General features: G+C 37.6%; 1 long non-coding RNA gene and 1 other non-coding gene across 4 annotated transcripts; one reads left to right on the plus strand and one right to left on the minus strand.

The window, feature by feature from the left end:
• The first annotated feature begins 19,937 nt into the window (after positions 1-19,937).
• Positions 19,938-47,141, plus strand: LOC128581973 (uncharacterized). 3 transcript variants are annotated; one of them, XR_008378957.1, is made up of 4 exons: positions 19,938-20,114; positions 29,333-29,404; positions 34,411-34,529; positions 35,831-47,141. It is a non-coding gene; the product is annotated as an uncharacterized LOC128581973 (long non-coding RNA). The 3 variants fall into 3 exon arrangements; XR_008378958.1 differs by having other exon boundaries at positions 34,411-34,496; XR_008378956.1 differs by having other exon boundaries at positions 34,411-47,141.
• Positions 47,142-62,576: 15,435 nt separating this feature from the next.
• Positions 62,577-62,679, minus strand: LOC128582773 (U6 spliceosomal RNA). The gene has a single exon (XR_008379217.1). It is a non-coding gene; the product is annotated as a U6 spliceosomal RNA (small nuclear RNA).
• Positions 62,680-72,089: the final 9,410 nt, after the last annotated feature.

Below are 72,089 nucleotides of genomic sequence, written 5' to 3' on the forward strand. Positions count from 1 at the left end.
AAGTGAGATACCTTTTCTTTTAAGAGAGACAGGAAGAAAGGAAGGATGGAACAAAGCAAAGTAACAGCTTCTGCAGGGACTCCGAACTTAATACTCCAAAGTAGGGTTCCTTGGCATGCTGAAAATTTAGAACTGAAGGACACAGGAAGGGCCTCAGAGGCAAGTTCTCTCTGACCTTCTGCCCTCCTGTCTCCTCTCAATCCCTCTTTCTCCTCCAAAGTGAGTCACAGAAAATAGAATTCCTCTCTCCCCAAGCAAGTCATAAGCCCTAGGAATATCGCCCTTCTCCTCTGAAGACTTCATTCCGGGGGTGGTGGTGGTGGGGTCCTGCCTAATACCCAGGAGATAGGCTGCACAGACAGTCCCAGAACAACCTGAATAGATGGCTCTTTCTGGGTTTCCTCCCTCAGTCAGTTACTGTTAGATCACACCCTTCGTCCAATCACATTTCCACACAACTGCATTGAGCCTAAGCACCATAACAGACAACCTCAGCATAAAAAATAGAAGGTTTTCTCTGGGTCTTTGGGTCTTTATTTCTGAAGGCTTCCGTGTCACGTAAAGCTTTGATTAAATAATTTTTTTGTGCTTTTCTCTTTTTAAACTATCTTTTGTTAAAGGAACCTCAGCTATGTCCTTTATGATAGGTGAGGAACGATATCATGCCTTCTCGCCCTACACTTCTTTGTAAAAAAAAAAAAAAATTACATCTTTTCACATTTACATTAAGGCTATTTCACCCTTCACATGGAATAAATAGAGTTGCACCTTTTCCCCCCCCAGAATATTACGGGGGTCCAAATGTTTTAGTTACATGAATTGCTTTTGTACGGTTTGAGTCAAAGTTAGAAGTGAGCCCCTGACCTGGATAGATAGTGTGCACTGTACTGGAGGTGTGAATTTACCCCTCCTGGACCCCCCCACCGGCTTCTGAGTCCCACCTTTGATTCCATTTTGATTCTATCTTTCTCTAGGCTAAGAGTCCCCCAACAGCACCAAAGCACCAGGTTTGGGGCTGGCTTTACATAGCATTTTAAAGGCATTTTTCACGTTCCCTTATGAAATTCTTGTCCAGTTTGCTTCCCTGATTATTTATTAACTTGATTAGGTATGCTAAAAGTGCTTTCCCTCTGTCATTCTGTTGTTCTTATGGTGAACATTTACAAAAGAACTGGTTTCACGATTTATTCTGGAATAATGTATAACTTGTTATTCACATGATTTATGTATATAATTTAATAGAAATAGACAAACATGTAAATAATGTGTTTCCAAGAAAAAGATAAAATAAGCTAACTAATTAGCTGCAGTTTATAATGTAGATAAATTGGCAGCTGGAAGTGACAACCCATTACTTTATAATTAATTGACTTAGATATTTTAAAAATTAATTAGTTGAGAAGTACAGCTGGGCAAAGATTGATGCACAGGAGGCCTTTGGTACTCCCACCAGAAATCAAGGTCAGGCAAGTGATTATGGCTATTCCACCTTTCAACTGCCTGTTCAGCAGTAATTCAACCAGCCAATTATTGCTGATATGTTTCCAAATTGTTTTCCCTGCATTCTGTTGAGTCCTTCAGTAAATTCACGGAAACTGTGTTTTCTAAGTATTGACCTATCCTGATTATAGCTCTATTGTTCTGTAGATATTTAAAAAAATGCCATTAATGAGTGTTTAGTGCCAGGTTCTATAGTGAGCAACTTATATACTTTAATTCATTTTTTCCTCACAAAAGCCCTATGAATTAAGTGTTCAAAGAGGTGGCATAGGTCATGGTGAAAGCCACAGTCCAAACACACTGACTTCTGAGATAGAGACCCTGATCCTGTTGTTAACTGCTGTGTGACTGTAGGCAAACCGCTTAACCTCTCTACCTCTCGATTTCCTTATCTGCAAGATGGTGATGATAATATCTGCATAAAGTTTTCAGAAAAACATAGGGTTGTCATGTGTTGTTATTACTTTCCTTCATCACCACCCGCCAATCATGATAACAGGTGCATTTTGGAGTACCTACATGCTTCTAAATGTTGCACATTTTAACTGACCTAATATTCTGTGCAGTAGAGCATACATGAGTTGAAAAAGCCCCCATTTTACAGATAAAGGAATTGAGATACAGAGAAGACAGTGCCCCAAGTCACCTAATTACCATTAAAAGAACCAGGATTTGCTCTCGAGGCCCAGCATAAAAGAAATGGTTTTAACAGCTCCATTGTGGTTACCATCTTCTTCCAGCATTGTCTGTACACCTCGAATGAAATGCAGTGTTATTTTATGAGTTTGTCAATACATGTACTGTTCACCCGGAATGCTTCCCTTGCCTGTATGTTGAATATCTAGTCAGCTTTAAATTGACTAGATTTAAAATTGTTGTTTTTGTTTTAAATAAAAACAACAAAATCCCCTCTTCTGGGAAGCCTTTCTCAGTTTTCTTGGAATGGAGGTTTTCTGCATTGTCCCCTGTGGCACCATGGAATTGCTTGCTAACGTTAGATCTGTGACATTCTTATTGTACACAATCTGTTAGTCAAATAATTAATAAATATTTATGAGTTCATCAGTAACATTTTACTGAATCTCTTTCCTCAAGGAGCTTGAAAGACTTTCAACCTGTGGGGAAATGGCAAATGCGGATCATTTCAGATGTTCAAATGACTTTTGGAGAAGACAGAAAGGGTCAGTGTAAAAGGGGACTAAGTGTACCGCTTCCACTAGGTCATCTGCTTGTAAATGAGACTTGAATAATGGGAAGGAGCTGGCCATGTAAAAATAAGCAGAGAGGGCATTTTAAGCAGAAGGATAAGCAGGTCCAAGGTTCATTCATGGGATCCAGGTTGCTGCAACAGAGGAATAAAAAGAATTAGACTGTAATGAAGAATATTGTTAAAGTACAGACAGCTATTATTTATTGGCATGTTTCTCTCCTGACCTAAACTATGAATTTTTTAGGCTTAGGGCTATGTCCTACTCATGTTTGAATTCAGTGGTTAGTATATTCTCCCAGACAATGGGGTTTTTTTGGCCAATTGCCTGCATAAGTGCTGGACACAGCGGACTGTTATCTCAGAGGTCTTAATTCTCTTCTCCCTTCTGCCTTCTCCATACTTGTTACTCTTCTGAACTGAGTTCCATATTTCTCACTTTCCTCTGCAGTCCCCTGACCACATTTCCGTTTTCCTTTGGTCCTACCTTCCCCCACATCCTTGATCTTATTCCTTCATCTCTTTTTGTTGCCCCAGGTAATTTTATCCTGAGCTGCAGGGTTCTAGCAAGGGATATGGTCTGGGGAAGGAATGAAACATCTCACATAGCTCTTGCCTTCCTCCCAGACCCTGAAGAATTCCTTGTATTTTGGGGGTCAGACACTAAAGCTGAACACATGACCCAAGCCTGAGATCTTTTTTGGCAAGTGAATGGAGGCTGGTTCTCTTTTAAGCTGTTGTTCTGGGTGCTGGCTTTAAAAGAGGAGGGAATAAGGTGAGGCCTTGGCATTTCCAGCTCGCCAAGGGAGACATTTTATTGCTTGATTGCGCTTAGAGATGGAGGTTAAAGAAGAAGCTATAAAAAATCAAAAAGGAAAGACCAATTTTAATAGTTAACTATAAAGAATTCTTAGAGTTCCCTTTCTTCCATCTGATAGAGGAAAAAAAGCTACTCCTGTGCCTTTGTCCAGCAAGGCAGCTTTCATCTGCTCCCCAGGAGTTTATACTGCTATTCAGGAGGAAAAGATAACCAAGGCTGAGCACAAACCTCTCTAGGGGCCTTAAAAGCCATCTCTTTAGTTGCAAAATGGCTGAACCCACAAATCTTGGACATATAGAATTTAATAAGTTCCCCTCCCATTTTTTCCTATCTTTTTTTTTTCTGGTTTGACAATTTTATTTTATTTTATTTTTCCTTTTTTTATTTTTATTAAATCATAGCTGTGTACATTAATATGATCATGGGGCACCATACACTTGGTTCATAGTTTCCTATCTTATCTTCCAGAGAGTGGGTCCCACTTATAAAGAGTTTAGAATTGATTTTGAAAATATAAAATCCATTTCTTCCTGCCTGTGATTGTTTCTGAGATGCCAGAGAGGTGACCTTGAGTCCCCTCCCCTTCTGCCCAGGCATTAGGAGGATTTCTTTACAGCCACCTTCACCCCACAGCTGCAGATACAACTCAGTCTAATGACCTTTTGTTGTGAAAGAAAACCTGGTGGTCTTTCAGAAGCTGTCTTTGGTGTTTGCTTTAAACACTGGTTGTAAATTACCTTTAATACCTTCAATTATTCTAAGATACTGTAAAAAGAATCTTGGTGTATAAATGTCTTAATTTTTCCCTGAACCCAAAGATGGGGAGGCAACAATGTACAGATTATACTCAGGTTCTGGAGTCACGGTGCTTCGGTCAAAGGTCTACACCAGCACTTACATCTGGGCCATCTTTGAAAATTATTCACGGCTTCTTTGCCTCAGGTTTCTCATGTCTGAATAGAAATAATGATCTCAAGTTACAGGGTTTAGAAGAGGGGTAAATGAGATGTTGCCAATGAAGGTCTGAGCATACAGTCAAACTCAGTATGAACACTCCATAAAAAGTGGCAATGATTTTAGCCATTTGAATAGAGGAGTAGAAGGAAAAGAGGTGGGAGTACATGGATACTACTAGTCTCAGCCACGGTGGCCCAGCTAGGTGAACTTGCCTAATGGCCCAGCTGGGTGAACTTGTCTGTGTAACTGTCCTCTGTACCCTTGGGAGCTGTTCACATAGATGCATGAGAAGCCCCAGGAAGCAAAGAAAATCTAACTTAGGCATGTGGTCCTCTTGTGTGCCAGAATCCTTACAATGAGGATTAATAAAACACTTCGAACTTTAACAAATAAGAAAGAAGACATTGAAACATCAAATCTAATCAAATTGGGGGGAAAGTACCTACAATGTGTCTAGTACTATCTATGGCTTCTTTGGAGACTGACGGGAAAAAAGGAGACTTAGTCACTACCCTTAAAATATGAGAGTAATAATGTTTTAAAAATTAGATCTCCATCTGGCAAAGGGTACCTAGTTATTGAGGAGATAGGGTACATCTTACTGGTCTGTTCTCTCTCATCAGAGAGAACGTGCAATTTCTAATGTGAAAGAAAAAGTAAGTGACATCTCACCCAGACAGTGGGATGATTACCATGGGACAATTAAAAGGGCGGATTTAGGAGATGGAATGTCTGAATTTGAGCCGACTCCCTTGCTCACTCCCTATCTGAGTTTGGACAATTCACTTTAACCTCTAAGTGCTTTAATTTTCTCAGATCTCAAGTGGGACCAAGAATAGTCAGTTCGTCCCTCCAAAGAATTGTCAGAATTAAATGAGAAAATGCACATAGGCACCAACTCATAGCACACGCTCAGGCTCTCAATTAATGGTAGTTTTTATTATTATTAGCAAAATTTAATTTCAGTCTCTTCAGATCTGAGTAAATCAGCTTCGTCCTCACCAAACCACTTTTAGGTGCTAAGTTGCCCATTGAGAAGTAAGAGTTAAGATTGTGATATTGGAAGGGACTCTGAAGTTCCTTGATAGAATTTTTTGTTTGTTTTGGAAGCAGAAGTGGATTTATATTGTAAAAAATTTGGCTGGTTCCTCAAAAGGATGTCCGTATTGATGTTCACATTGCACATAAACAACCACAAGATTAGAGGTTGGAAGTTAAAGGTCCTGCTAGTTAATGCAAATAACTGGGCATCATACACAGAGAGACCACTCTGTCTCTGCTGGCTCAGCAAGTCACCTCACCTCACTGAACCTGCTTTTCTCAGCTTTAAAATGAGGATAATAGGATACTTCTACCCACACAGGGATATTGGGCGGCTTAGTTAATTGATGTTTGCAGTATGCTGGGAGATAAAAGGCTTTATGGAAATATAAAGTATATTTAAAAAGAACAAAGTGAGATATTAAAATTGATGGAGAATGCAAGAGAACTATTGCATTGGGAAACAGAACCTAGGAGAAAATAAAGTTGGTGTAACACTAAATTGAAATATTGATTTGAAGGGTTAGAAGAGCCTATTCAAAAGACTATCTATTTTGATATATTATACAATAGTTCACTTCCGAGTGTTGCAACACTTTTCTTCTTTCCCAAAGACCTTAAAAATGGAAGGTAAGCTTGTTTCAATTAAAGTTGAATCTTTTCCACATTCTTCTGGGGGATAAGGTGACCACTGTAATCCTAACGTTGGATGTTGAGAGCATCATTCTAATGATTCTTATTTTATTTTTATGGCATTTTTCTAGGTCAAAGGTCAGAGACTAGGAGAGTTAGCTAGATAAAAAATTTTAAAGATACAGTTTAAAAGACACTTTTCCCCTCCCCTCCCCTCAATTCAGTTCAAACACCAGTTTGACTTTTTTATGCTCATGGTAATAAAAGCTGACTTGACCAAAGTGACTCTTTTTTTTCTTTTTCCTGTTTTATCGTTAGATCTAACACCTACCCCTGAGCCATCTGGTTTGACAGCCATAATAGCTGAAATACTTTCCCTTGCAGTCTTTAGAAATGCCCCCTAGAGGCAAATAAGCATTTGGCAGAACCAGTAAATATAGGTATAAAAGGATATTTCCTGCTTGTTCTTTTAAAGGTGGTGGGTGGAGGAGTCAGAGCAAGGGGTAGGAACACCTGCTGTCTACTTGACAGATTTATAAAGCCATCTCAGGTGGGACGTGTATTTTCAAGGCCCAGAGGAATTTGATCTCATCTCTATTTTGCAGAAAAGGATCCAATATTGTGTTGGTATTCGACTGCATGTGTTGGTGACCTTGGATAGTTTAAAAAGTTTGCAGAAATCACCCTTTGCTCTAAAATACATTTGTTAGTACTAACTTCAAGTTCTTGGAGTAATCCTAGTTTGTTCATCTTTCTTACTACGCCGTCAACGTTTTTTAATTAATTGACTAAGGACATCGTAAAAGATGAAGCTTTTGAAGGGCCATGGGCATTCTATTTATTCAAAAAGGTAGCTTTGATTGACTTGGAGCAAGACTGCCTTCTAGAGTCATGAAATTGCCTTTCATTTCATTTTATCATTTACTCGTATTTTGCACATTATGCTTTGATCGTGTCTCATTAATCTTTTGCATAAAACTCTTTGCATTACATAAGTTAGGCTAAAATTGAAAGATTAGTCAAACAGGAGACATTTGGGCTCCTGGCTTCCTTGGATTTTATACAGAAGTATTGGGGCTTGTTGAAAAATTGAAGCCAATTGTCATTTTAGCAAAATCATTGCAGGTGAAAGTCAAAAATGACCCAGAGGGACACGGGGGGAAAAATATCAGAAAGGAGAAGCTTATCATATTTCCCTCAAAAATTGTACAATATTTTGAATTTGTTTTTTATTTACTTATTTATTTTCATTGTTGGGGATTCATTGATGGTACACAGAACCAGGTTACACTGTTTGCTTTTGTTAGATAAGGACCCTCTCATAATTGTGTCCCCCCCAGAAAAATGTACCACACCCCTTTGAATTTGTTTTTTAAATCTGCTTAGTACATGTGCCTGCCAAGTTCATGCACTAGAACTTAAGTTTGCCACGAGGAGTCCAGTCATTTCCAATATTTTTTAAAACAATAAGCTATAAATAACACAAACAATGACAGGATTGTGTTGGTTTCCTCTTAACGTACCCTGGCTCAGGTTCTTGGTCATAATCGTTAGGTGGAAGGGAGGAATTCTATCTGAGCTGCAGGGTGATCCATGGCTTTTTCCAAGCTTAGCCAAGGAGGCAGCTTTCAGGAAGTAGGCCTCTTAGCAGGCACTCATGGGGTTTCTAAATTATTTATTGTGCAAGAGGGCTTTTGGTGTTGAGCATAGGGAATGTGGTTTCCCAGGCCACAGAGGCTTAAAATAGATGCTCATCTCTCTCCCTTCACACTATTTATGTGCAACCAAATTATCCATTTTCCCCTCCTCCCCTCAGACAAATATGTATTTTCTCTCCTAGTGGCAAGAGACAGTAACACTTAATTTCTGCTTATTAGGAGTTACTCTTGGGATGGTTTCATTCCCCAAGGGAGAGCTTGTGTAACGAGTGATGCAGAATCACATTCATAAATTCACTATGATTCATGTCAGTGCTATTAACAAACGGCAAGCTCTCAGAAATTAGCATCGTATTTAAGCACAGTCGTGTAACTGGAGGATTGCTTCTGGGCATGCTGTGTGGCTCATGACTTTTCTATATTCCTAAGGTGTGAGCCTTAATGATTCATTAATTACAAGCTTTTATCTGAACTAGTCGGCTCATCACTAATTGGTACATGCTCTGCCCAGCCAACTTAAAGCAACTGCTGTTTTACCCTGATTCTGTGGGTGAAGTCTGTTCGGGGGTGACCCTAGTGGCCTTCCTCCCCACCCTACTATTGCTTATTACAACTTGTACATTTACCTGGCCATATCACTAATGGCAGCCTTCTATGCTCTGAGCGTAAGCAGTGATCTTAATTGACCTCAAGGGAATCTCGGAGGAAAAAGAATTATATCTTGCATTGTGAGACCAAAGAGAATTATGTCTACTTCCCTTTACCTTGTACAGAGTAGGTGCTCAGCAAATAGTTGACCTTTGTATAATTTTATTGTTATTTTGTTACCAGATTGGAAAGTTGTAAAGAATAATGGGGAAAAATACCCTGAGGAAGTTACTATTTATTTCCTACTTTTACACTGAAAGATTTCAATTCATTTGGTGTCATTACAAGAGCCTTAACCAAGGTAGGTGCCTTTGTTCAGCTTGAGCCCCAGATGTTAGGATGTTAGTTCAGTTTGGCGCCTCTATCCCATGTCACACTAAGCACTGTGCTGTGTGCTGGGAATAGAAAGATGATCCCTTGAAAATCCCACACTCTTAAGAGAACAGGCAGGCATAAAGATGTACCATGTAAATAGGTCAAAGGGGCTTCTAGACATGCTTCCTAGAGTTTCTGAGGTCATAGTTTGATCTTGAATGTAAAGTGGAATTTAATCAGGCAAAAAAAGCTTCTGCCATGTGTATTGACTAGCCTTTTTAGACATTATTGAATAGCCAGTGCTTAAGACTAAATGTTAATTCTGACGTCTCAGTGTTCTGTTCTGGAAGCTTCCTTGAGCATGCCGACTTTAAACACCTCCAGACATTAAGGAGGTGTTTAAAGAAAAGTATGCTTACTGGCCACTGAGCTCCTTCTGTTGCAAAGTTGATTGAGTATTGCATACCCAAGAAGAATGACCATCAGTTTAGCACTATCTTCAGGTTCCTCCATGGGCCTTATCTAATATTCTTTCTTAGTATTCAAAACTCAACAATATTTCTCTATCAGGGGTTGACAAACTTTTCCAATATAGAGCCAGAAAGTAAATAGGTTTTGCAGGGTGGATTGTCTCTGTTGCAACTACATGACTCTGCTGTTGTAATTTGAAAGCAGCTATCTATAGACAATGTATAAATAAATGTGCATGTCTTTGTTCTGATAAAACTTTATAAGAACAGAAAGGGGGCTGGATTTAGTCCCTGCGGCATAATTTTCTGATTCTACAGAATTAAACAAATATATCTGGCTATTATTTGAGATCAAAAAGGATTTTCTGGTACACGTCAGAAGTTCAAATATTGAATATTTAAACCAACATTCTAAACTAATTTTTTAATTCTTCTTATTAAGTATCCATTTTATATAATATACTGTGCCAAGGGATGGGGATAAAAAGAATTGAAACTTGATGCTTTTTCTAAGGAGCTTATGCTTTAGTAGAAAGGCACATTTTACACATGAGGAGATGAGGCCTTCAGAGATGACTTGCTCTTGCCTAGACAGTAGCAAAGCCAGAACTCAGAGAATCAAGCTTCTGTGAGTTCAGGCCTCTTTTCCCTACTTCGGCAGTTGACTTCATGGGTGAGGATCTTTGTGTTAGAATGGAGTTCATGAGGAAGAAGAGAGGATGTATGATTCACATATTCTTATACCCTGAAATCTATGTTTCAGCCAACTGCTAGAAATAACTTGAAAAATAAATTGCAGTCCTTTTCTTAACAATGATCAGAGTCATGGTATGGCTCATGTTTACATGAAACTTGTCCAGCTTCCCACGTTGCCTGGAGTTCCCTGTCCATTGCATACTCACCCAGCACAAGCATCTGCCAGTCTTCCAATGAGTTTTGTTATGATCTATCAAAAAAAAAAAAAGTCATCTTTTCCTCAGATATTCATAATACTCAAGGGTAGAAAAACAAAGATTTATTATTACTAAAGCCAAAGAAGTCATTGCTAAAATTAATCTATGGTATTTTGATTTGAATTCAAATAATAAATGTAATACAACTGACCCATCTAAAGGTGGTTGACTTGTTTGTTTTTTGTTTTATGGATTTTATTTATTACGATCTCCTTCTTACTGACTCTGTAGCATTTGATAGGGTTGTGTGCCACTCATTTTTTAAAAAATTATCTTAAATTTTATGATGTAGAGCTCTCTTCTCCTAAAATGGAGATATTTCCTGAAGAACCACCCTGAGCCTGTTATAACTGTGTTTTCTTTTTCCATTTAGCCCTTACCTGCTCTTAGAGCCTTAACTCTTATCTCCTATAACTGAAAAGTGAATGGAAAAGGGAGGAAGGGAAAACATTTATTTAGTACTTTAAGTATGCTAAGGATCTAGCAAAAGATTGTGAATCCTTCCCTTAAGGATTTGCGTCTGGTGCTGGTGTGGGGGAGCAGGATATTGGCTGTACAATGGCTCCTGGATGCTGGAGGGGATGTGTATAGAGAGCACAGGGCAAAGTGAGCACCTTTTAGAGCCTGGGGTTTGGGGAAGCAGCTGTGAAGGCTGCCCAGAAGAAAGAGAGCTGTTCCGCTTATAGAAGTCTACACATGCATTATCATAGTGCAGAGAGGTAGATTTAATACCCCAGGACTAGATTTGCTTCTCAGTAATTACAGACTATGGCAATTCTGACACTGCCTGATTTTTAGCCGTGTCCCTACTGCCTCCCTATGTACATTAAAGCTTTTGGAGGGCATCATTGTTCATCACTGTGGGTTTAGCACCTACCCAGTGCCTGGCACTTAACAGGGGCAAAGTAGTATTTACTGAGAGATAGAAATGACTATTCCCACTTTATTATCATGAAAATGAGTCTCGGCAATGGAAAGAAAATTATTTATGACCAAACATCTAATATTGGGAGATGTGGACATTTAAACTACGTCTAGATGAATCCTTCACCTTTTGCCTCAATTTACCTGGTGGGACATCTCGAGTTTTACCTTTACCACTGAGTGCCAGCTTCAAGTCTTTACTTCCATTCTAGACATTCGTCCCATGTGCCCTGCCTTACACTTAGCAACGTCAAAACAGAGCTCCTCATCTTTCCCCTGAAAGGAAATGTTTCTGTCTTTCTGTATGATATCAACACCTAACTTCCTTTTGTAGGCTTAGTGCCTAGGGTATAGGAGTTAATTAAATAAGAATATAGAAGGTGAGAATTATGTGGCCGACAGAATTTTACAAAATTTGGCACAAGGCATCTCCTGTGCCATGATAATTAGCCTTCAATTCTGAATAAAATGGCAGAACATCCGATAGATACAAGGTGTGAGACACAAACACAAGCCACCTTTGTGATTTTAATTTTTCAGAGACATACTAAGAAATGTAAAGAAAGAAGAAAAAAGGGCGGCGCCTGTGGCTCAGTGAGTAGGGCGCCGGCCTCATATGCCGAGGGTGGCGGGTTCAAACCCAGCCCCGGCCAAACTGCAACAAAAAAATAGCCGGGCGTTGTGTGGGCACCTGTAGTCCCAGCTGCTCGGGAGACTGAGGCAGGAGAATCGTGTAAGCCCAAGAGTTAGAGGTTGCTGTGAGCCGTGTGACGCCACGGCACTCTACCCGAGGGCGGTACAGTGAGACTCTGTCTCTACAAAAAAAAAAAAAAAAAGAAAAAGAAACAGTTAATTTCATCAACACATTTTATTTAACTGAATATAAAGTATTATTTTAGCATGCAATAAATAAAACACTCTTATTTAAGGCATTTTACTTTCTTTTTTCTTTTCCATGCTAAGTATTTGAAACATACATGTATTTTATACTTCCTATCTTTTCTCAGTTTGGGTTAGCCACAGCTCAGTAGCCGTACATGGCTAGTGACCGTCATATTAAACGGCACCGTTCTAGAGTGTCTTTCACAAAGAGTTCACAAGCTATAAAATGACATAAAATTCCCAAGTCTCCCTCCACCATTTCCCTTTTTTAAATTTGATATTTTTACAACTCAAATCCAACTGACTGGAAGGCAACGATGCTAAAGAGGAAAGCTTATCAGAAAAAAAGACCAGTGCTGCAATTATACCTTTTTGTCCTGACGCATTTCTGTTCTGAAAAATCCCAAATGTATTTTACAGACACATGTTTACAGAGAGAACATGTTTATGGGTGTGATGTGTCTGCAAGAGAGCTGTGGCTGAATCCGAGATCTGGAGACTATTTAGATGTCTTCTAACTCAGGTGGGAATGGAAGCCATGGGGAAGTATCTGACCCTTCAAAGTCATTTTGCTTGAAGATGTTCTTCAGAGATGGATTGGCAAGATGGAAGAAAATTAAATTTGTCTGCTTACTTAGCGAGTGCTGCCTGTTTATTTAGCTATGCATGGTTATTATCAAATATGCCAACATAATAATCATTAAACACCCAGTAGTCTTTATCTTCAAAGAATTTCCTAGCTCCCTATCATAAGACCAGAATGCTACCAGAGTCCACCCTTTCCTTTTTCTCTCCTCGGTTGAATACCAAGTTCTGTAAATTCTTTGTTCATAGAGCTGTTTACATCCTATTCCTTTTGTTTTATTCTTGATTTAGCCTCTTTACCTCACAATTCCATCACTTTGTGCATTGAGTTCATGCAATGAATTCTCAAATGATTTTGCTATCTTCAGACTCTTTTTGTTTGTTTGTTTCCCATTCTCATTTCCCATCAAATTCATCGTTATAAGATACTGTTGGGAAGAATTCTCTCTACAAAATTTCTTTTCACATAATTACAACAAAAACCTTGCAACCACCTCACTTTTACATAAGGAAATTTAAATTGAATAATAGTTAAGTCTCTTATCTAGAAGCACACAACACAAAGATGAGAGAGCTAGATTTAAATCCGGGTTTCCTGATTCTTGTCTGCTTTATACTACATGCCAGCCTAGAGAATAATGTCTAGATTCTTTAATCTTTATTCCAGGCCATGCCCATTTTAAATCCCATCTGTTAAACCAATCTCCTCTCTAACTGCCATGCCCAAATCTTCCAACACATTATTCCTGAAGAGCCATTCTCCAAGTCATTGTGCAAAATGTTCATTGGGCATTTGTGTAGAAGATTTTGTTACATGCCCAGAAGTACTGATTTTCATAAGCTGTGTGGTGTGGCTGTGTGGAAGATAAGCCTAGAAAGGTAGGTGAAGACCAAAGTACTAGCTGTGGTGAAAGTCAAATTCGGACTTTGAGACTTGATTCAGTAGAGTGGATAGAACAACAGGCAGATTTGAGTAAGAGCAAGAGATGGGAAATCTGGTGGAGTGTGCAGAGTGCCTGAAAGTCAGAAGGGCCTGGAGTAGCCCTGAGGTTGCAAAGTGGCAGCCATGGAAAGAATTAAAGCTTTTTGTTCAGCTCACATGCTAGGTGTGTGTGTGTGTGTGTGCGCGCGCGCGTGTAACTAGAATTAATCACTACTGTTTAAAACTTAAATTTTTATGTAATATAAAAATCAATAGTTTAAAATTCTCTTTAGAAATTAAATAATCTGGCAAGAAAGGACATGTATTCCCATGTGACAGAAATCAGCAGGGATTGATGGAAAGTCGATTAATTCAGGCAGGACATGCTCTTACTAGCCAGTCTCATTTCTATATGTTACCTGCCAGGCACTTTAGGCCTTGAGACAAGTTTTCTTGAGGTAGGATGATTGGTAGGAAGGAGTAAGCAACTGAGTAGCCTCAGAAATGTTAGTGAAGAATTGAGTCAAGGAAAAAAAGAGAGATGGGTAATACAGATATGATTTGTGCATGTTTTCAATGTCCTCTAAGGCTCAGCTTGGGCACACTTACATAAACTCGCTGCGTTCAATGTGTCTTCCCTGTCTGAGCACCTCTTTGCTGTTTCCTTCCACATTGTTGTGTAATGATTTGGGAATGTGTATTTTCCTTCTAGATTGCTTAATAAATCCTGCTTCTTTGGCAACCCCATCTAAAAGAAAACCAAGCTAGAAGAATCAGAGATGAATTGAAATTGAAATTTAAGAAATAAAACATTTATAATTAAAGGAATTTTTAGGAAAGTATTTGTGGGGAAATAGTTTGGGAATGAAGAGATCTTACTGCTCAAGACGTGAAATCCAAAGCTCTTAAAAAAATGAGACATATTTAACTGCATAAAGGTAAAACACATTTTTTATGACAAAAGATTATAAACAAAGTAAAAAACCAAAATGATTCATTGGAAAATGTTTTTGTAATACATATGACAAATAAAGGATTAGTAGTAAGAAATAAAGGACTACAGTTCCTGAATATATAAAGAGCACCTACAAATTAATAAGAAAAATGATGAACTACAAAATATGCATATAAATAATGAAAACACTTTCAAATATCAATTCACAGAAGAAATACAACTTGCCTAAAAAGATAAAAAGCCACTCAATTACAGTTAGGAACAGGTGAAGTAAAACAACAATGAGTATCAAGTTGTAAAAGGTAAAAAATAAAAGGTTCTAACATTTAAGTGCTGGTGAGAATCCTAGGGAATGTCCTTTCCCTATGTTGCAAATGGGAGCATAAATTGCTACAGTCTTTTGGAGAGTAAAATGATAATGTGTATGAATGTAAAAATGAATAGAAATTTTGACCCAGCAATACCACTTATGACAATCTGTCCGATAAAAACAAAAGTGCGTAAAGATATATGTGACATGCATATAAGGATGTCTACTACAGCTTTTGTGAAGTGGCAAAACACTGGAAACCACTTGAATGTCCATCAATAGAGAAATTGTAGAATAGATTATGGCGTATTTATATTGTGAGATATTATGTGGTCCTATATGAGATATATAAGTTGCTGGGTGAGATAGATGAATAAAATATAGGTAAATAAATACAATCATATAATGCAGAAAAAAATAATTTTTTTGGAAAGGTCTATATGTGGAACATAGAAAACATGGAAAAATATAGAGGAAGATGTAGAAGAAATGTACCACTTAACCAGAATTGATGGTAAAGGGCACTGTATACTCTTCCTGGTGTAGTAAAAGACATGTATTTGGATATGAGTCACATATTTATCCTGGTGACCTGGAGCATGTTAATAAGCCCATCCAAGCTTTAGTTCATTTACATATGGTCATTAACTCCTTGACAGTTTTCTTACGAAGAGTTAAGTAAAATCTCATTCAAGTTGCAAAGGCTCCTTGTCATCTCTCTGTATTTGCTTATATTCCACAGAGATTGAAAGTGTTTACTGTTGCCATTTTGCTCTTACTTATGCTTGATCTTTCATTCACTGCAGTTGGATGTCCCATTCAGTAGAAGGTATTAATTCAGTTTGATCTGGAAAACAATGGCTCATTGTCTCTTTATTTTAGCCACTGCCTCTGAGCATCTTTATGGTTAGCTTAAAGATGGTCCTCAGTTGTGCTCATCTGTTGTCACCGATTCATCGACAATCATATATCTGTCAACTACTACTCAGTTGTTATTCTCATGTTACATTTATCTTGAGCTTTCTTGGCAGATTATAAATTCTTAACTCCTTTTTGTCTGCACTGTGTACTGAAAGTCATTGGCCAAATGTACCATATATTTGGGTTATGTGCTGGAGTTGTTATGAACTTCAGAGGAGGGATATGAACCAATCCAGAACAGAGCCTAGAAAATGTCAGGTTCTAATTCATTCATTTAACTGAGTACATACATACTCAGGGCTGGAATAGATATTGGGGATTTAACGGTGATCAGAACTGACAAACTCCCATTCTTCTCTTGTTGAGTTCCTAGTGAGAGAAAACAGGCAAAAACCGATTGACACTAAATAAATAGATAAAAAGATTTCATTAAAACTGAAAACAGAAATCTAGCTTAATGCCAGGAGGTAAAAATGCTTAAATGCAGTGATTAAATTAGAAGTCTAGAAAATAGGTCTAGAAAATAAATTGGGAAGAGTTATCCAATTTCAGGTGATTGAGATGACGCTGTGTGGTCAGCAGAATACACTGACCTAGGCTTCTGGGAGGAATGGCTTCTGGGAAGGAATTTTTCTCAGGATCTGGACCAATAAGTTGGTTTGAGTGAGGAAAAGGGTTGCATCTAATTAACCAAAGACTGCAGAATAGTAGGAAGGATTTTCTTTTCAAAATGTGCTGGATGTGTTACCTATTTGGCAAGTTTTCATAATTTCTATTATTTCGAAGAAAGTGGAACAAAGGTCAGGTATGATTATTGCACAAACATAAATTATTTTTTCCTGGGGGTGTCACAATGAAGCCCCTTACAAATTCTTCACACAGGATCCAGACTTCAGCACAATGCTTTAGCGTATGATTAGAAGCAACAAATTAGAAGCAATTAAATGTTTCCAACTCTCCCACATCCCTGAATCCAAAGCTGTGAAAAAAGGGTGTATCTCAGGTAATTAATTGCCAAGAAATATTTAATAACCTCTCTTCTGCTACATTTAACATGAGGCATGAGAGCTTCATTCTAACTTAGTCATGAAGTTCCCTGGAGCCATAGACAAGTTACTACGGCACACTAAAGGAAAAACCCCAAACACAAAGCTTAATTAATTTGCAACTCTTGCCACATCACTTCACGCCTGAATTCTCTATCCTTTGGCCATACATAATATAACCACGATGCACTGTAGTAACATCTGCTTTATAGGCAGAACTTTCATCTACCCACAGTTTCCTCTTTGTGAAACCGTTTGGCTGACTGTCTCAAAGTGGCTCCCTCTCTTTGAGGCCTCACAGGCCAAGGATCCTGCGGAATTCAGGAAAGAGATTATTTTATGCCATCATTTTTCTCTAATAACAGACTGGAAACTCCTTTAGTGTTAAGATTCTCTAGAGAAGGGTATTGTGTTTAAAGTATTGACTCTCAAGAAGCACAAGTGCTGGGCTGGATGTGGTGGCTCATGCCTGTAATCCTAACACTCTGAGAAGCTGAGTGGGAAAGGATCCCTTAAGCTCAAGAGTTCAAGACCAGCCTTGGCAAAGTGGGACTCTGTCTCTTCTAAAAATGGGGGAAATTATGCAGATGGGGTGGCCCATGCTTGTAGTCCCAGCTACTTAGGAGGCTGAGCCAGAGGATTGCCTGAGCCTAGGATTCTGAGGTTGCTGTGAGCTCCATTGAGACGATGGCACTCTAGTCCAGGTGACAGAATGAGACTCTGCCTCAAACAAACAAACAAACAAATAAAAAAAAAAAAAAGAAAAAGAAAAGAAAAGAAACAAATGTGCCTGGCCACTTTCAAAACACGTAATTCACTCGTGCTAGCTTTCTCTCCCATGCTCACTTCATCTTTTGACTATATTTAGAACAGGAAGTATTACAAGAAATCTTATCTTTTAAAAAAAATATCCAAATATATAACAGATGGGATGGTAGATAAATGTCAATTACTGCTGTCAAAAATGTGCAAAGGCAGATCTCATTGGCTTTGGGTTTAGCATGCTAGATGATAGCGGACATGGGGACGTGGGAATGATATTTGCATTTAAGGAAATGTTTGCTGAGTCAATTGGGTTGGGTCTAAGGTTCTGCTGGGGACAGAAAGGTTAACATCAAACATCCAAAGCGAGAGAAAACTTTGAAACTTAAAAAAATGAGCTTTCCCAAACTTAAACTAAAGATATTGCCTTAAAGCTGAAGAAAGATGAATTTTATTTTGTACCTTGAGATAAATTGAATTTCTCCACCTCGATGCATTTGTGTATACCTCTGAGAGCTAGTTGTTATCTGTTTGACTTGGAAACAGAGCAGATCTGGTTAGACTGTGTACATTCTATGCCAGTACAGATGGTTAGAATGTGAAAAACCCATGTGTTTTGCTGGCGGTGTGTTTTCTACTCTATTTACCAGTTTTTCATACTTTTCATTCTTTCCTACCTGCTGTTTTCCTGTCCCTGTATTCACTGCTTCAAGCCCTCCCATCTGGTTCCAACACAAACCCTCAGTGGAGACACGTTTACCATTCCCCTTGGCTTCACGTGATCATCTGCAGGATCACCCTATTTCTTTTCCTGTCTTGGCAAGAGACAATTTTTATGTTTAGAAATACATCATCCATGAAAAACTTTCTGAGTTCTACAGAGAAGATACACACACTCTCTCTCTCATTCCTTCAGAAGCATATCTGGGTAAGTTCAGAGGGAGTGACCACTACGCTCAGGCTGAAGAATTTGTAATCAATATCCATTTCCCGGGGCAAAAGGTGGATTTCTCTTTGTGTCTCTGTGTCAGCATTTAAAAGCTTGGCAAAGAGTGTCTGAAAAGAGGCATGTGGACAGGCTATTTTTAATAAGGCAGACTTGCTTTTTGTCATTAAGACCTGAAATCTTCTTGAATTCATGGCTTCTTCAAAGGAATTCAAACCCTGGGGACAGCAGGACAAACTCCCTGGAGATTTTCAAGATTCTCAATTGATACAGTTTCAGAGTTTGCAATTTTGAATCACAAAGATCAGCAAGCAATCATGCCTCTTTCTTGCTCCTCTGAGGATTTCAGAATCATGACTAGCCTAAAAATTACCTGGAGATTTCTTTCAACATAGAGATTCCTTTCCTCACTCCCAGAAATTTTGTTTGAGTAGATTTTGATTCCTGGAACAAGGCCCAGAAATTCATAATACAGACAAACAAACAACAACAACAAAAAAACTGAAACAAAACAAAACAGAAATTCCCAGCTGACTTTAGTGCTCAGCACAGCCAGGTTGGCAAGGCCATCACTCCTGTCACACTAACCAGCTTGTTTTGGAACTGAACTCTGAACTCCGTCTCATTAGTACCACACGTTGGATCCTGCAGCTAACTGGTTTCATGTGGAATATATAACCTTGTCTCTGATCTTGCTAGAGGGCATCGATGTGAGAAAATGGCTCTTAACATTATTTGCAAGCAGAGCCTGCTATGTGATTTTAATACTGCCCTTTTACTTTGACACTATCTGATTTCAAAAAACTGTTTTAATCTTCAAGAAAAATATCCGCATTTGAATGGAGAAGAAAGGGAGACCTAGTTTTGAAAAAAATCAGTGCAATACCCATTTCCCTAAAGCCTTCTTCTCTCAGTCAGGGAGAATGATTTCACACATTTTTATGACCCTCTTAAAAAATTTGAATTTAATTTTTTTTTTCCAAGCAGGAATTGCATACCTTTTAATGATTTACCATAACTGTTAGAAAGAAATGTCCCTCTTATCTTTTTAATTCCCTCCCCTCCCCCAAACAAAGGCTGTAGGCTGTGTGTGTGTGTGTGTGTGTGAAGTCATTAAACACTGATTGTTCACTTTTTTCTTCAAAGGCAGGCAGACATGCTCCAAATACAAGGTCATCTTGTTTTTTGCAATGATGCATGTTTCTTTATACCAGGACTGCTTTTGATTCTCTTATGACTATCCTTAAAGGAGAAAATCAAAGAATAATTAAGTCAGTTTGTAGAAAGATAAGGCTTAAGAAAAAGGATAATAGTTTAAGGGGTAAAAAAACCCCCTCAAGAGTCTATTACTTAAAGAGGGTAAAATATTTTACTGGTCCAGCTGATTTATCGAAATCTACCTAGAACACATTAACCAGAATGGTTTACTGAGTAATCTCTTTCAGGCAGGACCACAGTAGAAATAGTGAAAAGAATCTGGGAGCTGAGGAAAGGTCTGTACTCAGTGAAGGTGAAAAAAGCCCTCAGCTGCGTGCGGATGGAAGTAAGGCACCTTGATCAGCATCAATGAAAAAAGGAGATAAGGAATTGTTCCTCGGGCAGCGCTGCTATGTTCTGGGTCATTGGTTCAGAAACTTCAGTGTGCATCAGAATCCTCTGGTAAGTACATACAAAATGCAGATTCCTGGGAATGCAGATTCCCGGGCACCATCCCCTGGGATCCTCACTTATCAGGCCTGAAACAACAGCAAAAAATGACAGTTTTAAATAGCTAGGTCTGTGATTTAGATTATATTTTAAGGCACCTTGCTCCAGATAATATATTTGGTGAAAATTAAATCAGTTTTCAAAAGTCAGTATTTTCCCCATTTGTAAAAGGAATGATAGAATAGGTGGAGAAAATACGGAAACTTCAGAAAAACAGAAGAACTCAACTCACCAAGTGCTCCTCATTGGAACATTCTGTGCCATTTTTCTACTAGTCTTGCTATTTCTACTGTGTTTTTTTTTTTTATTTTTAAACTTTTCTTCAGATTCTAGTAGAATTTTCTCCATGGTTTACCACCTCTGGCTGGAAGTTATTCTTTGTTCAGTAAAGAATCCCTCCCTTAAGTCATATGTCTCCAATTTTCCTTTAACTAAAAGGAACATTTTAGCACCTCAAACTTAAACTTTTGCAAAAATTAATCTTATTATTTTCTTTTTACCATCAAAACTGACTCTGTTCTTCTCTGAAAGAGACAATATTCTTCCCAACTCATGAGAGAAGCATCTTTGTTTGTTTTTGATGTTGCATTCTAAGTGTTCTTTACAATCTGTCCACGGCAGATATCAGGTGGTGTGCGTTCATACAGCTTCACTGACTTTGAAGTGTAGAATTATTTTCCTCTGGCTTTGCCCTGAGGTCCCTAAGGACCCGCCACCCTCTCGCTTCTCTTGCTTCTCCTGGGACCTCTCCAACAACCACACAGGATCCAGCGATTGAAGGGTTCCCATTTAGTCCTGTCTCAGGGACCACCCAGAGCCCCTGCTCCAGCCCTCAGAGAATCCCAGTTCTGGCTGGTCAGTATCTGTCTGCCAAGGTCAGTACCTTTTAGCGGTGTCTCATCTAGGTATACTTCCAAAATCCAGCCTTTCCCCACTTGAATTATTTTGTGCATCACTACCACATCCACCTTCCTAAAAATCTGCTTTCATCATCAGTCTCCTCTGCTTTGAAATCTTATTAGAGTAGAAGATAAGCACTAGATAAGTATTGAATTGAATTAGACAAATTCAGTTCAATAAATTATCAATACTTTACACCAACAAGTTGGGACACTGAGAAGTTACAAAGATGAACTAGATGGAGAATTTAGAAGGTTTGATATGAACATCAGTAAGAATGGAGGTACAATATGATAAGAAAAGAGGTACAGAGTCTTACATAATTCAGTTGGAAAATTTAGTTCAGAATGTCATCTAAGGTCATTGGGGAGGTGAATGCTTGCCTTATACAACAGCTTGGAAATTTTTTTAGCTACTTTTCTTTGGCTACAGGAATTACTGGGTCCTGGTAATACCCTTGATTTTCACTGCTAGCTCTATAATTTGACCTTTTTCTTGTGGAAACTACCACAGTTTCAATGAGCAATCAAATTTCCTAGGTGATAGGTTTAAAAGTTTTTAAAATCTTTAGTCCTTCTTCTTAGAATCTGTATTATTATAGTGTTTATAGCATGATTTGTATTGAAAAAGACTGAAAAGTATGTTTTTTTACTTTACTTTTCTACTATACAGATAAATAACTAAATATCTCCATGTCCCACCCACAAAGGAAAAACACTATTTGCATTTTAATATATTTTTGGCTTCATTTCTATTAATAGTTTTATAAAGTATGAGATTATGAAAACATATTACTTTGTATCTTATTAAAATTAAAATTGTAAGGATTTTATTGTTACTAAAATTGATTTGTAGATGGTGCTATTGCCATCATAACATTCCTGTGTACTTCAAATCACCTCACCATTCTTCATTGTCGGAGATTTATCTTTGAAAATGTTTTAATACTATTGTGAACAATGCTGTATTATCTGTAATAAATATGATTGTACATAAGGTTGCGGCTCATATTATTACCACAATATGCATTCTGAGAACAGGATTTATGAGGTGTTTAAATGGTTTATATTTCTTAATAAATATAGCCAAATTACTTTCCAAAGGATATTTTAAATAGATTTTTATTTCTACAAATAAAAAAGATAATATTCATTCCATCACACGTTCTTCACAATAGTATTATTTTAGTGCTAACTTACTAAGCAAAAATACATCTTTTTTATTACTATTAAAATTGAACATTATTTTTCCTGTTTGGTAACCAGTTTATTTTTAAAAAATTGCTGTAATATCAATACAAGTGCTAATGATTCTGTCTTGAATCAAGGTTGAAAACAAATATCTGGTACGATTGGAAGATCATGTGTCTTGGAGTCAGAAAAAACAGTACTTTGTAATGGTAATTATCAGTTGTTGACATAAATTGGTGACTTTACCTGATTTTGCATCCATATAATATATCCATATATTTGCCTCCATATAAGGGGGTAATTTATTATTATACATGGCATATGTCATGAAAGTAAGATGAGAGAATTGAAAGAGAAGTGCTTGAGAAAAATAGAAATGATATAAGAGTAACTATCTTGCCTCTTTAACAACAAATTTGACTATAAGAAATATCACTGACTCAATTTGTATAAAATTTGACAGCCACAGTAATTCTATATTCAGCTACAATTTTTGGTACTAACTACATGCCAGTGACACAGTAGTCCTTTGAAACTGAAAAAAGAATGAGTAAGTCAGGGGCCCAGAATTTTAGAGTCTCAGACTCTAAGAGGGAAGAAAGACATATAAATTAAAAGATAAGATATATACACACATTTGTACCTACCCCGTTTCCCTGAAAATAAGACATCCTCCGAAAATAAGACCTACTTACCGGAAAGATAAGACGTCCCCTGAAAATAAGACCTAGCGCATCTTTGGTAGCACACCTTAAAATAAGACACTGTCTTATTTTCGGGGAAGCAGGGTATGTGCATGTATATGAATGCAAGTAATAAATGTTACAATAAGAATATGGGGAAATACAGTGAGAGCAGAGAGGAAAGGAGAGCAAACATTCGAGGAGGGCTTCTGTAGAATGGACATTTGTAGAATAAGTAGAAATTCTCTAGGTAGAGAAAGGATGGGAGTGACATCTATGAGAAGGGGAATGAAAGCGATAAAGCACTGGGGTCTGAAGACCAAGAATACTGAAAGGGTGAGTCTCTGGAAGTATAGAGACTGAGAAGGCAAGGTTCTGTAACGATCTTTGCATGTCCTTTTACAGAATTTGCACCTAACCATATTCAAATTTTGTCTTAATAATTAACCCTGTATTTACTCGTTGGTTTATTTATTTATTTTTAAGACAGAGTCTCACTCTTTAGCCCAGGCTAGAGAGCTGTGGTGTCAGTCATGGCTGATACCTCAAAATCCTGGCTGAACCCTCAAATTCCTGGGTTCAAGTGATCATCTAGCCTCAGTCTCCCGAGTAGCTGCAACCACTGTCCCCGACCACAATGCCCTGTTAATTTTTCTATTTTTAGTAGAGATGGGGTTTTGCTTTTCCTTATGCTGCTGTCAAATTGCTGAGCTCAAGGGATTCTCCTGCCATGGCCTCCCAGATGCCTAGGACTACAGGCATAATATTTTTGGCTTCATTTCTATGAATATTTTTACAAAGTATGAGGTTATAAAAACATATTACTTTATGTCTTGTTAAATTAAAAATTAACTTTATAAGGATTCATAATGTTATAAATCTCCCCACCTCCAGGTCAATTAACTCTATACATTTCTATTTCAAACTGGCAAATGTTGACCAAAGTATAGAGATCCCTTTTATAATGTAATTGATATAATTTCATTTTTTTCTTTTGTAGTCAGAGAGTCAAGAATAAAGCATTTTTGTTAATAGTCTCTGCTTCAGTTCAGGAAACAACACTGCTAAGCATTCATTATATTTTTCATTCAATAAGAATGTAGTATTAAATGTTTGTTAAGATGTTGAATCAGGCACTGGAGAGAGAGTGAGTCTTCTTAGACATTCTAGTTGGAAGAAAATCAATCAATCAAGTAATCAAGTAAGAAGAAAGGAACTGACAAATTGTAATGAATGCCATGAAAGAAATAAGTGGGGTCCTCATTCATTCTAATAGATTTTTAATGACTGGCACTCTTCTAGGTTCTGGCAATTTAGTGACATGTAAAACAAAATCTGTATTTCAGGGGCTAGTATTTTTTCCAGTGAGTTATGAATTGAGAGAATTAAGGATGAAGTCAACGTAAAGTGGTACATAGACTGATGTTTATGCCTCTCCCAAATTTATATACTAAAACCTAATCCCCAATGTGATGGTGCACGAGATTTGGGTGTGAGGCCTCAGTGAGATCGTTTGGTCATATGGACAAAGCCCTCACGAAGGGATTAGCACACTTACGAAAGTGACCCCAGAATAAGGGCAGAGCCCTCGTGGAAGGGACTAGTGCACTTCTGAAAGTCACCCCAGAGGGCTCCTTTGTTCCTTCTGCCACATGAGGACACAGTGAGAAGATGGCTGATTATGAACCCAAAAGTGGGTCCTCACAAGGCCAGACACCAAATCTGCTCTCACCTTCGTACTGAACTCTGTAGCCCTGGGGACTCCAAGAAATCCATTTCTGTTGTTTATAAGCCAACCAGTTTATGCTATTTTCTCATGGCAGCCCAAGGTAAGACAAGTGATAAAGGAAGGTACTTCTACAGAGAAGCTATTTAGACTTTAATAACTGAAAAATGCAAAGAACTGGAAGAAGAGTATAGCAAGCCCAAATGCGAAGATTCTAAGAAAGAAAATTGGTTGGCCTGCTAGGTGAACAGCAAATGAGCTAAGAGATGTTAGGAAAATCACTCCAGTTTCTGAGTGGAAAACTGCATTAGCAGAAGGGAAGACTAGAAGCAAGAAGACAATTGAATTGAGTAGGCGATTGCTGTTGTCTGAGCCAGAGATGAGTGTGGTTTAGACAGGGTGTTGACGGATGGGTGAAAGAATGGATTTGAGATATACTTTAGAGCTATCATTTATGTGATTTGCTGGTGAATTAGATATGGGAATTGAATTATGAGACACAGTTGTTTTCCACATTTTTGGATTAACCCACTGATTAATGCTGAGATGCCAAAGACCAGTGAAAATAATAGCTTTGGAGGGAAGGAAATAAGAACGTCCTTCCAAATTTGCGATGCATATATAGAGTTTATGTGGAAATTTCAAGTAAACAGAAGTCTGCATTTGTTATCCAGGGAAGAACTTGCACTGGAAACATAAATCTGGGGAGACAGCACTTTGAGTAAAATTGTAAGTGTGGCCGTAGAAGAGTTCTAGTCAGCAGCAGGAATAGGAGGTGAGTAGAGAAGAAAAGATGATCCATCACCTGCTATCAAATGACATATGTAGTAGACATAAAATACACTATAGAAATGCAAATAAATAAATAAATCAATAAATAAAGAGGGCGACGCCTGTGGCTCAAAGGAGTAGGGCACCGGCCCCATGTGCTGGAGGTGGCGGGTTCAAGCCCAGCCCCGGCCAAAAACTGCAAAAAAGAAAAAAGGAAAGAAAAGATGATTCAGGTCAAAGCTCAACATTACTCTGACACTGAGAGATGAAGACAAGGGAGGAGACTGAGAAAAAGCAGACGGGAATATGAGAAGAAAAACAGAAGAGAGAGGGGTGTTGCAATAACAATGGTGTGTCTGTGTGTGTCTCTCTCTGTGTATTTTCTTTTCTTTTTTACTTTTTTAGCATTTATATATTTCCTTACATTTTAGTGCATGTAGTTCAGATGAGGCTGATTCTTTCCCAGCACACAACACCGTGCCTCATCCCCCAGTGCTAGGTTGGGCTCAGCACCTGCCTTGCTCAACAGAAGTATTTCGGTAACTTCTGCTGAAACTCACTGAAAAGGGAACTTTAAAAATTTTTTGGTAAGAGGTTAATTGATAAAAATCTAGAACTTCCAATGGTCTTCTTTGTTACCACCTGAGGTTCACCTACCTAAAAATCAAGATAACAACAGAAATGTATGCTGGGAGGTAGAGAAAAATAAATAGATTTCTGATAGTATTGTTTGAATCTCTAGAGTCAATGGTGCCTTAAACCAGCATCATTCCCTGAACTCTTGAACTTCCTGGATAAAAGAGCCAGTACATTCCTTTTGTGTTGACATAAGTTGGGTTGAGCCGTGTTGCTATTACTTTCAACCAGAAGAGACAAAGAAGTATGACTTATGTAGAAGCCTAGAAGGAGATATTTCAGGAAAGATGGAGCGGTGAGTGTGTCAAAAGCCATTGAGAAGTTAAGACAGATGAGGGCAAAAAAAATGTTCATTGGATATGGCAACATGGAGTCACTGATGGCTTTGTGGGAGAGATATTGGGGCTCTGGTGAGATTTGAAGTCTACCTGGAAGTGGAGAAAAAACTAAACTAGAGGTGACTGAGTGGAAACAGTGCAGGTGGCAACTTAAGAAGACTTTTTGTCAAGGAAAGTAGAGAAATAGAGTGATCATAGGAGGATCATCTTATCACACCACGAGAAAAGCAAGGGACTATTTGATATTTACCTTCATTCATCAAATATTTATCAAAGGATAACTATCTACCATCAGTGCCTCTCACTTCCAAACCGAGAGTGGAGATGGTAGATTATTAAATGATTAAAGTAAAAACAATATAAGGAAAAATCCCTGAAAGTGGCAAAAATATGATAAAAATAAAATCATTTTTCTCTGACTCATACCATTTTGTTCTTATGCAAAATGTTTCCACAAAATTGCTCAAAAATGTTTGGCATACTTTGAAATAGGTCTACTTCCTTCCAAGAAAAGAGGAGAATTTTGCTCATTTGGGGCTCATACATTTAATAAAGAACAATTTCACATCACATGGATTATCTTTTATTTTCATCTTTCTTTGTTAACAAGTGGTAACAGGCAGCTGTGATGCATCAATTCAAGAGCAACAAAAAATAGTGAATGCTTATAATGTGCCAGATACTCTGCAAGGTAGTGAGGGCAAAAGAAAAGTGAAAACAGACACTGATGTCTAAGCACTCAGTGTCCAGCATGGACAATGATGTGAACAATTCAAAAACTTGATAAGAATAGTGATAGAAATGCAAGGCCTTATGGAAAATCTTAGGAGGGGCATCAGTGCTAGAGTAGGGTCTGAATGAAAATCAAAATCTGAGTCTGGAATTGCCAGCAGAACTTGGAAGGGCAGTTGACTTCCTTTCTATAGAGGCTTACTCATTTCTTATAGCAAGATTCAGGGTGTTTGCATAGAAAGCTCTTTACACAGTAATACATAGTGAGCGCTTAATAAATGCTGGTTTAGCTCTTATTATGTTTATTTTTAAATTTCCGATTAATATGAGGTTATAAATGATTAGGGTGCATTCTTTGCATTTGTTAGTTGTAGTGAGCTTTTCTAATTTTTTTTGATATGTCAGATTGATATAAGGGTATAAATAATTAGGTTACCTTGTCTGCATTAGATAAAATCCAAGTTGTAATTGAGCCCTTAACCCAAGAGTGTGCCGTGTACCCCTACATTGTGTCCGCTAGGTGATAAAACACCAACCCCCTCTCATCTCTCCTTTGTCTCCTTCCTCCTCCCCCTACTTGATGTGGCTGTGTTTTTCCCTCCTGGGGCTGTGTAGTTGTTCATCTCCTGGCTTCATATTAATATGAAGTACACTGGGTACTTGCTTATCCATTCTTGTGATACTTTAGTTAGGAGGATATTCTCCAAATCCTTCCAGATAAATACAAAATATGTATGCAGAATCATCAAAGAACTAAAACTAGACCTTCCATTTGATCCAGAAATGTCATTACCAAGCATCTAACCATAAGGAAAGAAAAAAAATATTTTACCATAAGGACATTTGCACTAGAATGTTTATGGCAGCTCAGTTCACAATTGCCAAGATGTGGAAATAACCAAGTGCCCGTCACCTCATGAATGGATACATAAATTACGGTATATGTATACCATGGAATACTATTCATAATAAAAAGAGATGGAGGCTTTACATCTTTTGTATTTAGCTGTTATTATCAGTAGGCTCCTCTCTGTATACAGAAACACACACGTATTAAGTTAATACTGGTTAAGAAGAGGCAGGCAGTTATTAGCGTTGAAAGAACAAAGCTTTGGACTTCTGCAGATTAAATCTGAAATTCACATTAGCTACTTACTAACTGCGACTGGATTAGTTTTCTGGGGCTGCCATAACAAAATGCCACAGACCGAGAAGTTTAAACAATAGAAATGAATTTTCTCAGAGTCCTGGAGTTAGAAATCCAAGATCAAAGCATCAGCAGGTTCAGTTTCTTCAGAGACCATTCTCCTTGGCATCTCCTTCTTGCTGTGTTGCCTTCATGCTGTGTCCTCCCATGGCCTTTTCCTGGTATTCTTTGAATGTCTGAGTTTCTTCTTGTAAGAACACCAGTCAGATTGAATTATAGGTCACCCTAAGTGCCTCATTTTAACTTAGTCATCTCTTTGAAGGCTCTTTGTCCAGATACAGTCACGTCCTGACAGACTAAGGAGTAGAGTTTCAACATATGACTTTGAAGGAAGGCAATTCACTCATAACAGTGACTCTGGGAACTTATTAAAATAATCACTCTGAAATTCTATTTCCTCATCTATAAAATGGGGTTAGAACAGGATGCCCTCGCTATCTGAATGCATTTCAGAATTTGGCTGTTCGCAGAGCTAGTGGGCTGGTGAACACTGTCGGTTTCCACTTGCATAAATTGATATGGTATTTTCTGGCAAGCAGTGAAAGGAGGAGGTTTTTCTTTGTTTTGGTTTTGACTTTTTAACAGTGTCATTTGAGAACAAGGAAAGAGCTGAAAGCCAGTGTCCCCTTGAAATGGCAGTAAGTCCTAATAGATAGATAGGGCAGAAATGATTTCTTTGAAACTTTGAGCGTAAGCAGTGCTCTTTTGGGACCCAAGAGCAAAATTTCACAACAGGCTTGGGGAGAGGGCTAATCTTGCCACTTTGGATAGTAACATAACATTGTTCTTTTATTGCCATTAAATTCCTGTCTGCTAATCAGCTTTGCTGCAGTGACACACCACCCCCAGATCTCACTGGTTCACAGAAACAAACTTTCATTTCTTGTGCAAGTTATAGATTGGCATTAGTGGGTCAGCTGCAGCTTCTGTGGCTTTGTTCGGCTCTGCTTGGCTTAACTCCCCATGTTTTCTTATGTCTCTTTATAGGATATGCCATTTTCATGACCTTGAGGGCCAGAGAGGGGATGGAAACAAGTGATATCCGCCAAATCTTCTCAGGTAAGGTAAGTAGCACGTCTTCTTATAGGGCTTTGACCAGAGTCAAGGTTCACGGCCAAGCCTGATGTCAAACAGTCAGGGAAACATGTAGCAACTTCAGGGAGGGCAGCAACAGGCTGCTATATGTAATCTTCTTGGAGGGAAAAAGGAGGGGACTGTTTCCCACTCTATTTCCTTAAATATTGTTTTTTTTTTTTTCTTTTTTTTATTAAACCATAGCTGTGTACATTAGTATGATCATGGGGCACCATACACTTGGTTCATAGATCGTTTGACACATTTTCATCACATTAGTTAACATAGCTTTTGTAGCATTTTCTTAGTTATTTTGCTAAGACCTTTACATTCCACATTTACTAGGATTCACATATACCCTTGTAAGATGCACAGCAGGTGTAATCCCATTAGTCCCCCTTCTTCCGCCTCCCTCCCCCCCCTCCCCTTTTCCTTAAATATTGTAATTGATTCACTGTCCTAGTGACTCACTTCTCTGTCACTTCATTTAGAGCCATGTAAACAATTGGGATAGAAAAATCAAGTCAATAAGCAAAACAATCATCTTCAAAACTGATGACACCTCACAGTGAAGTTCAAAGGGACGGGGAGAAACCGTAAATGTGAAGGGGTGAACATTGGGTGGGGCAGACTATGATAATGCTTACATGGCAAGAGAAATTTTCTTCTGAGATCTGAGTCAGATTGACAGTGTAGGTGTATATGAAGGTGGCTTCCTTGTGTTAGATTTTAATATGTATTAACATATTTGTGTGTTCTATTTTTAAGTTAGTTTTGAAAAAGAGTTAAACACTGAATTAGATTTTGAGAGCTTGACACCGGTACATATTTTAATTATTTAAGTGACACCTAGGGCCTCATTTCCATGGTCACCATGGAAACCATTATTCATTCACTTACCATCCATTCATTCATTCTTTTATTCATATATTATCAAACATTTACATAAACACCAAACTTGCACTGTGTTTGTCATTGGAGTGACAAAAATAAATTGTCATGTTCCAGCGTGGAAGAGCTCACAGTCTAGTAAGGGATATAGATGTGTAAAAAAGTAATTACAGTATGTAAGGCCAGTGCAAAGGTGAGAAAAGTAGCCCAGTATAATGGAAAGAAATGTGTTCTCTAGAGCTAGATATATTTGGGTTCACTTCTCAACAATTACCAGGTGTGGGACCTCAGGCAATCTACAAAAGCTCCCTGTGCCCCAGATTGCTTATCTGCAAAATAGAGATTGTTGTACCGATTTGACTGGTTTTTCATGAGGATTAGGAATAACCTGTCTAACGCAGTGACTACAGCTTCAGAAAATAGTGAGTGTTCAGTAGAGGTGATTTTGTTTATTATACATATTTATTGGCAGACCTATAATGACTCAAAACACTTTAGTCGGGGGTGAGGAGATACACTTAGGAAATTTTTTCCACAGAGGTGACACTTTAGAGGGAAATGTGTTCAGGGCAAAGAGCAAAATGGCAAGTAGGGAGGCACAAACGCTGGGGAGTTGGGGTCCTGCTGAACACAGGAAGATGGGACGGGGAGAGACTGTAAGATGTGGACATTGGGTGGGGCAGATGGTGACATGCTTATGTGCCACAGGAAGGATTTGAACTTAAGGACTCTTTCTGTCTCTGTCACCTACAATCTGTGACAGTCAAAAGTCCTTTACTGTGGTCATCGGGAGAGCACATGTTATCTGTTCTCCCGAGTCCTAGCCTACAGCCTTCTCTGCCTCCATCCCCTCTCTTGGTTCCTCTCTTACCTCTGCTCTGAAAGTGCATGTTAACTCTCACCAGCTGCCTGGCTTTTGAGACGTTCATCATGACTTCTCTGCTTTGTCCTGAGGTTTCTGTTCCCCCAAACTAGGTGAAGATCATTTTACTGAGCTCATCCTCTCAAGACCACTTATTTTTATTTTATGAATATAGAATATAGACCTCCTTTGAAACGGCTTCCCACAATACTTGTCTGAGTTCCTTTTTAAGCCCTTTAATGTTTTCTGCTTTTCTGCCTTTTCCTTCACTGTGTCTGATTTTGAAATTGCATCCTTCCATTTTTGGACATCTTTTCAGCATTCCTTTCTTCCAATTATTCAGGTGGAATGTGAGGCTTGCTCTTCAGTAATCATTCTTTGTCTTTAATTCTGAAACACTCAAAAAAGCCCATTCAACCGTAAGACAATGAAGCATTGTTCAAGCTTTGTCCCTCCCTCTTCTGCCATTGGCTGGAAGACAAGGTGCCCGCTGAAGTTTGGGAAATGTTTTTGGAAAGCATTGAGAACTGTCCACATCAAGGGATGGGTATCCTGCCTCTGGGATCCATAAATAATTAAAAAAAGAATCTATAAATAATTAAAATAAAGAATGACACTAGAAGGAGATTTTCAAACCTGTCACCGAATGACAATATCTGCGTTCCTCACATTCACTTTCTCTTCCATTCCCTCACCATCCCTATTTTTTTGTTTGTTTAGTTTTGCTCTTCTTTCCTCATTATCTTTTAATTGCTTGATGTTCTAAAAAGACTTCCAACAATTTCCACTCGTTTGTTTACCATTTGTAACTTTTCAATTCTGTGTGATTTTCTTTTGTCTCACATTTTTATGACTTTCCCTCTATGATTTAACCCTCTGCCCAGAGACTGCAATCCCTGATCTGTTTTCTGCCACTATGATTTTGTCTTTTAAAAAATGTTGTACAAATGGAATCATCTGGTATGTAGTCTCTTTGTCTAGCTTCTTTCACTTGCTATCATATTTTCAAGATTTACTTATTTTGTTGCCTGTCTCTGTAGTTTATTCTTTTGGGGGGCTGAGGAGTATTATATTGTAAGGATATACCACAATTTGCTCATCCGTTTACCAGTTCGTGCACACTTGGGTTGTTTTGAGTTTTGGGGTAATATGGATAAAGTCATTGTGAACATTTGCATGCAAGTTTTTATGTGAACATACATTTTCATTTCTCTTTGAAGGATACCCACTAGCAAGATTGCTAGATCAGATGGCAGGTGCATCATTTTGTACTCCCAGCAGCAACATCTGAGAGTTCCCTTTCTGTTATTGACTCCTAGTTCCTTCCATGCGCAGATATTGTTCCACAACACCCGCCATTGACTTTTTCAAAAGAAATGAGCCAATCTGTGAGTGTGTACTGGTATCTTCTTGTGGTTTTAATTTTCTTTTTTTTTTTTTTTATAATATATTTTCTCCAATTTTATTTATTTTTTTTTGTAGAGACAGAGTCTCACCTTATCACCCTCGGTAGAGTGCCGTGGCGTCACACAGCTCACAGCAACCTCCAAATCCTTGGGCTTAGGCGATTCTCTTGACTCAGCCTCCCAAGCAGCTGGGACTACAGGCGCCCACCACAATGCCCGGCTATTTTTCTGTTGCAGTTTGGCGGGGGCCGGGTTTGAACCCGCCACCCTCGGCATATGGGGCCGGCGCCCTACCCGCTGAGCCACAGGCACCGCCCTTGTGGTTTTAATTTTCATTTTCATAATGATCATGACTTGGAACATGTTTCATAAGCTTATTAGCTATCCATATATTTCTTGGCTGACATGAATGTTTAAATATTTTTTCTGTTTTTAAAATAGAAATAATTGTCTTTTTATTTACAAATTCTGGTTGCAAACCTTTTATTAACAATATTTTTAGCAAATACTTTCTCCCAATCTGTGCTTAACTTTTTAATATCTTAACAATGTCCTTTGAAAAGAAATTATTTAATTGGAAAATTTATCGAACTTTCTTTTATGGTTTGTGCTTTTTATACATATTTTGCCTAGCTAATGGTGACACATTTTTTTTTTCTTATGGTTCTTGTGGCAGTTCTACAGTCTTTGTTCTTGCATTTAAGCCTTATGTTTCATTTTAAACTCTTATTTTATAAATAATGCAAGGTAAGATCTGAAGCTTTTTTTTTTTTTTGCATATGGATGTTCAATTGTTACAACATCATTTATTCAAAAAACATCCTTTCCCTCATTGAATTACCTCAGCACATGCATTAAAAGTCAATTGATTCTATGCAGGGTGGACCCACAGTTCATGTCTAATTTAAAATAGTTTAACGTAGCAAATTGCACACGAACTTTATCTACGCCCTGTATTTGTGGTTATATTGTGCATGTATTTCCATACTGTTCATTATGTTCACTTGATCCATGTCTCTTCATTTGTCAACATTATATCATCTTAACAGTATAATAATAAGTAAACCTTGAAATCAAGCACTGTTAAACCTTGAAATTGTCTTCTTTTTCCAAATTATTTCCACTATTTTATGTTCTTCGCATTGCCACATAACTTTCAGAATTAATTTGTCAATGTTTTTTAAAGTTAAGATTGTAATTGAGATCGCATTGGGTGTATGAATCAATAAGAGAAAACCAACATCATAAAATAAGGAAACTTCTGATCCTTGAACATGTTGTTTCTCTCCATTTATTTAGGTATCCTTTCCTTTTTCTTGGTCATGTTTTATCATTTTCAATGTACATGTCTTTCACATGTTTTCACAAATTTATCCTAAAGTATTTTTAAATTTTTATTTAATTAAAAATATTGTTACTTTCCAATTCTAATTTTTCACTGCAATTAGGTAGAAAAATAATTATGGTTTTGTATTTATTTAGTATTCTGTAACTTTGCTGAACTCATTAGTTCTAGTTGCTTACTTGTAGATTCCTTAGGATTTTCTCCGTAGACGATTATTCATTGGGTTGAAAGACTTTCCTTCTGTTGTAATTTTCTGACTGTACTGTAATTTTTATCATGACTGAATGCCAAATTTTGTTTGTTTTTCTGTACCTACGAACATTATCATACAGTTTTTCATTTTTTGCCTACTAATGTGGTGAATTATATTGATGAATATTTGGATATTAAAACAACCTAGCATTCCTGCAAAAATTGTGGGAATTTTTGACACCCCTAGACACATATTGCTCTTTTATTTATTGTTCTTTCTCCTTTTCATTTTTAGAGATGAAGTCTTTTTATGCAGTCCATGTTGGAGTGCAGTGGCTATTCACTGGTGTGATCATCACAGACTTGAACTCTTGGGCTCAAGTGAGTTTCCCTTCTTAGCTGCTGGGACTACAGGTGTGTGCCCTAGTGACTGGCTTGCTCTTTTTATGTACTGCTAAATTTGGTTCACTAAAAGTTTTTAAAGAATCGTTTTTTTAACTTCTATTTTTATGAAGCATATTAGTGTAGTGTCTTTTGTGATATCTTTACCTAATTTTGGTGCCAGGACAATGCTGTCTCACAAAGTGAGTTGACAAGGAGTCCCTTGTCTTCTATTTTTTGGAAAAGTTTGTATAATGTTGACTTTTTTTCATCCTTCAATATTTGATAGAGTTTGCCAATGAAACCATCTAAGTCTGGGAGCTTTTTGGTGAAAGGTTTTGCAACATGAATTACATTTCTTTAATAGATATAAGACTCTTCAGATTATCTATCTTTTTATTGGCAAACTTAGAATAGTTTATATTTTTCAAGGAACTTTTCTATTACTCTTTAAGAAATGAAATGGATCAACATAAAGTTGCTTATGATATCCCTTTATTAGCTTTTCAATATTTGTAGGATCTAGTGATCTCCCTTCTTTCATTTTTGATACAGATCATCTAAACATTTTTCATTTTGTTGATCATTTCATCTAGAGTTTATCAATTTTATTGAGCTTGTTGGAAAACTAGCTTTTGGTTTTATTGATTTTTTTTCCTATTGCCTTTCAGTTTTACTTTACTATTTCTTCCCTTGCATTTTCTTTGGGTTAAATTTGCTCTTCTTTTTCCAGTTCCTTAGAGTGGAAGTGAAAATAATTTCATTTCTTTTTCCACACATAAAAGTTTAATGCTATAAATTTTACACTAAGTTTTGCTTTGTTTGCACCCCGGAGTGTTTCATGTGCTCTGTTTTTTATTTCATTTAATTTGAACTGTTTTCTAATTTCTCTTATGTTTTCTTTGACCTAAGGATTGTTCAGATTTGTATTTTTCAGTCACTGGATTACTCACCCAAGGTCTCCCGCAGGATCCTTGCTCTGTGACCCTGAGTGCAGAGCTTGCCGGGGCAGTTCTCCCACAATGGCTCCATGTGGTCCACAACCCAATAGTATTAGCTCTGTCGGGCTCAGTGGCGCAGTCCCGGGCCTTAGACAAGGCTTAAAGTCCTCTGTACTCTCTCTCAAGCTCTCCCAAGGTAGTTCAACTGAGTGCCAAGTCCAAAAAGGACTCACAGGTAAGGCCTTTCCAGTTTGCAAGCTCATTGCTGCTGTATTTATAGTTGCGGGCAGTATTAGGCCAAAGGAACACACTCAACCACTTGCCAGTTCTCCACTGCTTTTGTCCTCCTCATGGGATCCAGAAGTCTCTCACTGACTCCCTGTATCCTCAAAGGGATGTTTCTGGGCAGATCCTACCAGCCAGCCAGAGATTCCTGAAGACTTCTCTCTCCAGTCTCACTGTGCCCAGTTGCAAGGAAGCTGTTACTCGGCCGCCATCTTGCTCCTCCTCCAGATTTGTATTTTTAGAAGTTTACTTACTTAGGTGTTTATAAAGGTCTTTCTGTTATTGACTCCTAGTTTTATGTTATTGTGTCAGAGGATAGACTGAACAATTTTAATCTTTTGAAATATATTGAGAATTATATTTTAGTTCAGAATATAGTCTATTTTGGTGAATGTTTCACGAGCATTTGAAAACAATGTATAATTGCTATTGTGGGTTGGAGAGTTCTAAAATCTCGATTTGGTCAATTTGGCAGACAGCATTGTTTAAGTCTTTCTATAGTTTCATTCATTTCCTGTTTCCTTATCCTGTGAGTTACTAATAGACTAGTATTGTAATTGCCAGGTGTAATTGTTGGTTAAGATAATTTTAGTTTTATTGGTTTTTACTTCATTTATTTTGATGTGCCTTATTGGATGTCATCAGATCTGTATGAATTCAAGATTTTTATCTTTAGATTAACAGACCCTGATATCATTATAAAATACCCTCTTTATGCATATCTTGCTTTTAATTGTTTTTTCCATGGTCTTATTTTTATTTTTATCTATTTACTTTTAATATCTCTCTCTCTCTCTCTCCAAGATTTCTCTCTATTGCCCTCAGATACTGCTGGAGTCCAGAAGTACCAACACAAATCACTATAACTTCAAACTCCTCTGCTTAAGTGATCCCCACACGGCAGCTTCCAGAGAAGTTAGGATTATAGGAAAATTTCCCCACATCTGGCTAATTTTTAAGTGTTTTTATAGAGATGGGATCTCACTATGTTGCCCAGGCTGGTCTTGAACTACTGGACTCAAGTGATTCTCTTTCCTCAGTTTCCCAAAGCACTGGGATTGCAGGTGTGAACAACTGTGCCTGGCTTGAGTTTCTTTCTGATATTGTATTAAAAACTTTGTATTTTCCAAATAGAACAATCTGCCTTCTGATAGGAATATTAGGTCATTTACATTTACATTGTTGATATGATCAGGTTGTATTATGAAATTGTCCTACTTTTGCTAGTGTGCATGCAAGTGCCTTCCACTTCTGGGTGAAGTCCAGGAACTGTTCTGCCAGCTTCCTTCTGGTGTTTTACCCCCAGCCTCATGGAGTTGCCCTCTATGCATTCACAGACCAGCCAAAGATTTGATTAGAGTTTTCTGTAGATGTTCTGGCTGACCCTTCTCCCTCTCCCCACATCTCAGTCCCCTTAATTTCTTTTACTCTGGTATTCTGCTTCACAGATTCTAGCTGACATTGTCTCCTAAACTCTGATCTACGTCTGTTCACCCAGTAAGAATGCTGGATTCTGTGTGTGATTTCCTCTTTGCCCTGTGGACTGGAAACTGCCTGTAAGCTGTGAATGAATATGCCTGTGGAATGCATCTGATTTGCCTCCCTTTTCTCAGTGACCATAGTCCTGTACTGGTTGTTGTCTGATGCCTACAGGAAGTCATTTTATAGTCTGGGTTTCTAGTTGTTTTTGGTAGAATGGAAATTACTGTAACAGCTTTCTGTATGAAGTATGTCTTTTTATTCTCATGCTTTCACATCTGGAGACTTGCTGATGCTGAAGGGACTATCTCTTCCAGAGCTAGCCAATTCCTAGAGATGAAAAAACAAAACACCAGCCAGGCACAGTTGTTCACACCTAAGAGCATCCCTTTCATATGCAAACCCACTGATCCAGAGCCCATATCCAAAAGACCTCTTTCACGGAGCCCTTATACTAGGCCAGTATTTGCTCTAATTACTCCAGGACCAGGCACTGGAAAACTAGAGATAGTCCCTATACCACATAGCCCAATAAAATTCCTCAAGCTGACCAGTCCTGAACTGGGTTACTCTGACATATTTTCTTTCCATTCCTGTCTTCTCACCAACCCTGGTGCTTCCTCCTGTAACCCCTTGTATGGCACTTGCCTACTGCTCTTGGGAATTGTAACATACTACAGCTATCTTTTTAACAACAATCCTCTTCTTATTTCTTGGCCTCCTTATACTTGAATAATAATAAAACCTACATTTTCAAATACTTTCATGCTTACAAGCAGAAGTTTGGTACATTTTTCCTTAAATAAAATAATGTCTTTAAGCATCTGGTACATAACAATCATTGGACAAACACACATCCCTTGACTTGATCTCAGTATTTTAGCATTTTGTCTAGACAATATATTCAGTTTGCTTTCCTTCCTTCTTTCCTTCCTTCCTTCCTTCCTTCCTTCCTTCCTTCCTTCCTCCCTCCGTCCCTCCCTCCCCCCTTCTCCTCCTCCTTCACTTCTTCCTCCTTCTTCTTCCTTCTCCTCTCTCTCCTCTCTCTCTCTTTCTCTCTCCCTCCCTCCTGCCTTCCCTCTTCTCTTTCATCTTTCTTTTTTTTCAGAGACAGAGTCTTGGTCTGTTGCCCAGACCAGAGTCCAGTGGTACCACAGCTCAGTGCAACTTCAAATTCCTAGACTGAAGTGATCCTCCCATCTTGGCCTCCCCAAATGCTGAGATTACACCAATGATCCACTGCCTCCCAGCCAAATTTCATTTTTGTTTTTAATTTAATGTTTCAACTCCTCATCTGCCACCACCACTGCTCCTATCATACTCAACTTGAAATCTTCATCTTGCTATTCAAATTTTGGGTTTTACTCCTTTGAAATCTTCTTTTGTATTTAAATCCATCCCACTAGTCTATGAAATATTGAAATGGGAACAGGGTTACTGGTTAAGCATTTAAACTTTTTCTTTTCTTTTTGCAAAATTTGTACAATACTTCTTTCCAATCTCTTCATGGAACTTTCAGCTGATATCAACTTTTTCTTATTTCTTTCCTATTTCATTCCCTCAATGGACAGTAGAAATTTCCTCCAATTTTTAGCTTTACTATATTTAATGAAGATGTCAAACTTCTGAATAGCATTTCCTTTCAGACTTTGGGGGTGGTGTATACATTTAAATATCTGATAATTTCCCATCCTGAATTTCTCCTAGACTGACTTCCTATATATTCTATATCTTTCAAAAATGTAATGATAAATGTATAAGGACAAATGTTAAAATTGATGTGATACCTTAATCTTTATTTTGTTTTACTTGGTTATTATAAGGAAAGTTTGAATTTAGCATATTACTCTTTAGACATCCAACCAACCTAACAACTGAGGTGTTCTTCTCTCATTACTTGGGTAATCTGTAATAAAATCTAGAATTTACAGTAATTTTTAAGATGCTAAAAATAGTATTAAACTAACTAAGTTAATTTGACATGAAAGTAAATGCCAGCTCTGAGGATGACAATTCCATCAGTCAGAGCCGCCACACTGGTCAATTTTGACTAGATTTGTACAGATTGCATGCCTTTCCATGTAGAGTCAAAGAAATTTAGGGTACATACAACCAAAAAAATATTTTTGTATTGAAATTTTACACATATTTCTTACTGGTTCTTAACTGAAGGGCTCAATTTATTTGGCAAATCCCTATTCACTAATTTGTGGTAGCAGAATGGTTCTGATTGACAGGCACAAGATTGCAAAGTAGAAACTAGGACACGGGTAGTTTTCTTAGTTTTTCTTCAGTGAAGAGATTCTACAGTACGAATGACAGATATTTGGATCTTTAGGGAATAATGAAGGAAGCTGAAAGATATCATTATCACAGAATGGATTTTGTGTCATTTTTGGTTCTCACTACCAAGGAAAATGTGAAAATGCGGTTTGCTAACTTTAGTACTTCATAGCCTAAGACAGTCTATGCTTTAAGCCCCAGAGAATTTTCTTTTTGTACAATTTCACAGATTCTGAAGCCTAAGTGATCATTAGGGGAAAACTACAGTTTTATTTCTCTGCCCTATTATACCAAATTCTTAGGGAAAATGCCACTGACACACACTGTGACAAGTCCCTGAGTCCAGAACACAATTTAAATTTTATAAAATCAATTTTATGTTGTAGCTGTTGATATATCTTGACAATCTTTGATTGATATGTCATTTTTTAAATCCACGTTGCCTAAAAATCAGCCTGCTTTAAAATTGATAGCTATATCTCCATCACTTTTATGTGGTATGAGTGAATTTGAAAAAGAAGGTGTTTCTTTTTTTTTAGTCAGCACATGACTGTCTTTCCTAGAAACAGTGGTGGGACCATAAAATGCTTTTTCCTTCAGGGATATATAAAACCCTTCCCATGCCCACATGTCTCAATTGCATGCTATTCACTACACATGTGAAGTAACCTTTGGGTATTTTGTTAAAGGATAGATTCCAGGAAAAATAAAGTTTACATTCTGTTTTTAGAATCCAGAGGGTCTACATCAGTGATGAGCAACGTAAGATCCACCTAACAAATTTTAATTGCAACCTTTACCCTCACACAAGGCATCTCCATTCAGAAAAATATAATAACAACCTGCAGAAATTGATTTTGGGATTTTTTTTGTCCAAAGTCTGTGGGTTGGACAGGATCATCATGTGAACGAATCAACCCCCCGCCAAGTCCTATTTTAGTTTGAGGATTCAAATCAAGCACAGAGCAAAACATTTGGGGACTCTGTATCTATATAGGAATGATGTGACCCTTCATGATGGCTTGGGTTTAGAACTGCTTTCTCCCAGCATGGCAAAGCCAAGAGAAATCCTACAGACACAAGAGGAAACTCAAGAAGGGGAAAACCCAGGGTACACATTTATCTTTGTGCCTTTTACAGTGTCTGGCACAGAGTAAGTATTCAGTTGTGTCAAATGGAATGAACTAATTCAACCCACCTCTGCTGTTACTGGCATTACACCAAGTTTAGATAACCCACTTTAGCATATGTAAAATGGAAATGACAATACTTCTTACCTTCAAGGGATATTTTGAGGCATTAATGATACAATGCATTTGTAAGACTGTATCTTTCCTATGAGACTCAATTAGAATACATTTATGTTACAAAAAAAGTATTTGAGCTTGAAAATTTAATTTTTCCTGAATTTGGCTATTATATAAAGAAAATTTTGAAGTACTGATGATCTAATTTCCAGAAAGTGCCATCCCTAAGGATGTTCCCTTGTATTACCCTTTATTTTTTTTACATAGTTGAGTTTACGTAGGTAGGCTCATTTGCGCACCCAGTAACCTTGTGACATAAAGCTGAGGTGTCTTCATTTCCAAAAGATACAGTGACTAAGTGATCTGTTTTTTAGATTGCCCTGAGAAAGAAATGGTTACAGGCTGTGAACTTGTCAGATCTCTTAAGCCCCTTTGCTTTGGCAGCTACCTTGTATCTAGGAGAGGATGACCCTCATGGGAGTAGAAAAAGAATAGTGGTTTTTAGAGTTGCTCATAGCTGAAAATATCCCTGCTCTCCAAGTGTGACAGACCAGAGGCATGTTTTTGAGCAGCCAGGAGCAAGCCCAGAGCTCACCCTTAGTGATACTTAGTATTTGTCATCTTTGAGGCACATCTCACATCTCTGTCTGATCTAGCCTCCTTTCTGTACCTGGAGTGTAGTATTTCTACAACTCATACCTGGATTGGTGCCCACCTCCTTCCCCATCCTACCTCCCCCAAGACTTAAAGTTTCTCACTTTCCTGTTGTCCTCATAATGTTCAAAATTTTTGGCTTAGTAAAAATCACTTTTTCTAACAATTACCCTATCCACAACCCAGTATACACAACCACACACCAGTTTTTGCTCTAGAACACTGAACTACTTTCATTTTCAGGAAAGCTTCTTTGTACACTCAAACTCACATATTCATGCACACACTCACCTGTCCCTGTTCCTTATAACTCCTACTCATCCTATAGTTCAGCTTATATATAATTTCCCATAGGAAGCTTTCCCCAGTTGGCTAGAACTAAAGTAGGTACCCTTCTATATATTTACTATGCACACAACATCTATCATAACTTATAACAGCTCATCCTACTGTATAGAATGTATCAGTTTATTTGCCATCTTCCTTCTAGAATATAATTTCTCAGAGGACAGGGACTACGTCTTATATACTATTGAATCCCAGAAACTTAGCACTATCCCTGGTTTGTTATAAATGCTTGGTTTGTATTGAATAATGGCTGGATGGCTAAATGCATCCTTCACAGTAAATGATATCCTTAGGAAATTGTGGATCTGTGCCTATATGTTAGCAAAACAAGGAGTTGATTTTGAATAACTTTGTAACACTATATAGGTTGCACAGGAATTATAATGATGCCCCATTTTTTAAATAATTTCAGGTATTGGCACTACACATTATTCTGAATCTTTATAGCTAAGCATTCCACAGATACGTTCCAACTCTATAAATGTCAAACAATGGTGATCACACCATGCTGAGGCCCATGAAGTTCACTTGCCAAGTATTTTAATCAAATCAGGAACAGTAAGTGTGGAGTAAGAAATTAGCCTGTAGTGTTGCAAAACTGGATTAAATATGAATGTTTAATGAGAGCTGTTTTTTTCCCATCTCTATTCCTTTTTTTAATGAAATTAAAGACTATCAGTAATATCAGCTAAAACTCTAGAATTTTAGAGCTACGTCACTGCTTTAGATTAAAATACTTTGTGTCGAAACCAGTTCTTTCTCATCACTTAGGGAGTAATCAAATTCTGATAAATATATTTTCTAAGAAAAGTTTATGACCAACACTTCAATATGTTTGAAGCAGGAAAAATATATTAACAACAACAACAATAACAAAAAGCATGAAATGACACGTGTTGGAGTTGACATTGACAAAAATGAAAGAACAGGGAGGTGCCTATGGCTCAAGGAGTAGGGCGTGGGCCCCATATACGGGGGGTGGTGGGTTTGAACCCAGCCCTGGCCAAAACTGCAAAAAAAAAAAAAAAAAAAAGAGAGAGAGAGAGAACATAGTTCTTTACTGACGTTGTTTGACTACAATGACCTGTATTGCGTTAAGAGTGTTTTCATTAACTTCTCAAGAAAATGATGGATTTACAGTGAGTCATTCACGGTAGCACACACAAAAATTTATTGAGAGCTAAACAGGGGTATATTCCTTGAAATCACCAACATAAGGCAAATAATATATTTGCTGATTTTATTTAGTGGCAAAGTCAGATTTGGGTTTTGAATAGTGAAGAAAATAATTGTGGAAATTTGGCTCAATCTTCAATTTGCAGGAAAGGGTCTGAGCATTATTGCTATTGCCATGAAGGAGCTCAGGAAGTTGTACCCCAAAATATGACTCCTTGGTATGAAGAGTATTTTGAATTAAAGGCCCTTAGAGATCAACAAGCATTGGAAGAGGCTTTCCTTCCTTCTACATTAAAAAAAAAAAAAAAAACCTATTCAAAAGAACAATTTACTTCCATTCTCTTCCACGTTACCTCAATAAATTACAAAGAAAAAGATCAAGAACACAACCAGACTCGGGCCAGATTATTTTATTTTTTATATTTTTTAATTTTTAAGTCATTTGTACATAGATCATAAATACATTTATGCCATTATGGGATTCGATGTATTGATTATTTGTACTAATTGGAGTGCTTACATTCTACTAATCAACATAACTTTCTCCTCATTTACCCAATTAGAGCATTAAGACATTTGTGTTCTACACCTGATAGCTCCAAATTCTCAGGTTACTTTAATTTCCAAAAGAATCATTTACGAATCAATGTGTTTTCCTCTCATCCATTTATTCTCCTAAGTATCTATTCATTCTCTCTAGTAACCACTTACTGCCTCTTAGCAGAATTACTTATATTCCTCATCCCCCATCCCCTCCAAAATGAGGGCACATAAGCTTTTAGACCCCACCGGGATATTTAGTAAACACTCTGTGATTCTCCCCAAGAACACAGTAAATAAATCTCTCTTATTAATCTGCCTTGTTATGAGTTGATCATTCCATGAACCTTCTGGGGCAAAGAGGAAGTTTCCCTTCTCTCTCATAGTAGACATAGCCAGAGACCTTTCCTTTGGGCATATTCCCTACATTCAAGTAAGTTCCTATAAAGTTAGACGTCCACTAGTAGATCCTTTAATAGGAAGAGCTAGAGCACTTTGGTTGCAGGGAAAGTTGCCTGCTCGGTAATTTCCTGCTATTATCTTCACTATAATGTTTCTTAACTACCTATTTGCTCTTAATGACCTACTTATGAATATAGTAACCCCAGAGAATGGCCAAGGGATATAAAAAAATCCCCTGGATATTGTATTTTAAAATGACCACTGACCCAGGAGATGGATTTGAGGTTATTTTTCAAAAGCATTGTCTCTAGACTGATGAATAAAGGACGAGAACCGTGATGGTCACAAACCACTGATGCACGTGGAAGGTGGCTCGCCAAGAATTTGAAGAGAGTCAAGAATCCAGCAAGTCTAATCTCTGGAAATTTAGAAGGATTACAGAAGGAAATGCAAAGTTAAATCAAGAAGCTTATTTTTTCCCTAATCCCTAAACTTTATTGTGCCTACATTGGTATATCAAACATAACATGCTTAGCAGTTAGGCCACACAGCTGGTGACATCTTTTTTCAAGTAATTAAACTGGTTTTTTTGTTTTGTTTTGTTTTTATTTTAATGCCATCTGGTAAAGATTAAGGTCTGAAGGAATGATGAAAAGAGTTTGGGCCTGGGTTTAGAGCTAGACTAAGCTCTCAATTTTGATACTAAATGAGTGGACTTAGTCACAATGTTTTGTTTTTTTTTTCTTTTTTATATTTCTTATCCTCATCTATTAAGTAGAATGAAGTGGGCGCATACAGCTCTAAAACTATTTTATCTTGTCAGTGGTTCATTGATTCAAGTAAAAGTGTTCCAAACATTGGGCCAATGGCTTTCTGGTTCCCAGAGAAGATGTGTCGGATCTCACATGATAGGGCGGGTATGGGCATGGTGGTCTGAATCACATGGCGTGGGCATAGATAGAACATTGTGCTGAATACGCTCATCACTATGTTTTCTGGACAACACAAAATAAGATGCCCTGTTCACACTAATCGAATAAATCCAGATTTGGGGTAAATCGAAGGCCCTTGAGGGGATGAAGAAAGCTGATCCTCATGGGATAAACAGACTCCTTTCACAATTCTGCTCTTCTTAGTACAAGAATAGAACATGGGATTCAACATCAGTTTGATGATTTACTAGAAGATGGCAATGGTACTAATAGCGTCATTTATCTTTTTCCTTTTTGCAGTTTTTGGCCAGGGCTGGGCTTGAACCTGTCAACCCTGGGCCAGCGCCTTACTCTTTGAGCCACAGGCACTGCCCAATAGCGTCATTTACCAACTTTGATGCGTCAAAAACTGTGCTAAGTCTTGTTTTTAATTCAACCTGAAAAGATGCTTAACCTAATGAAAACATGAAAATGGGGCCCGGAGGAATTTGGCAACTTGTCCAAGATCACAGAGCTGATGATGCAATACTGACAATAATATTATAAGCTTTGTGCTGTTCCTATACAACGTTTTGCTTGCATGTGAGGTCAATTGGGGAGGATCTGGAAAGGATAATGAACAAACATGACTGCCACACCTAATGGTGGAACTGAGTGTTTAATGAGAGAATTTTAAAGTTTAATGTTAAGGCTTGTACCACATATCTTAGTAGTTAGGGCACCGGCCACATACACTGGGGCTGGTGGTTCGAAGTCTGCCCATGTCTGTTAAACAACAATGGCAACTGCAATAAAAAAAAAATAGCCGGGCGTTGTGGCGGATGCCTGTAGTCCCAGCTACTTGGGAGGCTGAGGCAAGAGAATCACTTAAGCCCAAGAGTTTGAGGTTGCTGTGAGCTGTGACACCACAGCACTCTACTGAGGGTGACCTAGTGAGATTGTCCCCCCCACAAAAAAAGTGTTTAGCCTTCACAATGTGTAACTATTGCTTTTTTATAGTTTCAAAACGTTCTCATCATTCCAGAAAAATACCCTGATCTATTAAGTATTCACTTGCTTGTCCTTACTCCCCCAGTCCTCTGGCAACCACTAACGTGATTTCAGTCTCCATGGGTTTCCCTATTCTAGATACTTTACACAAAAGGAAATCATGTGAGATGTGACCCTTTGTGTCTGTCTTCTTTGACTCAGCATGTTTCCCAGGTTCACCCAATACGGTAGCACGTACTTCATTCCTTTCTAGGGCCAAATAACACTCCATTGTAGAGATACACCACAATTTGTTTATTTTTTCATCTATCGATGGACATTTCTTTTTAGCACTTTAACAAGCCAAAGATGTGTTTATTCACTCAAAGATTCTACTTACAGGCTCTATGATTTCCAGTTTCAATGCAGATTGGATTCATGACATCTAACGTGCTTTTACCATTTTATCCTTCTTAAAAGTTGTAGAACTGATGTTTCACTTCTACAGTAAGTTTTCCTGTCATATATTTAATTTATTTCCAGTATGACCATTTTTTACAATGTCATTGCCATGTAGAACCATTGTTTGACCTTTACTTATAAATATCTCTCAACTGACTTTTTGCTTGTTATATTCCACAATAGAATCTGTATATTTCTGGGTAAATGCATCTCTTTTGCTAGGCTAAAAGTGCCCCTCCCCTAGTGTCTACATTCTACACCCTTAACCCATGAATCTACCTTATGTGGAAAAAGGGACTTTGCAGATGAGCTAAATTTGAGATTCTGAGATGGAGAGATTATCTAAACTGTCTGCGTGGGACTATGTAATCACAAGTGCCGTAAGAGAGAGGCAGGAGACCAGAGGGGATTTCAGGAGATATACATAAAAACAGAACCCACAGGTCAGGAGCCAAGAAACTGCAGGAGAAAAGAAGATAGATTCTCTCCTGAAATCTCCAGAAGAAACTCAGCCCTGTGGACACTTGAGTTCTAGATTTCTGACCTTTACAACTATTACAAGAAAAACGATTTCTGTCACTTTAAGATACTAAGATTATGGTAATTTGTGGAAGAGCCACAAGAAATGAATATACTCCACTCAAGTAGTTTTATACCTTTTTATATAATAAACGTTTATAGCAACCATATTTATTAACATACATATTATCAATTGTATACATTGACTTGGTGATACATGGTGCCGCTCAACAAACCTTCTAAATAAAAATAAAGAGCTCAGTGAAGTTTGTCATAAGGAACAGAACTGATACTAGCAAAATTTTGTCTGCTTTGGTATGAATAAACCTCTTAACAATTAGAAAAAGAAATAGTTTTCAAATATGTGGAAACATATTAGGGTTTTTGGATTTCTTAAAGTTTATATGTATGCTCTTTCATAATAAAATTAATTTTTTCATAATATTGTGTTTCAAAGTGTTCTTGTCAATATCTCTTCTTTTCAGTCTAAATCTTCATGTGGCTTGAAGCAAACACAGATTCTGTGAACTAAGTGTCTGAGTTTTCACACTGGACTCAGTAGGGAGAAACTGGACCCGGTAGGGAGAATCTGGACCGTTCCTGACCTCGCAGGTGAGGAAGACAATGATAACACTCATTTTCTTTATAGAATGAAAAGACAGTGAAGTGTATTAAGAAAGACGTAGCAAAGGTAAAGAGTTCACTGAGGATGAAAACCAAACTCCCAGCTCTTTTTTTTATTCTGAATCTACCCCCTAAATCCTAGCATTTTTCTTATCTTTCAGTCAACTGAATGGCCACACATTAGTGCGCCTCTTCACACCAGGGCTTTTGGAAGCTCTTTTCACTACCTCAGAGGCAGCTGCTCTTCAGTGATGTCATGTTTCCTTCCTGACCTTGGGAATGACATTTAAAAGCAACTGTTTCCAGAGACTAAAAGACATAGCTTCTGAGTCTCAAGTCATGCTACCAAAATAGCCCATTAACTGTGCTTTCCAGCTTAGTTACGTCATAATGAATCAGTCTCTTCTCTGTGTTGATGACTTGTCCCCATCTTTATCAATTTCAGTATGAATGTGTCCCTGCCAAAGGCATCAGGAGGAGACTAAGGAAATCCTATAGGAGAACAATGACAGGAAATTGACATAGCCAGTAAGAAGTCTGGAAAAATTAAGTTAGAAGAAAGCGGGGCTTGGCTTATTGCCATTTTTGGAATAAAACCTGCAGGCAAAGATGGCATTAGAAAAGTAAACATCAAACTTAAAATAAGCATGGCTGTGTATAAAGTGCATTGAAATAAAGGTTAAGAGTAGGAGAAATAGGAATAATGGTAGGAAATCACTTGTTTGAGTGGTGAAGGTAATAACCATTGTAAAGCGATACTGGATTTTTTTTGGTCTTTTTCAAGACAAAGATTTCCCTGGACTTGGACTTGGGAACAAGTAGTGGTCAAACTTCTCAGTGCAGAGCTGATTCACTGAACTGGGGAGTTAGAGAAAGGAAAACTTTGTTTCCTTAAACATCTGTAAGGAAGTATGTTGTTAAATAGGTGTAGGTTTAGAGAGTAGACTATAATTAAAAATCTTAGATAAATAAGTGCAATATGTTAGGATCTGGTAACTTGGAAGAAATTACCTCATCAGAGAGATGAAACAATAAAAAGGACATTTTACATTTATTGTAAAGGAAACTCATCAGTGATTATTTTGACCTCATCTCTATGTATCAATCATATGGTCTTATCTAATGTGAATTAGGGAAATGAGTAATACTTAAAAGAAAACCCCCATGAATGTCTGGATGAAGCATGTGAGACTACATCATGCCTAAATTTACCCTGGTGTTGTGAAGAGCTTTTCTTACTTTCTTAGTTTGGTTTCAGACTATTTTCTTCCAAATTGGAGAAGATTATATAAAGTCAAACTTTATGTAAGTACCTAAGTAAGGAGTAACTTCATAGAGTATATCAGAGACATCGTCAGCTTCTTAGGTTTTCAGAGTTGGGAGAGTCTTTCGGGATGGTCTATCACAATTTTTTCATTATCCAGTTAAGAAGATGAAGCTCAGAGCTCTTAAATGACTTATTTAAAGTCATACATTGCTAGAAAAAAAGGTCTAACTACCAGGTTTCCTGATTCCCAATCCAGTGCTGTCACAGAAGACTCATTTGATCAATTAAGTTTTTGTCTTTATTAATTAATCTTTGATCCCTATGGTCAATAAATGAGTCAAATGCTTTATTGTTTATCTTCAAAGAATATTGAATGTACAGTAAAGTATATTCTGCATATTAGGTAGACAATGGCTAAACCTCCATATGCAGAAAAAGAAAAAGGGCTGTGAGAGGCCCACTTGAGGGGCTATGCGTGGTAAGTTTCTCAGATGAGGCATGTTGGCCACAATCCTTTGTTTCTTGGATCCTAAAGGCCTTGGAGTCCCTATATTGACCTGATCCCTTAGTCAGTTGGGTCTACTATTGTCTGTTCCTCAGATTTTAAACAAAAATAAACATAGGTAAGGAGAACAATCAAAGTTTAAAGCAAGAGAACCCTATGATGTGTGTGATAGGTTCAACTGTCTTCCCCATGCAAGACGCCAAGAATGAGGTCATTGTTTTCTAATTTGAGTGAGATCAAGAAATCCACAGTGAACTCCTGGGAGCAGCAGTGGATACTTCATTCCTGTGTCTCGAGAAGGAACATTTCCTTACTCTGTTTCTCCCCGTCTCAGCCAGAGCTTAGTGTAATAACAGGCTATCTGGCTGTACACATTTATGTATTTATTTAAAAATATGCACTGAGTGCAAGATATTTAGGCTTTTATTTTTTAAATTGTTTAATTATTTATTTTTTTAGATACAGCGTCTCATTCTGCTGCTCAGGCTGAGGTGCAGTGGTGATCAAAGCTCACTGTAGCCTCAAACTCCTGTGCTAAGTAATTCTCCCTCCTCAGTCTCCCGAGTAGCTGGGACTATCGGCACCATACCTGGTTACTGTTTTCTACTTATTTAAGTAGAGACAAGGAGAGCTTTAATATTTTTAATTTCACTGTTCTCATCTAAAATAAGTACTTATTAAGACCAGATTACATTCCGTTGTGAGGGTTACATAAACACTTGCATGCAAAGTGTCTGGTGTAGTCCCTGGCACATAGAAAGAGCTTCGGTATCTGTAATGATGATGCTGAGAAAAGAAGCAGGAGAATCACGGAGCCTACTCCAGATGCTAAGGGAGCATTCATGATCCTTGATTACAGTGGAACCTTCCATAAAGGAAGCCTCTTGTCACGGCAGGACATGGATTACAAAGTAAAAAAAAAAAATTCTTTCGGATTATTTAATTTAGACAGTCTTTATATTGTACTTGTTGGAAGTGTTCTTCCAATAACTGAAGGAAAGTGGATATTGATTTTTTGAAAGAGTGAATCCAGGATAGATTTTATTATTAATAATCAACCAACATCCCCCAAAAGAATTTGAAGTAACATAATAAAAGGCATGGGTACCATGGCATTTTTAAAACAAAGACTAAAACATGAAGACTGAATGATTGATTAGGGTTGATGGCTACAGCAGAGCATAAAACTCACTGCAGTAGTTTCCTGGCAGTAACAACTTTCTTTATAAATAAAATGAAGCTCATCAATTTATTACATACATTTTCCCTGGCTCTCCACTCTGAGCTGAAATTTATCATGTAGGTAGTATGCTTAATAGTTTTTATTAGATGAAGCTATTTCTTTTATAAACCTTCATAAAACTCTAGGGCTTAGTGTTTAAAATGTACATTCTCTGAAGGCATTTCCACAGAGACCAAAAGTAATCAAAAGTGATACAGTTTAGGAGTTTGGATTTCTGATAATTCAGGAAGGGACGCTTGGATGGATCAGTGAGAATTTCATGCTTACAATACAGTCCCTGTTCTATATTCCTTGACTGATGTCAATTTTGTGCAAATCTAGATAGCAATTAACTTGAGAGGTGTCCTATGTGCCTAAAATAGTTATTTTTAATTGTTAAAGAAGATCCATCTGTTTTAGGTAACATGTGAGGCATGCATTTGGTAAAGTTATCTTATTTGGTTATAAAAACTAAAGAACTCCACCTGTGTTCTTATGCAAGTTAAAAGGTAATTTTCACAGGTGGGTTGCATGCATGCAGGTGGGCCAGCCAGAGCAGAGAAGTTTTCTAAATTCCTTTCCGGATTTCAGCTGCTCACTCCCTTGAAACCTCAGAGGTATATTATTGAGCAGTAGTTCCTAACTAGGGATCTTCAGTGATATTAGTTGAAGATATTTTTCAGAATATTCTCTTTACATACCCTCCAAATTTGAATCTCCAAGAGTGAGGCCTATGGATAAATATTTACAAAATAAAATTCCAAAGAGATTTTGATGCAAATCCTGAATAAGAGCTCTGGCCCTAGAGTATCAACAGAAATATAGCCTAAAAGCTTCTACTGTCTAATGACTTTCATTGTAGTTCTTCCAGGATATTTTGTTTTGAGATTAGCATTTCTATAAGCCTAAAACTTGGGTTAGTTGCAAAAAAGGTGCAAGACAACTAACTGGGTTTTCTGTGGAATGGATTTACTTAGAATTATCCTTCTGCATGTCAAAACTTGCCAAACACTTTCAGTTTTAGTGAAAATTATATTGGTGATAAATTCCAGTTGACACATTATTTAAGACCACTTATAGAAATTCACACTGATTTCGTATGATCAGTATAGAAAAGAATGTGCCTCTTCCTATTTGACATAGCAAGAAGGCGCATGTCCTGTAAAAAATTATTTACATTACTTACTTAAGACACACTTCATTTTAAAAAAGACTTGCAGTGGTATACAAATTCTTCATGAGTACACTGAAGAGGAGGAAGCCTGGGAGAGAGTCCCATTTTATACATTTTTTTCTTGTAGTATTTGATCTGCCATGAATCCATTTCTTTCTTTTTTTTTTTTTGCAGTTTTTGGCTGGGGCCGGGTTTGAACCCGCCACCTCCAGTATATGGTGCCGGTGCCCTACTCCTTTGAGCCACAGGCACTGCCTTTCCTTTTCTTTTCTTTTCTTTTCTTTTCATTTCTCTCTCTCTCTCTTTTTCATGAATCCATTTCTATTCATTCGAATTCCTGTGTTGGTCTGAGTATGAAAGCCTTCTGGCAATTTACCCTGTTTTCCTTGGGATCTCAGCTAGCCTCAAGAGTTGATCCCAAATTCACATCTTCTCTCCAGAACTCTTCAATAACTGCTTGACATTTCCACTTACTTGTCTGGTAGACAAATCGAATTTAGTATGTCCAAGACAGATCCCTTGATTCCTTACCTCCCTCACCCCAACCTGTTTTTTTTTTTTGCCTTCCACATTTTTGTCACTCATTTTAGATCCTTCATATTCTATTTCTCCATCTACTTGGAACCACAGGCTGAATGACACAGGTCTACAAAATCAACACTTATGGGTAACCCTCTTAAATTTGAAACTAATAAGGGGGACTTGTGTAAACTTTAAATGTTGGTAGGTCAGTATAACCAAATATGTAACATAGTCATTAGATAAAAGTACTACCAGGCTGGGTGGCGCCTGTGGCTCAAGGAGTAGGGCGCCGGTCCCATATGCCGGAGGTGGCGGGTTCAAACCTAGCCCCGGCCAAAAACCAAAAAAAAAAAAAAGTACTACCAGACTTTTCAGTAAGGATCCAAGAAGACAGCTCAAGAGATCAGTCACTTGTTGATTCAGTTTGCTCTAGAAGTGTGCTTTCTAATATTCTTCTTTGTATCTTCTTTGCAGTGATGGATATATTTCATATTTTTTATTATTTATAGAATCCTCTTTCATATGAGCAAATTACCCATGGCAACCCTGTACTTCTAAGGATGGAACTCCTGAGTTAGTGCAAGATTTTTGTAGCTTCGTATGATAGGAAGGTAAAATGTCAAATGGGAATTGGTGTCGGATGAAGTTGAGGTTAGATGATGTACCTTCGCCATTCACAAGTTAAAAGTTTATCCTGATAGCAACCAAGATGCAATTGACTGTCACTTAATGACTTCCATTTTGTTCTTGAAAAATCTTATGACTAAGTGAAAAGTCATTAAATGGAAAAAGGAAAAAAAAATGGTTTTTGCTGGCTGGGCTTGGTGGCTCATGCCTGTAACCCCAGCACTCTGGGAGGCCAAAGGTGGTAGATCACCTGAGCTCAGGAGTTCGAGACCAGCTTGAGTAACAGTGAGACCCCACCTCTAAAAATAGCTGGGATTTGTGGTGGTCACTTGTAGCCCCATCTACTTAGGAGGTTGAGGCAAGAGGATCACTTGAGCCCAAGAGTTTGAGGTTGCTCTGAGTTATGATGGCACAGCACTCTGCCAGGGGTGACTGAGTGAGACTGTCTAAAAAGAACATTTTCATTGACTTGGAAAGAAAACGTTATTACACGTTCCACCCCAAATCTAGACACACAGACAAATTTTCCATATGGAAAAATGTATATCACTTGAACAATGAAAACACATTGATTTAAGTAAAAACAAGATGTTGAAAGTAAATACAGCCTGTATGTAATATCCTGAAGACTTCTTAGACTTGGTGAAGAAATAAGACCTGCCTACAGGTGGTAGAGGAGAATGTGAAAGAGGAAATCTTGGGAAAGGGCATGTGGTTGCCTTGCTTTCAAACCTCACTAAAAATATAAAGTTGTAACACTTGTGCATACGCATGCACATACGCTCACAGAGTTTTAAACTAAGCTAAAGGAATGGCTAAATAATAATAGTACATGCTCACAATAGACTAAAGAGCCGACCCTCCTCACCACCCTCATTCAGCACAGATGACATGGTTTAAATTCAGCCTAATATTGTATTCACATCGAATTTGTCCTTCTGTGTCAAGTAAACTAGTAAATGTGTCTTTGCCTGAAATTTGAATGTCCAATTATTTCTCCTTAGAGTGTATAATGTGTTATAAAATTGTTATACTGAAAAAGTTTTTTTTTTTCCTAAAAGATAATCTAATACTTTAAGAGCCATGATGGCAAATAGTCATCAACAGTCACAATGGGATGCGAATCCTTAGCAGCTATAAAAGATATCAAGCAAGGAATGGGCATAATCAAATTTAGCTGTTTGGGGTAGAATCAATTGCAGACAAATGTTTATGTAGCTGAAAGACATGAGATAGAGAGTTAATGAACAGCAGAGCTAGTTGGAGGTAGACTTGATAGACCTTGCTGATTGTGAAAGTGGGAAAGGTTGGGAGAAAGGCAGTCTCACTTTATGTAATCTTATGGTCAATAGGGTGACACTTACAGCAGGAGGAACAGGTTAGGGAGAGAGATGACAAAGTCTACTTAATACTTGCTGGTTTCCAAGTGTCTACAGGAAACCGAAGTGGAGATTCCAGTAGGTATTTACGTATGTTTGGAACTCAGGAGTGAGATCTTGGCTGAAGCTGGAGGTTTGATAGTCATCATTATTATACAGTGTTTGCAGCCTGATGGCTGAAGGATATTGCTTAGGGAGAGAGAATAAAGGGGAGGCAGGGAGAACTTAAGACCACCCTATTTTAAAGAGTAGGCAAAAGTCGGGCTCATGAAGGACACTGAAAAGTAGCTACTAGAGAAGGAGGGAAAACGAAAGAAGGCAGTGTCACAGAAGTGAAGGAGACACAGTGTTTTCAAGACGAGTGGCCCAGAGTGATCAGATGAGGTAAGATTAAAAAAAAAATGTACATTGTATCTAGTAACAAGAGAATTCCAGGTTATCTGGTTAAGATATTCTCAGTGGGATGGTTAGAGGCAGAAGCTGTTGGGAATGTGCCGAGGAATGTGTTAAGTTTTAAAGAAACTTGAGAGAATCTCCTGCCATAGCTGACAGTCTTAAGCATAAAAGTCAGAGTATTTATACACGGAAACTCCTTTGGGAAGATCTCATAGCACCTGTCTCTCCACAGACTGCTTAGCTGGACAATGAGAGACAAAAACAGCTCTTACATCCGTCTCTCTTCTTCCTTTATGTTCCCTTCCACATGGTGGCTAAATGGATTTTATTTTACTAGATTTGCTTTAGAAACTTGACTTTCAGTGTGTTATAGATTTGTGTCTCAACAATAAGGTTTTTTGCATGATTGGAGTAATTTTTCTATGAGAAAATAGCCCCTGTCCTCTGACAGCTTCACACAAGTTGATCCTGAGAGTACCAGGAATTTCTCAAGTATATGACTCATGTTGGTGGTCACTTGGATGGAATTTGAACAAGGATGCCAAGTATTTTTTAAGGCAATTCTAAATAATCTTAGGAAAGACAGAAATTATAGACCTAACCAATTTTCTTCCTCTGAAAAATGTACTGCTTTTGCTAGTTTTTTTGTTTACTAGATTATGTTCCTAGATTAGTATCGGATGCTTTAAAATATAATTTATATATTACCAGAATTTAAAATTTACATTTAGTTATGCTATTTCATTTAATTCTTTCAAAAACCATGCCAAATAGGTATTACCTTAAGTTACTTGTATTCTTATAAGAGGACTGAGAATGAAAATGAAAATCTAGCGCTGGGCATGGTGGCTCATGCTTATAATCCTAGCACTCTGGGAGACTGAGGGAGGAGGATTGCTTGAGTTCAGGAGTTTGAGACAAGCCTGAGAAGAAGCAAAACCTTGTTTCTGCTAAAAATAGAAAAATTAGCTGGGCATTGTGGTGGGTGCCTGTAGTCTAGGGAGACTGAGGCAAGAGGATGGCTTGAGACCAGGAGTTTGAGGTTGTTGTGAGCTATGGCGCCACGGCACTCTACGCAGGGAGACAGTGAGACTCTGTCTAAAAAAAGAAGAAAATCTGAGTCTTTAATTTAAAAACACCTGGACTTTTATTTATGTGTTTATATGTTTATTTATAGACTTGTGTTAAATAGGATTTTAGATGGCACAGTAAAATGCAAATAATAGCAAGATAAAATAATTAAAAATAAGTAAGAAAGAAGATGAAAGGGAAAATAATGACTAATGGACCCGTGTCTGAGGTCATTATACCAAACACACATTTCACAGTCATATAAACTTCCCAGGAGTAAAGCCATAAAGTATTTCTTTTCTTTTCTTTTTTTTTTTTTTTTAAAGAACTATAACTTACATAGGTCCTCACATCTTAAATGTACAGCTCAATGGATTTTCTCACAGGAATGTCTGTATAACTATGTTGATTAAATTATAGAACATTTCCCATTGCATGGGTGGCTTCCTAATTGTTTCCCCAAGAGAAACCCCCATTCTGACTTTTATCACGTATTAGTTCTGCTTGTTTTTGAACTTCAGACAAATATCATTGTACAATTTGTGTCTGGTCACTTTTACTAAACAATATGTCTGTGAGAGTCATCTATATTTTTTTCTAAGAGGTGTTTGGAATTTTCTTTCATTGTTATGTAGCATTTTATTGCATGATGCTTATATGACAGTTATGGTTGGACATTTGCTTGTTTAAAGTTTTGGACTATTATGAATAAAGCTGTTATGAATATTTTTGTACATGGATTTTGGTGGATAAAAGACATTTTATTTTTTTAAGTGTATTTCTACGAGTAGAATTATCACATGGTATTTTAACTTTAGGAGGTCCTGCCAAGTAATTCTCCAAAGTTGTTATACCGATGTATACTTGGATCAGCAATACAAGAATCCCCATTACCCACACCTTCACCAAAACTTTGTTTTCAGTTTTTTTAATGTTAACCACTTTGATGGTGGGTCATGATATCTTATTGTGCTTTTAATTTGCATTTCTTTGATAACTAACGATGTTGAGAACATTTCCACATGTTTAGTGGTCATTTTGATTTTTCTTTCATGAAATGTTTTTTGAGCCTCTTGTGCATGTTTAAAGTATGTTGCTCATTAGGAGAATTAGAAATATTTTCTCCCACTTCATGGCTTCCCTTTCCATTCTCTTAATGATATCTTTTGACAAACAGAAAGTTTTATTTTAATGAGGTCCAATTTATAAATATTTATTTTATAGTCCAATGCCTTTTGTGTCCTGTTTGAGACATTTTTGCCAGTGTCAATGTCAAGTGATTATTCTTCTAATTTTTTAAAGACCATATGTTTGGCTCTAAGAATTTTTTAAAGGTCAAACAAGATGAACATGCACAGCCAAGTACAGAATTCATGGTGTTCTAAGATGAAAATAGTGAAAAATAAAATAGCTGTTCGTGAAATAACTTGCTAATAAGATCAAAGTAAAACTTCCTTTCCAAGTCTGCATGTGAATTATACTGATCAACACCCTCTAACACATCCCCACACTATCAACAATGATGTTGTTGATATAATCGATTACTTCCTTGTAAAGGACAAGTGATTGTAAATATTTTCAGAGTCAATATAAGATCCATTCCTACTATTTAATTAAAAAAAAGTAAAAATTAATTAGTCTATCCACCCAACTATTCACACAGTGGATAAATTTAGTTGTTTTGAAACATAAAAATATTTCAAAAATATTTTATTTCAGTGCCCGTGCTTTGCTGGTAGGCTCCACAGTCACTTATTACCCATCTATATGTTCTTTTTCTGCTATACGATCTTGCTCGGGACACAACATTACGTTACATTGGGTTTATGAAAGGAAGGAGAGAAAACTTGGGCAATGAGGTACCCGCAGGCAATGAAAGGAGAGGTTCTGAGCAGGACTGAGCAGACAGCTGAGGGTGTAACAGGAGGCTGACTTAACCAGAGTGGGCTGAGTAGCAGGCAGAAAGGAATAGAAAGCCGTAGAAAATGATTTTGGGGTACAGCAGTCAGGAAGAACTGAATAGTCAAAGGAGCAATGATGTTTAAAGAAGTAGGAGGAAGAACATGGGTTTTCCAACCCCTCCTCCTCAGATCTGGTCCCTGGAGAGAGTCAGAGAAAGACGCCTGGAAAGGACTGAGTGGCAGACAACCCACTATGCAAAGGCCACATCCCACCTCCTGTGAGGAGTCCTGTTAACCCTGCTGCCTGAGAGAAAATAGTTCTCATTTATTTATATCAAATTACTATCTATCCCTAGCCAGGCACATACACACAATGTTATCTTATTGTCACACTGACTTTTCTGGTAGGTATTATCATGATGTCCATTTCAGGACAGGAAACTGAGGTTCACAAAGGTCATATAATTTGCTTCAGGTCAAACTACCAGCAAGTGTTAAAACTTGACATCGAACCAACCTCTGCCTGACTGTAAGGCCCGCCATTTATTGTCCAGTTCAATCTAAAACTGCCATAATTGTTCTTATCGGACTTCATAAGATAATTCATCTGATAATAGTTCCTCTTTCAAGCAAATTGCTAAATGCTAGACAATTGTATTTCATCAGCAATTTTCCAAAGGAATCCACGTGGGACTTTGATGTCTGGAAGCACTCCTGCAAGGCCCCGCAGATGTCTCTGTTCTTTCACGGATGGTGGTTACACAATAAGGAAAATCTGTAAGGGGATCAGTCACTTGAGTAATGGGATAAGTTAAACCTTAGAGGGATAATTATATATTTTCAAAGTTCAACTAACTCAGGGGTTTGAATCATGACCCACGTTGTTGTTGAGAGCTTTTGCCCTTGTATTTGGCTTGGCACTAGAGGCAGAATGAAGGGAGATAACCTGAGAAGTGACAGGAAGAAGCTACTGGCTGTGGCATCAGGAGTTTTCAAGATGCAACTGAGTGGAAAAGGTGGCTACATGATCCTTTTCACTGCTTCAATTCCCATCAAAAATGAGTGTCACATAGAGGGGAAATATTGAGGCAACCAACGTCTTTAAAGTACCTCCCGCTGACCTCTCCTTTTCTTTATTCTTCTGTTTTGCCCTCTACCCATTCCTTTCAGAATTCCCGAATTTCTGTTAGGTTTTTGGAATAAAATACTATTCATTAGAGACATACTAACTCAAATTGGCAAAATCACCAAAAATTCAGCATTGCTTCTATGATAATTTGGACCTTGCAGACCAAAGAGCTGACATTTTTTTTGGCATTCTGTAAGGATTGTACTCAGTATTTTTTAGGAGTTGATTTATCTCTGAGTTGTAACTGACTGTCTTTTAGTCTTGACTGTGTTTTCTTCTACCTCAGTAGTTCAGTAGATATTTCTTTGCACACTGTCTCGTTGACTACTTTTCTTGAAATTGATAAATCTACTGTTCCCTGGCATTGAGTTTCTGGTCTTCACTCCTTCTCTAGCTAAAGTCCTTTTTTAGATGGACTCTCTCAGGCCCATGACATTAAAAAATCACACACATGTTGGTGATCAGTTTATATCTCCATCCCTGACTATTCTCCTGAGCTCAAGTCTCCTGTATCTGATTGACTACTTGATGACATTTTTTCTTGAGTGTCTAATGTCATCACCACCTTACCAACTCCAAAACCTGAATTCTTGTGCACAACAAACTTTCTTTTTCCTGAATATTTCCCATCACACTAAATGACAGCAACTTCCCAACATTTGCTGAAGTTCCAATTTTAAAAGTCACAATTGGTTTCTTGAGTTCTCTCCCTTCCAACTTTGAAACATACTCAAGTCTCATTGACTCAACCTAAATGTGACCACTCCTCACCTTTGCAATCCAAATCCTGTTCTGTTTATTCTTCAGTCCAGTGATACTTTCTAACTGGTCTTTCTAACTTTCCATTCCTGGCTACTGATTTCCCTCCACACAGCCTGAGTTTTAAATTATAAATGAGATCTGTCACCTGTCTTGTCAAAGTCCCACAATGGCTTTCCATTAAATATAATATAAAATTCCAACTGCCCATCATATCTGCAAGACCCTACCCAAGGTGTCCCCGCTTATCTTTCTGACTTCATGCTTCACCACTTTCTCTTTTCTCTTCCTGACTGATCTTCTTGTGGTTGCTCAGACAGGCCAAGACAGTTCCCTACTAATATCTTTCCCTTCTTGTTTCCTGTCTATGATTCTTCCTCTCATCCTCCTAATAGCTAACTTCTTCCCATGATTAAGTGTCTGCCTGAATAAAGGTTTCCTTAATTTAATGTCCCACTGGAATATAAACTTTACAAGGACAGGGAACTCTCTGTCTCAGCATATAGTAAGTGCCCGTGACTTTTTGATTGCTTGAATAAATGCTCATTTCTTTCCTCTTGTATGTCCCCTCCAATTCTAAAATTCTGTAATCTCTGAATTCTATGAATGTTTATTTTGTGCGTTACATATGAAATTTAATAATTTTTATAAAAAACAGAAACCCATGGAAATCTAGAAAGGCTCTCCAGTAGCTTGGGAACCTACTGACTGCCAGAGGTGTAAGGGAGATAGAAAGGAAACCCTCCACCAACCCTTTTCAGAGGAGTCCCAGCCTTTCAGGGGTGATCTCTGTTGTTATCTAACCCCTTCTTGTTTTGCTTACAAGTTCTTCCTGTGGAATCTCTGGTAGGCTCTGGCACTTCCCCCTCAGTATTACACCTGTTCTATGATTGTTTATTTGGTTCTTTGTATTATTTAAAACTTTCATTTCTTTCTGAGACCATCTGGCAGCTGGTATCTCTGGTCAACCAACTTGTCTGAATCCAATTCTTAATTCTTTTTATTTAATTATTTGTCTATTTATTCATTTCTTTAAAAATTTCAGGTTAATGTGAGGGTACAAACAATAGGGTCACAATATGTGAATTTGTTAGGAAGAGTCCCTCTTGTAATTGTGTCCACACTCAAAAGGTGTGCCATACACCCCAATGTTGTGCCCATTAACTGGGAGCACCCCAAGCTCCCCCTCCCTCAGTCCCCCTCCCTTCAACTTGAATTCTCCTCTATGCGTGTGAGTTATATCATCTACTGGCTTGATATTAGTATTGAGTACATTGGATATTTGCTTTTCCATTTTTGTGACACTTTACTGAGAAGAATGTGTTTCAAATCCAACCACGTTAATACTAAAGATATAAAAGAGGTAAGTCTCCATCTTTCTTTAAGGCTGCATAATATTCCATGGTATACATATACCACAATTTATTAATCCATTCGTGGATCAATGGGCACTTGGGCTTTTTCCATGACTTAGCAATTATGAATATGGCTGCAATAAACATTCTGGTGCAAATATCTTTGTTATGATGTGATTTTTGGTCTTCTGGGTATATGCCCAGTAGAGGAATTATAGGATTGAATGGCAGTTCTATTTTTAGATCTCTAAGTGTTCTCCATATATCTTTCCAAAATGATGTTTACATGGATGGAACTGGAAAATATTCTTCTTAGTAAAGTATCTCAAGAATGGAAAAAAAAGTACCCAATGTACTCACCCCTACTATGAAACTAATTTAGGGCTTTCACATGAAAACTATAACCCAGTTACAACCTAAGAATAGGGGGAAGGGGGAAAGGGAGGGGAGGGAGGGGAGAGGTGTGTAGAGGGAGGGGGACAGGCGGGATCACACCTGCGGTGCATCTTACAAGGATATATGTGAACTTAGTAAATGTAGAATGTAAATGTCTTAGCACAATAACTAAAAAAACGCCAGGAAGGCTATGTCAACTAGTGTGATGAAAATGTGTTAAACGGTTTATGAAGCTAGTGTATGATGCCCCATGATCATATCAATGTACACAGCTATGATTTAATTAAAAAAATACTAAAGATATAAAGTCTCCATCTCTTTTTAAGGCTGAATAATGTTCCATGGTATACATATACTAGTTTGTTAACCCATTCCTGAGTTGATGGGCATTTAGGTTTTTTCCATATCTTGGGGATTGTAAATTGAGCTGCAATAAACAATCTAGTCCAAGCGTTTTATTATAATAAAATGATTTTTTTTCTTCTGGGTAGATGCCTAGTAGTGGGATTGTGGGATCACATAGAAGTCTAATTTGAGTTCTTTGAGGATTCTCCATACTTCTTTCCAAAGAGGCTGTATTAGTTTGCAATACCACCAACAGTGTAAAAGTGTTCCCTTCTCTCCACATCCATGCCAGCATCTGCAACTTTGGAACTTTGTGATGTGGGCTAATCTTAGTGAGGTTAGGTGATATCTCAGGGTGGTTTTGGTTTGCATTTATCTGATGATTAGGAATGATGAGTATTTTTTCATATGTTTGTTACCATTCATCTGCCTTCCTCAGAGAAGGTTCTATTCATCTCTCTTGCTCAGAGACATAGATGGGATTATTTGCTCTTTTCTTGTTAACTAATTTGACTTCTCTATAGATCCTGGTTATCAAGTCTTTGTAAGATTCATAACATGCAAATATCTTTTCCCGTCCTGCAGGTTGTTCATGTGCTTGAATTGTTATGTCCTTAGCTGTGCAGAAGCTTTTCAGTTTAATTAAGTTCTGTTTGTTTATTTTTGTTGTTGTGATGGCCACTGAAGTCTTCACAAAATCTTTCCACAGGTGGACATTCTCAAGAGTTTTTCCCATACTTTCTTCTAGGAATTTTATCGTTTCATATCTTAAATTTAAATCTTTTATCCATTTGAGTTAATTTTTTTAAGTGGTGAAAAGTACGGGTCTAGTCACAGTGTTTTATATCTGATTATCCGGTTCTTTCAGCACCATTTATTGAATAGGGATTCTTTCCCCAGCGTATGCTTTTGTTTGATTTACCAAAGATCAGATGGCTGGGAATTTTTTTATTAGTTTTTTTTTTTGAGACAGAGTCTCAAGCTGTCACCCTGAGTAGAGGGCCATGGTGTCACAGCTCACAGCAACCTCAAACTGTGGGCTTAAACGTTTCTCTTGCCTCAGCCTCCCAAGTAGCTGGGACTACAGGTGCCCACCACAATGCCTGGCTATTTTTTGTTGCAGTTGTCATTGTTGTTTTAGCTGGCCCCAGCTGGGTTCAAAGCCGCAAGCAAAAATATGGAATGCTTCACAAATTTGTGTGTCATTCTTGTTCAGGGATCATGCTAATTTTGTATCTTTCCAATTTTAGTATATGTGCTGCTGAAGCAAGCACCAGATGGCTGGTTTTATCTTTTGTTTTTCTATTTGGTTCCAAATGTTTATGTCTCTGTTTTTCTGCCAATACCATGCTGTTTGGATCACTGTGGACTTGTAATATAACCTGAAGTCTGATAAGGTAATGCCTCTGGCTTGAATCCCATTAGCATTTCTAAGTGTAAGTGTCTTTATCCATAAACTGGGAATTACAAATATATACTTAGTGAGGTGTTAAGAGGATTAAACAGAAAACATTCAAAAAGAACTATTTCAGGCTTATGGTAGATGTTAAATCAATATTAACTGTGTTGTTTCATTACAAATAAATGAAGGAAATACTCTCATATTAGTGGAAAACTAAATAAGCTATAGTAATTTTTTTTTTTAAAGTAGGACAAGTTTTATGGATTTGTTTGTTTGTTTGTTTTAATATTTCATTGCTGGCCCAATGAGCTTTTGTTCTTAACATAACGTTTCTCCAAATTAGTGTTAATCATGATGTCTGGCCTCATAGCTTATTAGAATCCAAAACAAGTCTCCAAAAGCCCATTTTTGAACTATAGGAGTCTGAGATTGCAATAATATTCACATAGAATAAATGTTCACTTCTGGGGTAAAACCAGTTTGTAAAGTATTTGGTTAAGCAATTCCTTCAGTGAAGGATGTAATAAGACACCCTGGTTAGAAATACACTGCATTTTTAACCTAATACAAAAAGCATGAAATATAATTTCAAGTTCTCTTGGCAAGATGTGACTGGACGATTCAAAGATAAAAGGTATAAATGGCTTATAAAATGGTTCAAAGGCATTATTGAACATCAAAGAATTATTGCTAAAAACATTTTAATTGAAAATGAATCAGAAACTTCAGAGCTAAAATTTACTTGAAATGTATACAGGTATTAATTTTTGTAAAAAGGCAATAGTGAAAAGTGAATATTAGTAATGCTGAAGGCTGATTTTTTATAAAAGTTGAGAATTGAGGATTTTGATAAATACAAACCTGAATTTAAGCCACTTTTTCCAATGTTAGAAATTAGATTACTCTGCCCAGGCAGAGGGTGCTGTGAAACAGCATGGCAGAGTGAAGAGTCCTGGGCTGTGGCCCTGGCTTTGACCTCTGCTGCCCTGTCTCCTTGTGTAGTTCTGTACTGTCCTGAGCTCAGTTTCCTCATCCAGATAATGAGGATGATTGCAATACCTGCTCTGCCTCCTTCTTGCAGAGTGGATGTCAGGATCAAAGGAATAGATTGAAAAACATACTGTGAGATTTTAAGACATGCCATAAATATTTGGTATGAGTGAGACACAACACTTAAGTAACACTGTAGGTTCAAGAACAATAATACATTTCCAGATTGATTAAAATAAAAAAATTATATTTTTTGGAAAACTATGTGTGTGTATTATCGTTTAGATATTATTATGGCTATTATTTATTATCTATTGGCATGTACGAAACCAATCCAAAATTTACTGGCTTAATTTATTTCATCATGATCCTATGGGTTAGCAGTATGAGTTGAATTCAGCTGGAATGCTATTCTTCCTTGGAGTTATTTATGCAATTGTATTCATCTGGTGACTCAGCTGAGCCTGGATGGGACAAGATGGCCTCACTTGTGTTTCTGATGGCTGGTGTTGGCTGTCTGCTGGTTGATCTAGTGAGCTTCAGTGAAGAGGGTTCTTCGTGTTCAATGAGGGTCTCATCCTCCTGTGGCTAGATCAGGATTGTTTATATGCAGTTTTAGCAAGCTATAAAGTCTCTCAGAGTCTAAACTCTGAAGTCTACCATCTCTAGTTCTATTGCATTCTACTGGTCAACTTAAATTATAGGCCAGCTAAAATTTAAGGATTGGGAAAATAGGCTCCACCTCTTGATGGGGAGAGTGGTAACATCCCATTGTCAAGGACCACAGACACAGGAATGAGACAAAGTGTTGTGGCCGCCTTCTACCACAAGCTACCGCACCACCAATTTGGTGTTTGAGTCACTGAACTTTAAAACTATTTGTGTACTAAGGGCACTCCTATAAGGACAGCTCAATTAAGTAATTCTCAAAGAAAAGTCATACTTTCAACAGGGACATCTCATTAAGAATGGTGAGTCAATGACAAGAGTGAATCCATTGGAATCCTGTGAAAGAATTTATGTAACGAGTACCGAAATACATTAGCAAAAGATAACAAAATAGAAGACGTGGTCAAAACAACTAAGAATGAGAGTGTTGTGGATTCGAACCAGGAGATAAAGGTACTTCAGGATTACTATCAGAAGCCAGAAACAGAAAAGTGTATAAGGCACAGGAAAGGGCATCATTGAAAATACTTTGGAGGAATAGATAATACAAATAATCATTCAACTGTTGCCATCTAAGACTGAGCAGAGTGGAAATCAGAGCATGTACCATAACTTACAGAGGTATCAAGAGCAGATGTTGTATCTTGTTCATGATCCAGTACTTCAAATTGTGTGGGGGCACATTGTGTTGAATACCCTGAGTTAACTGGGTTATGGCAAACTGGGAAGACACTGGCTTGAAATAAGATGCTAGGTTCAGAGATTTGAACACTACACAAAAATGGAAGAAAATTCCACAAGAAGCATTTCTTATTTAAAGTCAGGGGTACATTAAAAAAATAAAAAGAAGCATTTTCTAGGGTGAGCTGAATAATTCTGTAATTTGGCATATTTTCAGCCCAATAATATTTTATGAAACAAATTTATCAATATTCCTTCAAAATGTATATTTTTAGTACTCATGTTTTAAGCAACATACTAGTTTATGGGGATACAAGGCCAAGCAGGATCTGTTTCCTTCCTTCCAGGGCCTGGAGACATTATTGATACACTGATAATAGTTACAATAGCACAAAGCCTAGCAGTCAGAGAAGGGAGGTTTCACTCAGTCCTGGGTACTCAGGTCAGGCGTCCTAGAAGCATAAAGTCTAAGCTGGGACCAAAAATATGTAAAACCACCAAAGAGGAGAGGGACAGTGAGAAGAAAGCTTTTCAGACAGGAGACTCAGGTGGATTAAAGGAACAGTAGGCCAGGGAAAATGCAGAATAGGTGTGGAACTCTATTGCCTGACAGTGTTGCTCTTAGAATTATAATGACCTTAATTAAATTGTTACTAACTGCTAAATTCCTATTTCATGCTACAATTGCCCTAGGCACTCTATATATTATCCTTAGTCATCAAAAATTTAAATAACATGGAATATTTATTCTGTTGTACACGCACACACCCCCAGAGTTAGTTAGGTTCGTAAGGTTCAGTCCAAACCATACCTCTCTTTTCCAGTGCACATGGCCTTTGACAGTGAGAGATAACTTAACGTGGCTATTTTGACAAAGTCAATTTGACACCAAACATATTTTGGATTCTACTATTTTTATAAGGATACACTTGGACTCACACTTTTAAAAATGAAACTTTCAGATTTTTATTATGAAATAAAAATGTACATGGACATTGTCACTTCATTTCTGAGCTTCAGCCCTGCATCAATTCAATTTCTACCCCTAAGACTGGGGATGGGCTGCAGCTGGGCACCCTCTGATAGACATCTGATATGTTTACCATCTTTGCTAGTACTTTCAGAAAAGCCACAAATTAAGCTCAGCGAAGGGACTTCTCATTCCCTGAAAACTTGGTAGTGTCTTACACTGTCTGCATCTCAAAATCTCTGATTTCTTCACCAAGGAAATAAGGGGCGCATTCACTTACTTTCAGTCAATAAGTACATGTGGCTGTTCAATAATTTTTTTTTTTTTTAGTTAAAAAAATTGAAAGCAGTGTTTCTCAATAAAAAGGAGCATATACCTCTGAAGATACCGATGAAGGGTTAACATGTAGTTTGCAAAGCATACTCATCATTATACTTTTACATTTGGAAAGGGAAAATCTTACTACTGTTTTACAAGAGAGACTAGAGCACTCCACAGTCTTTGGCCCTGATAGTGGATAGGCAGGTGATAATGATTCTGAGAGGGCCGGGGCGGGGGGAGGCTATTCGTCCATAAACTATAGTTCAACACACACGACCTATATTTTAAGGAAAAATAAAAACAGAAACATTCATCTTGTAGAAAGAGGGGCATACCTGCATTCTGGATCCTCTCTGATCTGCTGATGGTGTTAGAGCAGTGGTTCTCAACCTTCCTAATGCCGTGATGTATTTTCATTATTACAAAGGGGTCGCGACCCACAGGTTGAGAACCGCTGTGTTAGAGAGAGGATTAGAGAATGGGGTCAGTGGATGGTTAGGATCTGTGGAGTCTCAATACTGGTGCTTATTTTCATTCCTAAACTTAGCAGGAGTTTATCCAAATTATAACATGGAAAATATACAGAGAAAGTAGCCTTTGACTTACCTAAAAACTAAATTTTCATAAAGGCAAATTTATATATTTATTTTAATAAGCTCGATAAATTTTTCCTGAGATTTTAACGCTTGTTTGTAAAATTACACTTGAGAACATTTTAATGCAGACTGCATCTCAGAGGCCCTCGGCATGTCTGGAAAGAAGCAAAAAATCTGCATGGTTTATTTAAAAAAGGAAAGACCCTAATGTAGAATTTAGCACCCAACAAGTGAGTAACATTAGAAAAACTTCTCTCACCTTTGATGAATTGTGAAACGAGGAACTTTCTGGCTGCAAGGCTATCTCCTCATGCTTTGTGAAAATGATAAATTTTACCTTTACAACCACATACTGACTGCTAGGTTTCCATAGTAGCTTCTACATCTCCAGTCACACTGGTCTGCAGTTCAACGGTTTATTGTAAGTAGAGAAGTTGGTGACAATTTGAAAAAAATTCCATATTCTGAAGCAAATTGAACTGGTGTTTTTTTTTTTTCTCTCTCTTAATATTGCCAAAACTGTGGCAAAAGACATTTATTGACTATCTGCTTCTTTTCCTTTTAGTGGGGAAAAGTTATGCATTACACGCGACTTCTGAATTAAAATAAAAAAACTCCTTCCTTATTTTGGTTGGTTTAAAGCCTATTGTGTCTGCGAACAGGATTGCAATGCCTGCTTTTTTCTGCTTTCCATTTGCCTGGGGTATAGATGACTGTTCCTTCACCTTGAGTCTATATTTGTCTTTTAATGTAAGATGAGATTCTTGTAGGCAGCAGATATCTGGCTTGAGTTTTTGTATCCAGTCAGCCAACCTGGGCCTCTTTAGAGTACAATTTAAACCATTCACATTAATTGAGAATATTGATAAGCCTTTTGAGAGTTCGGTGGACATTTTTAATCCTTTTGCAACTGTGGAAGTTGGAATTTGATCAAAAGTTTCTGGGTAGGTTTACTTTTGTGGTGGAGGGTTATGCTGCCAACCAAAATAAGGAAGAATAAGGATAGGCACTTCATATTTGTTAAAGGTAATATTCAATATGATGAGATTTCAATTATTAATATTTATGCACCCAATCAGAATGCGCCTCAATTTATAAGAGAAACTCTAACAGACATGAGCAACTTGATTTCCTCTAGTTCCAGAGTAGCTGGAGATTTTAACACCCCTTTAGCAGTACTGGATAGATCCTCCAAAAAGAAGCTAAGCAAAGAAATTTTAGATTTAAACTTAACCATTCAACATCTGGACATAACAGACATCTACATAACATTTCATCCCAATAAAACTGAATACACATTCTTTTCATCAGCCCTCAGAACATATTCCAAAATCGACCACATCCTAGGCCACAAATTTGACCTCAGCAAATTAAAAAAAAATAGAAATTATTCCTTGTATCTTCTCAGACCATCATGGAATAAAAGTTGAACTCAATAACAACAGGAATCTGCATACCCATGCAAAAGCATGGAAGCTAAACAACCTTATGCTGAAGGATAGATGGGTTATAAATGAGATTAAGAAGGAAATCACCATATTTTTGGAACAAAACAACAATGAAGACAGGAGTTATCAGAACCTCTGGGATACCGCAAAGGCAGTCATAAGAGGAAAATTTATAGCACTGCAAGCCTTCCTCAAGAAAGTGGAAAGACAGGAAGTTAATAACTTAATGGGACATCTCAAGCAACTGGAGAAGGAAGAACATTCTAACCCCAAACCCAGTAGAAGAAAAAGAAATAACCAAAATCAGAGCAGAATTAAATGAAATTGAAAACAAAAGAATTATACAACAGATCAATAAATCCAAAAATTGGTTTTTTGAAAAGATCAATAAAATAGATAAACCTTTGGCCAACCTAGCCAGGGGAAAAAAGAGTAAAATTCCTAATTTCATCAATCAGAAATGGTAATAATGAAATAGCAACAGACCCCTCAGAAACTCAAAAAATCCTTAACGAATACTACAAGAAACTCTACTTTTAGAAATATGAAACTCTGAAGGAAATCAACCAATACCTGGAAGTATGCCACTAACCAAGACTTAGCCAGAACGAAGTGGAAATGTTGAACAGGCCTATATCAAGTTCTGAAATAGCATCAACTATACAAAATCTCCCTAAAAGGAAGAGCCCAGGACCAGATTGCTTTACGTCAGAATTCTACCAAACCCTTAAAGAAGAACTAGTACCTATACTACTAAACCTCTTCCAAAATACAGAAAAAGAAGAAATATTACCCAACACATTCTATGAAGCAAACATCACATTGATCCCCAAACCAGGGAAAGACCCAACAAGAAAAGAAAATTATAGACCAATATCACTAATGAATATTGATGCAAAAAATACTCAATAAGATCCTAACAAACAGAATCCAGCAGCACATCAAAAAAATTATATACCATTACCAAGTGGGATTTATCCCAGGGTCTCAAGGCTGGTTCAATATATGTAAATCTATAAATGTAATTCAGCACATAAACAAACTAAAAAGTAAAGATCATATGATTCTCTCAATTGACACAGAAAAAGCTTTTGATAATATCCAGCATCCCTTCATGAACAGAACACTTAAGAAAATTGATATAGAAGGGACATTTCTTAAACTAATAGAGGCCATCTACAGGAAACCCACAGCCAATATCGTACTGAATGGAGTTAAATTGAAATCATTTCCACTTAGATCAGGAACCAGGCAAGGTTGCCCATTGTCTCCATTGCTCTTTAACATTGTAATGGAAGTTTTAGCCATTGCAATTAGGGAAGAAAAGGCGATCAAGGGTATCCACATAGGGTCAGAAGAGATCAAACTTTCACTCTTCACAGATCATATGATCATATATCTGGAAAACACCTGGGATTCTACTACAAAACTTTTAGAAGTGATCAAGGAATACAGCAATGTCTCGGGCTACAAAATCAACACCCATAAATCTATAGCCTTTATATATACCAACAATAACCAAGCCAAAAAAACAGTCAAGGACTATATTCCTTTCACAGTAGTGCCAAAGAAGATGAAATATTTGGGAGTATACCTAACAAAGGACGTGAAAGATGTCTACAAAGAGAACTATGAAACTCTAAGAAAAGAAATAGCTGAAGATGTTAACAAATGGAAAAACATACCATGCTCATGGCTGGGAAGAACCAACATTGTTAAAATGTCTATACTACTCAAAGCAATATATAATTTTAATGCAATTCCTATTAAAACTCCATTGTCATATTTTAAAGATCTTGAAAAAATAATACTTAGTTTTATATGAAATCAGAAAAAACCTCAAATAGCCAAAACATTACTCAGTAATAAAAACAAAGCAGGAGGAATCACGCTACCAGACCTGAGACTGTACTATAAATCGATAGTGATCAAAACAGCATGGTACTGGCACAAAAACAGAGAAGTAGATGTCTGGAACAGAGTAGAGAACCAAGAGATGAATCCAGCTAATTACCATTATTTGATCTTTGACAAGCCAATTAAAAACATCCAGTGGGGAAATGATTCCCTATTTAACAAATGGTGCTGGGTGAACTGGCTGGCAATCTGTAAAAGACTGAAACTGGCTCCACACCTTTTACCATTAACTAAGATAGACTCTCACTGGATAAAAGATTTAAACTTAAGACATGAAACTATAAAAATACTTGAAGAAAGTGCAGGAAAAACTCTTGAAGGAATGGCTTGGGTGAATATTTTATGAGGAGGACTCTCCAGGCAATTGAAGCAGTATCAAAAATACACTACTCTGACCTGATCAAACTAAAAAGCTTCTGCACAGCCAAGAACACAGTAAGTAAAGCAAGCAGACAGCCCTCAGAATGGGAGAAAATATTTGCAGGTTATACCTCTGATAAAGGTTTAATAACCAGAATCCACAGAGAACTCTAACATATTAGCAAGAAAAGAACATGTAATTCCATCTCAGGGTAGGCAAGGGACTTGAAGAGAAACTTCTCTAAAGAAGACAGATGCACGATCTACAAACACATGAAAAGAAGCTCATCACCCTTAATCATCAGAGAAATGCAAATCAAAACTACTTTGAGATATCAGCTAACCCCAGTAAGAGTAGCCCACATAACAAAATCCCAAAACCAGAGATGTGGGCATGGATGTGGAGGAAAGGGTACACTTCTAGACTACTGGTGGGAATATACACTAATACGTTCCTTCTGGAAGGACGTTTGGAGACTACTTAGGGACCTAAAAATAGACCTTCCATTCAATCCTATAATTCCTTTACTAGGTTTATACCCAGAAGACCAAAAATCACAATATAACAAAGACATCTGTACCAGAATGTTTATTGTAGCCCAATTTACAATTGCTAAGTCATGGAAGAAGCCCAAGTGCCCATCAACCTATGAATGGACTAGCAAATTGTGGTACATGTATACCATGGAATATTATGCAGTCTTAAAGAAAGATGGAGACTTTACCTCTTTCATGTTTACATGGATGGAGCTGGAACATATTCTTCTTAGCAAAGTATCTCAGGAATGGAAGAAAAAGTATCCAATGTACCCCGCCCTACTATGAAGCTAATTTATAGCTTTCACATGAAGACTATAACCCAACTATAGCACAAGACTATGTGGAAAGGGCCAAGGAAGGGGAAGGGATGGAGGAGGTTAAGGTGGAGGGAGCGTAATGGTTGGGGCCACACCTACAGTGCATCTTAGAATGGGTACAGGCGAAACTTACTAAAGTTAGAATACAAATGTCTACATACAATAACTGAGAAAATGCCATGAAGGCTATGTTGAACAGTTTGATGAGAATATTTCAGATTGTATATGAAACCAGCACCTTGTACCCCTTGATTGCACTAATGTACACAGCTATGATTTAACAATAAAAAAAATAATAAATAAAAAAATAAAAAACTCATGCCTGGCTCAGTGCCTATGGCTCAATGAATAGGGCGCCAGCCACATACACAGAAGCTGGTGGGTTCAAGCCCAGCCTGGGTCTGCTAAACAACAATGACAACTGCAACCAAACACCAGCGGGGCATTCTGGTAGGCGCCCTCCCCTACTTGGG

The sequence above is a fragment of the Nycticebus coucang genome, chromosome 3 (genome assembly GCF_027406575.1).
Source record: "Nycticebus coucang isolate mNycCou1 chromosome 3, mNycCou1.pri, whole genome shotgun sequence".
Lineage (NCBI taxonomy): Eukaryota > Metazoa > Chordata > Mammalia > Primates > Lorisidae > Nycticebus > Nycticebus coucang.